Genomic DNA, 54,581 nt, shown 5'->3' on the forward strand with positions numbered 1-54,581 from the left:
CCACAATTTATATGAATTCTTGGGCAGTTACAGATTCGGAATATATCTAAGCATGTCTGTCTGTTCGTTTGCCCAGATGAATAGAAAGACATCCGTCTGCACATCCTTGTAATATCTGTAGTAAAGATTCTTCCGTGCGCAAAAATGAAGATATCATCTGCAAACTTCCACGAGAATTTGAAAATTGCCTGAACATTTCAAAGGACTCGTCTACAACGCCCATTCGTTTGCTATCATGTTTTTTGCTCATAAACTATAGTACATGCACTGTATAAATTTCCACTTTTATTCTGAAAATAGAAAAGATCAATCACGCCCATTCAATATTATAGTGTATTAAAATTTCATTCTTTTTTTTACGATAACGTGACGAACGAATATAATTTTCTTACCTTTTCTATCCACCGCTGTAAGGTTTATTTTGTTTTTTTCCGAAAATGAAGTTTCAGATACCTTACCAGTGTGAAATTCTGAGTTAATTTAGCCATGTCCGTCCGTATAAAATTCTCTGTGATGTGTGTATTGTTAACGCTCTCCTGGTCGCAAACAAGAAGATATCGACTTTGAATTTCGTAGAAGCATTCGAAGTTTCTGCACGTAGGCTGCTATTGAAAACGGCGAGACGGACAGACAAGCTTATCTCGGTCTAATAGAAGGTGGTTTCCTTTCAAGTCATTTTGAATGTTACTATCGTCCGCGCAAACTTAACAAATCCTGCATCGTAAGTGGTGTAGAGTATAATAAAAATAAAACTCAATTGAAGAAAACGCATATTCGATTTTTTGAAATCGTGTTAAAATATTCACAAATTTTGTACCGCAATGGATCGAAACCGTCTTCTACAGCTACCGCGCTATGTGGTGGACGCCTGTATATATATGAAGGGAAGTCAATGTAAATGCATAAGAGAAGTGCATGTTATCAACAGTTATTCCTTATAGCTCACGTATTCTGTATCTAATCTTGCGAGTAATTTTCAGGGAAAAATTATTTCAAAAATGTACTTAATTAATATTATTGAAAATGATATACTTAAGTACTTCTTTCGCGTTAATTAACTATAGAATATATCGAAATTTCCCGATCTTCCGAAAAAAAAATATAATAAGTACGGAAGCTATATTCGGCACGCGCCGAATCTTGCACGCCCACCACTATGTTTTTTGCATTCTACTCTCCAAGTTGTTCTATTTGATACCTGTATCGCTGTTTTTTTTGTCAGAAAATAGCACTCGCGGTCTTTGTCAAAGTCATTTTAAAATTAACCCATTTTTAGGCAGATAATATATCTTCATTTGAGGAGTGTACAAAATAGTCTTGTTTGCCTTATTATAAATGACCATTTAACCTCAAAAATGTGAAAAAAATTAAATTTACTTGCTCGTAACTTTGCGTGGACACGATTTGTTCCATTTTTCGACCTAGAGAGTAAAGTGTTTTGTAAAGCAAATGTGGAAAGTTTCACCCGTCTAACTTCAATAATTTCCAAATAACGAGCAAAAATCAAAAAATGTTTGTTAAGAAATACGGAGTTGTGTTCGGTTTACACTCCACTGCCCGCTTCCGCTCGGACCGATTTGGCCCATTTTCAATACCAATCTGTATGCCGAAGCCTCCAATGTTTCTACCTAATTTGAAATCGATATCTTCATTTCTGCCACCAGGAGAATGCCAACAACTCATACCACGCAGACGGACGGACATGGTTAAACTAACTCAGAATTTCATGCTGATCAAGAATATATATATTTTACAGGGCCTCTGAGCCGCCATTTGTGTGTTACATATATTTTGGAAAAAAACAAAATTAGTACACCCCTATCATAACCCTAACCTTAATGTAACCCTAATGTAAATTTTTCAGAAAAAATTATTTGTTTTGGTTTAGCAGAAACTTTAAACCTTCTAGAATGTGGGGACAAAAGTTCATGAAAGAAAATTTTTCCTGGAAATTGCGGACGTTTTGATATCATCCTAAGGAGTTACCTAATGTTAATTCGAATACAATATCGTTAGAAAGAACTTATGTTTATTTCAAAACATTTCGTAATAGAAATCTTAGGTTACATTGAAAAAGCCTAGCGGGATGTTTTCTGTGATGCCTATATATTGCTTACCTGATAGCCTCGAACGAACATGTGCGTAAAAGGTCACATTTCAGCCTATATTTTTTGTGAAGACAGCTTTCGAATTTTTTGCTCGCATAAAAAGTTATATTGATTCGAAAATGAGTAAAATATCTGAAGAAATACGCTATGTGTTGCTTTTTTACTATGAAAAAGGTAAAAAGACTGAAAAGAAAAATGTGAAGTGTACGATAAGGATGCTGTGAGTAAATGAAGGGCCCACGACTAGATTACTCGATTCGGTTTCAGAAAGATCGATGTCAAAAATGCAGCTCAGTTTGGTCGAAAAAGGCGATGAAATTTTGCAACTGGTCGAACAAGACCGGTATACAAGCTGTCGCGAAAAAGCGGAGGTACTAGACATTAATGACAGGACAGTTTGGAATCCTTTAAAAAGAGCAAGTTGCAGTAAGAAGCTGGAAACCGCGAAGACTTTTCAATATAACCCATTATTTTGACGATAAGCGGTAAGTAGATATGAAGATGGGAGTGATTTCAGCTCAACTCATACTTCATTCGTTCACCGTCATGAATTCGATTATAGAATCATGTCGTTTTCTCTATCATTTCGTTCGATTCTCTCCTTAAAAGATTTAGCGTACGATTTTCGAGAAAAGCGAGCGTAGAGAGAATTCTTCAACACGGAAGCAAAGTTTCATCCTCCCGGGACTAATGGAAGAAAATAATAAAAAATCCGTTGTAATAAAAAAATTTGTAAAAACGCTATAGTAGGCCAGCGCTCACCATTAAATATCCTACACCACTCTATAGCTAATCGTTCAATGACTTTTCAAAATGAGGCGAAAAAGTGGTCTGATCCGAGCCATTATCAATAGCGTTCTTTGGCCTAAAACGCGTTAGTAAACCAAATTTGATCAAAATATCGCAAAAATTTCACCCTGTTGGGTGCCAAGTAGGCTTGGACCGATTTAGAGAATGATTTTGGAACGATCGCTACAATAAAACGGAGTTCTATCTCAGGTCCTTCTGGATGTGGCAAATGTCCGCACAAACTTATATACATCCTTGTACCACAAGTGGTTTAGCGTAAAACATTTTCTACAACATATTCCGTTATTTAGAAACCGATTATCTCGTAACACCCTTTTTTTAAACGGCACGTTGAGCTTATATTTTTTACTACATCTTTTCAATAACAAAGAGGAAGTCGTAACCTATTTTTGATAAGTTAAACACTAGTTTAAAAAAAATTGTTTTCTTTTCCTTTTTTGTTTGCTTTTCTCATTCAAATACCTGTCAATCTTAAAAAAAAACCATGTCTCTAAAAAGCCCTACATTGAATGGTTTCGGCTTTTTTGTTTGGTTTCATACTCGCATCAATTACACTGCGTGCCGCAGAGTCCTTGACATTGGCAAAACGGCTTCTTTGTTGTAATTTTTTCATAATTTTCGAAAATTTTTTTCTTATTATAATTAAAGATGGATTTAAAAACTTCCCAGAATAATGTTATAGCAAGACCTTCCCTTCCATATCCAAAAAAATGGTCAAAACCTCTTTTTTTCGAGACTTTACACTTCATAGAAGTAAATCAAAGCATCATTAATCAACTTTTCTTTTTTGAACTATCGTTAGCATATCTTTAAGTCGTCACTATCCTTCGTTTTGATCGAGCAACGCCTATACTAAAATATTTGAAGGTAAACATGATCGTAAAAGCGCTTCGCTTACTTTCTCCGAATTTTTGCAAACGTGCTTTAGTCACTTCAATCTGGTGTTCGTAACGTGAAAGGTAAAACGGTCTAAATCGAAATGTGTAAATGCTTTTACGGCCACACGATTCACTAAACTAATTAACAAATTAATGTATTTTTGTTATTCTTTACGGCTTTCTTTATACCCCACACCAGTTGTGATGCAGGGTTTATTAAGGTTTGTACGCCCCGAAAGGTTTAAGATAGATTCACTTTTCGTTATAGTAGTTCATTCAGAATTATTTTCTGAAGTGATTTAAATATGTACGTCTGTCCGTTTCAGATACTTTGATCTTTTCCGAGAAATTTGATACAAGCCCGCATTTTGGCACAGGGATGCCTGGGTTTCGCTAGAAAATGAACTGGATTGGACCATTTTTACAACCAGATAATGAAATTTGCTGGAAAAGAATGGAAATGTTCAAAATTTCTCGATGTACAGCCCGCACGTGCTGAACGCCGTCTTCTACGACTCTTCGTACGTACGAAATGTACGCCTTTAACCGATTAATTTTCAATATTTCAATATGAGAAGTAGACCATTATAAAATGAAGTGTCCCAAAGTTGGATAATGCCGGTCTATTTTATGTACTGCATTGCCTGTGTAAGGATTCTGACTGACATAAAGCTATCTTCTTTAATTTGTTACTATGAAAATTGATCAATCGATTGAAAATTGATTGATTGATTGACATGGAAGCTAACTAATGCCATATTTGGTTGGATTTTTCAGATCCCACCACGTACAAGGATATTTATTGAAAATAAGTCCCATCGCAACAAAGTCTAATTTCGAACACTTTATTATGCAAATAGGTGGATGATTACAAGCTCTTTGACAAGAATATTAATTTTGCTAAACTTCGATCCGTTTAGTTTCTATTTTCGGCTGGGAAACAAATTTTAATTGTTGACATGTTGTCGCCAAAATAAATGAAGAATTATACTTGTGTAAAGTGGTATGGAGTATGCATTGTTCCGACTTCACCGACTATCATGTTCTTACTTGCTTTATCATAGATTGAATTAGTTTGCCAAAGCGAAGCAAAGAATTTAATTTATTGCGTGTCTCATAAACTGCTTGCAAGCGTACGAACACCAAGACAAATAATTTCTTCTTCACTTTTACTTTGAGACTTCTTACAAAACCTCTTAAAAGTGATAAACGACAAGTAAGAAAATTATCTTCGGTCGTGACCTAATAACAAGTACAACAACACGGAAAGCAAAGATGTTCACCATTTTTTGTTGCGTAGGCGTGTCTTTTGACCGGTTAGGGTCTTTTTATAGGGATTTTTGCAAGTTTGTAGACGATATCTTCTTTTTCACTAATGAGAGAATTTTCACTACCCACACTGCACTGTTGCGCAAATAGACAGATGGACATAGGAACGGACAGAAGGAATTTTCCAAGTTTGAACCGGGAAAAAAATTTATATACTTTACGGGGTTTGTGAAGCTTGCTTCTGCGTATTATATAAAGATTTTTGGAACAACTGAAATTATGACACACTAAAAAATTGAGTAGGCATGGTCGATTTCTTTCATTTTTGTACAGATATTACAGCATGGTTTATAGAATGTACGTTCAAATTATGGTAGACTGTACTTTGTGAGTAACGAACGAAAAACCATTTTATTTTGATTCTTTTTGAAGCACAGAGGTGCCCTCGCTTCACGTAGTACTGTAGCCGTGTCCTGCGATTAGGTCCAGTTTCAATGCCAACCCTCGTGCAAGAACTTCCAATGTTTCTGGCAAACTTGAAGTCGATAACTTAATTTTTGCGTGCAGGAGCATGTTTACTGCAGGCATTAGCCAGGCGGACAGACAGACGTGCTTACATCAATTCAAAATTTGATGATGATCAAGAATATATATATACTTTATGATGTCTCCGAAGCTTCCTTTTAGGTGTTGCAAATATTTTGACAAACCAACATACCCTTTTATCCTTCAGCGATAAGTATAAAAATGCCTGACTAACCTTACATTCATTAATTAAATAAAAGTTTGTTTTTCAATATATTCTTAAAAATATTGAACATATTTGTCCTAAAAAGCTTCCGAGGGCTTTAATATTATCTCGATTTCAAAATTTTTATCTTCTAAAAGCGAAGACAAAGCTTTGGAAGAGCTGTGGAACGATGATTTCTTAAATCTTTTCTTCAGTTTATTTCTAATTAATGATAAACACAAAAAAGGGGGTGAGAGGGGGGGGGGAGAAATGTAAAACATGTTTTTTGGATCAAGCTAAACATTAAATTTAGAAGTCTGTTAACATACTAGTTTTACGTTGCCGCAATGCTCGCTTTGGCCACCGACTCTCCGAACGTTGCCCCTATATTGGTTCATATAGACTGAATTTTCAAATAACATGTTTTTTAAGCAAAACTGAATATAAACTGTGCATCGCCGAAGGGTTTATTGATCAAGAGTTCATGTAATATTATTAACATTTTTCCGCAGTGTTTAGTTTGGCTACAGCGTCAACGTAAAATTTCATATTTTAAATTCACATTTGACATAGTGCAAGATTTTTTATACCAAATTTTAATTAATTAATGAAATACTTTTGTTGTAACTATATTTTAGTTTGAGTCTTTCTAGGACTTTATTTGACAGAAATTTGTTAGGCCGTAACGGACCTCCGTGAAGATTGTTGGTTTGCCTTCTTGCAAGTTATATTTTAGTATAACTTGATGCCCTTTTGGGTTTTGCACCAACTTGGATTTTATTTAAGAGAAATTTGTTATTGGTTTAACAGACCTCTGTTAACATTGCTGGTTTGTCCTCTTGCTTGTTACATTTAAATATAGCTTCACATTCTTGTTTTGTTTGAGTCTTTTCGGGACTTTATTTAACAGAAATTTATTAAGGGTTTAAAAGGCCTCGTTAAGATAGCTGGTTTGTCGTCTTGCAGGTTATGTTTACTTGCACCCTTTTAACACCTTTTCATTTTTGTTAAAAGAATATTTCCATTATATAACTGAATGGAATAACTTTTTTTTTCTACTCGTATTCGATGTCCATAGATGCGATTTGGAATCTCTATACTCGTTTGATCAAGATGAGGTGGTCTCACCTGATATTTTATAGTTCTGCTGGTCCGTAATTTTCCTCCTATTGAAGCCATTAAAATTGAGTTAATACATTCGTAGAGCAAGTCCTTGGATGAACACGATTCTTTCATACGTTTCATGTATTGACTAAAATTCTTTGCTTTTTTTTAGGTCATACATTATGACTGAGTCTTTATTATTAAATACTTTCTACGTGATGTGATAGATATGCAAAACTCGTTTTAAGATTATAAGAGCTTTTTTTGCTTTTTTCCAAAAGGCAGAAATTTGTTTATGGCTTTTCTTTTGAAGCTTCCCTATGCCGTTTCTGATACTTTGTAATATGTGATTCGAATTTTTCGTTTGCAATTTTTTTTTTTTTATGATGTGAAATACAAATATAACATTCGCACATTAAATCACATTTTTAATATTAAATTTAAAGCGTTCATTTCAAAAGTGGCATAAGTATTAAAATAAAAATTTCCTATTAATACATGACTCATCTAATAATCAGTTCGTAATCTTTACGATTATTGTTGACGGTTGACGGGTAGAAATTTTATAATAATGAAATACAATTTCTAAGTATTAACGCTTAGGGACGCTTATCTTTTTCGTTTATCGATTGAATGAGTTGAATCGTATACGCTCTTAATACTTATTCAGCCGGTTCTAGTACTACTGGCGTCCACTACCCCTTATCCGGTGTGTTTATCTCGGTTCCCCGATTCAAAAAAAAAAAAAAAAAAAAAAAATTGAAGAAAAACAAATACAATTTAATAAGTAATTTACAAAAAAGGTAGGTAATAAGGAATAGAGTGTAGCGTGTAGTAGACTACTTTTGAACTTGTTCGTTTTATATTTTATCATTAAAAAATAAAATAAATAAATAAATAAAGACAGTACAGTCATAAAGATAAAAATAAAAATTTGCTTGATAAGACCTCATATATAATTATGTTATTTAATAGCAGATACATGCCCAGATAAAGTCAATGAAACAATAATGATTGAAGTAAACGTTAACCTTATCTTTTAACCGTTTAAACGCGTTTGATGTCGTGTAAAATCAAAAACTGTCATATATAGAAGAGAGAACAAAGCATATTCCCGCTTTAAAATATGTATATGTATTGAAAATTATAAGTAATCACAAATGTCAAAATGCAATAAATAAAGCAATAAATACGAAAATGAAAATAGAGCGAATTGTTTAATGTATTCAAGCGTATGTAAACACATGCACATGAATAATGTATTAAATACAAAACATGAAATTCTTAATTTTAGCTAAAGTCGACAGTTTAGTACCTAGCAAAAGTACATCTTGCATCGTATATCGTATTTTATTAGAAATATTTTCAATATACTTATACGTATATATATAGATATATATGTATATATAGATATAAATAAACAATAAATAAATAGAAATGGAATAAAAAGTAATAGGTGGAGAATGAATGAAATCAGACGACTATAGCAATTTTGACCTTTTAAATACTTAAGGTATTCTGCTTTTGACACTATCACCTACTAACAAGCTCAGATGTTGAGCTAAAGCTAAAGCTCAGCTTGAAAGTATGCTACGTTTTTGTATGATATGCGATGGTCCAGTTATTTACGTATTCTGACCATTTTCCTTATGAAATATTTTTAAGCCAAGCTTCTAAACTCAACCGGATTTTTGCAAAGGTGGGGTCACACAAACATTGCTAAATAGGTATACAAATTTATGAGAAAGGTCGTCCTTAAGAAGATATACACTGCATATATGTGTGTAAGCGCATATGTATGCATGTATGTGTATACACCTATAACTTGTTACAAAGTCAATAGATCGATTAATTGATAAATAAAACAAAAGCAAAAAAATTGCAATTAAATGCAATTTCTAATCAAAGCAATATTTTTTTTTTCAAAATAGATATTAATTCATATACATACTTTACATGTAAAGGGTATGCCAAAATGAGCACATTTCGATATCATGAGACAGTTTACAAATTTTCAATATTTTAAAATAGAAATGCAGACGTACATATAAATGTTATACATAGGTATAAAGTTAGATATATGCATACCTAGGGATAAAGAAAGAAAAAGGAAAAAAAAAACAAGCTAACGATGTCGTTTGCAAATTGAGTACAACTATCTCACAAAATTTATTAACAGAGTGGCAACAAGGATTTGAAAGTAATGTGAGTCCACAGCCTAATCGACGAACTTGAGCAATAGGTGAGAAACAAAAAGGCAACAGCGAAAGTTTTTCGAAGCCCAAGTTCTAGACTGGCCATGGAAACTTCTCAAGTTATCACTATCATTTTAATCTATGAGCAGATAACGAAGAAGAAACGAAGATGAGGAGAGCACTGTGCTTGCCTGTCCTGCTTGAGTTTCTTTGAGAAACATGCTGACCAGATCTTTGGAGATAAAAATTACACCATGTAACCTATTAACGATCATGTTGACGGAAAGCCACACAAGGGCGATATGCGAACTCCTAATTTCATGCGAGCACGGGATACGTGGGATGATGCAGTGAGGATCAACAATCAATAAGAACCAATCTCGAGGTAATGCGAGAGCGGCTTTAGAGCGATTTTTTCCCACAGTGATCCTACGAACACTAGTTGTTAACGCGTTACCATAACGTCATTGAGAAGAAATGTATAGATACCAATATTGATGCAGATATAAATATGGATGAAAATATAGAAATAAATGTAGGAAGAGATTTAGAGGTATTGACAGATAAGAATAGATTATACAGTAGGATTGAACGATCAATAGGAATCCATCCTAAGATAATGCGAAGCGGTCAATGAGAAGAAGTATCGACATATAGACATTGATGCATATACAAATATATATAAAAACATAAACTAAATGTACACAGCGATAGAGAAATTGGCAGTTACAGATTCTGTGGCATGGGTTTAACGTGGGTTGCTGCCTGAAAGGCTTAACCCCACGGTGGCCCAAGCCACTTTAAGCGTAATATACGCACCCTGGCGAGTTAGACAATCCCCACAGAGTAGGGCCCTAAGCAGGATCAGAGTCCAGAACGGTTTATTGCGTATGGATCAATAAACCCCATTCTGGTCAGTGGTGACGCCTAGCTGCACTCGATTGTTCCACTTTGGCTTGGAACTGCCAACCACAACCACCACGAGTACTCCCCTAAGGGCCGTACCCAGTAGTCAGGGCTCACAAATTGATTAACTATATGCGTTCAAAAAGTGGAAAGAAAAATGCGCTTGCTTCCACCATAAGGTTTCCACAAGCGCAGTTGATCAATTACCACCATTACCGCTAGGCATCCGTGGATATATGTTCAATAAGTATAGGCAAAAAGGGTAAAAAGCCTTCCGTCAAATCCTTTTTATATTATCATTTTATAGAGAAAATTCTCGATTTTATTGTAGTATAGGGATTTATATAGGCCAAAGGGGATGCCTTTCGTCAATTCCCCTTTTTATCATTAAAATGGCCGGAGGGAGGCCTTTTTGTTATTAAAAATAATTCCTTAACTTGGGTTTTGATTTTATTACGATTGGCAGATACACAAAGATTGTATAATACGAATGAGTGATCAATAAGAATCCGTTTTAGGATAATGCGAAAGCAATTCTATTGTGATTTTCCGCAGGGCCACTAGTTGGGGCAGTACGCTGACGCTACATAGATGTAGCCATAGATTTCGCCTGGATTGAAAAGAATGTTAAAATACACACACACACTTGCATAGAAATAATGTAATTAATTCAAGAAAATTTTAGTTCGCTGTGAAGAGATAGGCGTTGACAGGTAACATCTTTTAACTTAATCTACTATCGTTAAATCTTTTTATTTTGTTTCCATCTTACAAAAAAAAAAAAAAAAAAAAAAATTAAAATAAATAAAATAAAGCTAGGAGGACGTCCACCTTAAAATTTGACGGACTAACGAAAATGTGGTGTGGCCAGGAGCCATCTATAATCTAGAGTTGACTTATTTTTAATAAAATTAATAACACACACAAGGATTAATATAAGTAAAAATATCACTATAAAAACATAAATATAGAAAATAGTCGGTTTGAACTTTTGTATACAATTTGTATAACGAATGCATATATATGTATACATATATATATATATATGTATATATATATTTATATAATATATATGGTATGGAATGGCCATAATTGTTATATTTTCAACAGCTGGTATTAATATTCTATTATGTCATAATTTTACTTAAAGATGTTAGTGATGCCGGCCAATCAGCCAAATAAAGGCTTTCAATATCTTTAATAGAAACTCGTATCCATTCTGTGATATTATAATATTTACAAATTTGCACCCACATCGCTACAGTTTTTTAGATAAGCAAACGAAAACAGCAAAAGAGAGCGAGAGATATACATAGAGATAGAGATAGGGATATAAAGCACAAGAGGGTTTTGTTAGTAGCGGCGCGAATATCTACCTCATCCCGTTACGCTAAGAATTGTATGAAGTCTAGTGTTGTTTACTCTCCAATAGTTCGTTGGTAAAGTTGTGTCGTACTGGGGATATTTTACATTTTTTTTGTTTTTTTTTTTTTTTTTTTTTTTTTTTTTTTTTTGAATGAATGTTTGCTTGACTTGAGCTGTTAGGCAATAGAAAGTCAAGTAAATTCTTTAACTGCCAGTCAGTTGAGAGAGTTCGTTTTGCAAAGTCAAAGCCGCATAAATAAAATAAAAAAAATTAAAAGAAGAAAAGTAAATAAATAAATGAAAAATTAAAAAAAAAAATAAACCGAGCAATATCTGTTGTGAATAAATATTGCGAGTGAGTGAAAAGTAACAACAAGTGTTAAAAACAACACAATAACATTTATATGTTATGTCTTGTAAATACGCTAAGGCGGTTAGTATTTTCAAAAAATTCATATAAAATAAGTATGCTAAACACATATATATATGTATATATATATACATTAATATATGAAAATTAATAAAATATATTAATAAAGTAATTGCTACAAATAACTGAAATTTCATTGTTCAAAGCGATGAAGAATACACGCTTGGTTAGTTTGAATGCGGTTTATGAATAATAACTAACTTATGTCATCCATGATCTCAAAACGTTGTCAATGTGTTTTCCTAATCACCGCCTCAATCATTTTCTTTACGCATAATTTTTCTGTTGACTAATGCGATGAAAATTCTCTTAATTTTTATTCTTTTTTTTTTTTTTTTCTTATTTTTACAACAACACTTCGTATTAGTGTGAAGTCATCGCATTATGTCAACTGATATCATAAATTTATATTAATAATACGTATTGAAGTTTACATAAAGTTAGGTTAAATAAAAGGTTAGCTATGTGAGCACAAATTTTCGTATTATAGCCATCATATATCGGATGTACGTTACCCTTTTTAAGTAACTGCAATATGTACAAATCGGAGTATCGGAGAGTTTATGACGAATATATATTCATTCCACATAAAGGCAAGATGGATGTATATGATCCGACCTGCGTGCATATATATAAACTATTGAAAATTAACCTTTTGTGCAACATAAAGTGTAATTTTTCATGGAAATCCTTAAGGGGAATGAGGCCAAAAATATGGATCCATATGGTTCAAATTTAGTAGAATTAATTCACTTTCCTCCATTTTCTATTAAGGACCTATTTTCCTCACAAAATATTAAACATGGACGCTCCTTGCTGTCGACGGGCTTATTTTTATATGGGGTGGATTTCAAAAACCACATCTATGTGGTCTGAATTTGGTGCAATTTATTTCCATAAAATATTGAAAATTAGAAGTTTTTGTGACATGAATGCTTAGTTTTCTTAGGAACGTTTTTTTTTTTTTTATATGACCAAGCACTCATGTGATGTGCCCTATTCGCGTAATACGGTGATGGTCAGAAAAAAGTGAAGAAAGAGAAAGAGATAAGGAATCGTTCGTAGCCTAGTGTAAGTGTGTCGAATCGATAAGTGTTACGCCTTCACCGACTGAGCACTCAATGTAACTACGAGAAAAGTAAACTCTATGGCACACAGACTTGGCAGTCGCGAGTCTTAACACTTAATTCTTGTAATGGAAGTGATTCAAAAAATTGCTCCATTCGATCCAAACTTTTCTCATCAATTTAGAATGCCAAAATACTCTTGCTTACCAGTTTTTGTCGAAATATTTTCGTAATTTTGAAATGAAAAGTTATATGAGGAGTGCTCGATCCAATCCATTTCCCATAGGGTTCGTTCTCGAAAATATTTTAAAAATGGCTATGTGTAGATTGAAGACCAAAATACGTGGAGAGACATCGGACAGACAGACAGACAAGCTTAAATCGATTCACCAAATGATTCTAAATCGATCGGGTTCAAAGCAAACATAATTTGACATTGATAATTTTTGCATATTCCTCAAATTAGAGACTCTATAATTTGAATTTGGCTTTGAATATCTCAATTTTTAGGTTTAAAGAAACCTTACAAAAAAAAGGCTTTAGCAGATTAACTCGAAAGACGTTGCCACATTGTTTAAAAATATCTTAGAATGTATATACGATATACAAACTACGTGCAGAGTGAATGAATCTTCGTTAAACAATTTGCCTCAAAACCAAACAAATCCTTTTCTATAAAAGTCGTTATTACAATCCTTCTTCTTAATGAAAATCAATAATGTTCTTACATAATATGAGTTCAGCATTTAAAATGTACTGCGGACCTGTATTCTCTAAAGGATCAAGCTTGATCATCAAGTCCGAAGCAAAGCCTAAAGCAAAGATTTTCTTTTCTTTTTTTTTTTTTAAGAAATTCGGTAAAAAAAGACCAAAAATGATCTGCTGACCAAAGTCTCTTCTATGCTATTGCATTTTTAAATGGAAGCAAGGATTCGAAGAGTTAAGAAAGAAATACATTTACACCGACAAGTCATTCGTTCCAGAAACAATCCCACTGGAAACTTCTTTTCGTCGTTGTTTTGACTTAAGAGAATTAAAAAAATAGGAGGAGGTTTGGAAGCTTACGCTGCTCAAAAACCTGCAGCCATTAAAGTCTTTAATGCGTATTTCTGACAAAACGACCGAACTGTTGACCTCTTTTAAAACTCAGGTAACAAATACTTTCAATCTAGAGAATAGAGAGAAGGGAAAGTTGATGTTTAAGCTTTCACTCGTTTGTTTTGCGATGATGACGAATGAAAACTCGCGATTTATGCGGTTTTTGTTGAAAAATGCTCCACAGTACACAATGAATGAAAGTTTTGCAAGCAAGAAATGTTTTTTGAAAATTTTCAAAATTCAAATGTTTTGCTCTTGCTCTTAATAAAATTTGTTCCTCTCGAAATTTTTAGTTTTGCGCTATCGTCTTTGTCCAGCAATCGTAAAATTAGAGAAAATATTTTTGAAAAACAGAAGGGTTTGTGAAGGGTTCACAGAAGCGGCACTACTTTCCTAACGTAGCCTTGAAAAAATATGCTTAACTAATGGAATTACTTTGTCTTACACAAGCGATAGCCATATAATTGCTTTCGTTTATGACGCCATCATAAATTCAGAAACTCTTGCCGCCAATGACTTTTTATCTCGATGAGGATTTTAGCTTATAATCACTTATTATTACTTTACAACGACAACTGTCTATACGAATGATGCATGGGAATGTGTAAATAAAATACATTATTTTTGTAAGTTATACACGTCTTTGTTACCTTATATGGGTGCAAACTCCATATATATATATATATATGTATCAAATAGTGGATGACAAAAATATAAATTATAAGAAAATGAATATTACTTTTGTATATTAACCATTCGATGTGGGAAAGGGCGTGACATTTTGAAAATTATCAATAAAAACCGATACCGACAATGCACACAAAGTTCCTCATAACAATTACTTCTCCTATCTCATATTGTGCAAATACTCGAAAAATTTGCTTTTATGTATTGTACATGAACTAAATTTATTGGAATTGATAATATGCCGCGAATATTAATGAATGCGTGTACACTTTAAATGAATTCTCTTTTAAACTTTATAGAGAAGATTTTGAAATAAAAAGGAAAATATAAATAAAACAATAGCTATGCAAATGGCAATTGATGCTGAGTTTTGTACATGAAAGAAACGAACAAATGCTTCGTCTCTCAAATGCAATTTGTATTCAGCCCTTTTTTTTAGAACCACTTCTCAAGGGAAACAACAATCCAGTTCGGTCTTCCGTCCGCCAAAAACCTAGATTCTTCTATAGTGAAGGGTGTCAGTATAAAAGAGATATGGGTCCTCTAGAGCGTATGTGAAATCCCGATTCGGCTAATTCCTGTAACATAAAATTAGTACGTATTTAAGGAATCGTAATATTACTCCTCCGTAAGCTATGATAAACATTTCGCAGGCTGTCAAAATATACGCCAGAGACCATCTATACATAACCTATAAATATCCTTAAATAAGATGCACAACAAAAGCGACGTAATTAACTGCATTTTTCTAAACTAGCAATTGCGAGGTTAAAAATCTTTTAAAAAATAGTAGTATCCGCCTGAGTAGCCGAGTCGGCGAAGGCTCCCAACTTGAACATTAATGGTCATGGGTTCAAATGTCAAATACAGTGCGCTAGAGTTGTCAATCAAGCTCATAACCTTGCTAGTGCTTTAAGACTTTAGTGTCAGAACTTATTTCTCCGACTAGTTTAACATGAACACTTAATGATAGACTTGTCTATACAATAAATTCGAAAATGAGTTAAATGGATTTGCAAATTTTGTCACAAACAATACAAAAATTAAACTTAAGTAATGATTTCCTTATCATTGTTTTTTAAATATGTTGCGAGCGCATACACGTTACGTGCTTTAGTTTTAAGAGCTTATTTCAAGAGAATGGCAAACAATGTTATATTCAAAGTCTTGTCAAGTGTCAACTAAATATTTTTCTTACATTTCTCGTATCGAAAGGATAAGTCGTCTTTCCTGCCTATCTATGCAACACATAGATTTTCTCCTTTCCGTCTTATCGCAAGAAGGGCAGCTCTGTTTAGAGAGACGAGTGGTCATCATTTGAAATTGGTATTAGTCAGGACGAAGAAAATGTGTAATGAATATTCTCACTGTTTGTCTGAATATCAAGCTGTTGACTGTAATATTTTTTTGGACTACTCTTAAGTGCCACTTGAAGAGGAGCGAAGATTGTAGAGACGGACGCACGCGTCATTGCTGAGCTAGCTAGCTCGGGTGATATGACGAAGCTTTAAATTTTCGTTCCACGGACACTCAATAGACGACTACAACAGACAGTTACAGCTAAAAGAAATACAGATGCCAAGAACACACGGATGGGTAAAACCTACTTACCGAGCGGGCAGTTGTTAAGCCTTGGGCCATTCTGCATTCTATCCTGCCAATGATTTCTAACGCGGAGACCCGGTTAGATTCGATTTCAGTGCTACCGTCTCTGAAATTTATGTTATGTTTCGGAAGTATAATTCCTTATCCCAACCTATAAATCTGTATGTGCATATATATATATGCATTTCACTATCAGAAAGAGGCAAGAAAAGGCAGAGAGATAGGAAATGGCCGCAATCTATTGGGTAATGATTACAGCAACTGCCTCAGTTGTTGTTGGTAAAACCTGGTTAGCGATAGTTTTGTGTGCTCATCTCGTTAGGGTAAATAAAAGTGTCAAGCATACTCGATTTTATTATCGATGTTAATGGTTCTACTACCCTTCCAGACCGTACTACGATTTTTCGTTATCCGTCACAATTTTTGCATTTTTTTTTTCTTTTGAATTAAGCAAGACAAGTAACATTACCTATTTTCAGCTTGTATTATGCAGCAGAACTTGAGTTATGTTCACAGCTTCCCAAGACTATGTTATGCGCTCTTGGGCAAGATAACTTATGTCATCGCGCAAAACGCTCGACACTTTCCTGTTTTATGCTTCGGATTTTTTTTTATACATCCAGATGATCCTCGTGAATAATGCGAATTTATAATAAATGTTTCAGTGCTTGTACTAGTCCCCCTATTAAAGCTGCAGTTATGGTTTAAAAGCTTTACCTGGAACGTGAAAAATGACCTTAAATTCTACACATAAGTATTCTAGTTTAGATTCTTCTTAAGATTGCTTAATATTAAGCTTAAAAATATACATATATATATATGTATGTATATATGTATTTTTTTTTTTAATTACGAATATAAGGGAAGAATATAGGGAAAAAATAGCATGTGTTTAATCGAAGCAATCAGGTGTTGCTTGTCTTTTAACAACATTTCAGTTCGATCATAAAATACCTATCTAAGCACTACTAAGAAAAACTTCCTTTTCTTACTTTTTTACTTAAATCGTCTGTTGTTGATTTGTTGATTGGCAGAAGAAGAAGATAGTTCCTCTTTCAAATTTATATTTCTTTGCTCATTTCGTTTCAACAATTATTTCGTAATTATTTAGTGAATGAGTGCAAATAACTGGCGGGTTTTAAGAGAGAGAATTGTCGCCTAAGCGAAATACAATTCATTCTCGTTTCTGTAGGGCCCTCTAAGGAGATAATCGGCAAACTACAAGCGACAAGTCTCCGATGTACATCACTTCAAGTAAATATGTAAATAGTGCTAATCCGTTGACAACTTTGATCTTATCGGAAGATGGATGGAAATTATCTATTGCTAAACATTGGTTTTTGATATTGATAACGATTAGTTTTTATAATTTTTCCAGGGAGAAACCTTTAGCTTCAATAAGCAATAGCTCTATGCATTGCGGGATGAAGCGGATTATTATTCTTTTCAAGAAGTAGAAATTCTGCATCTAGCTTGTGTCGCGAAATTCTCCGAAAAGCAAATAAATTTCGTCCTAACAGGATAGTGGTGGCGTTTGCGTGCTTTCGTTTGATAAAACTTTGATCAATGAAAAAAATGTTAACTATCAGTAAAAGTTCTAGCTTTCCATACGTGACGCTGTCATATATTAAAAGGGATTTTAATTTACTCTCAATATTTTGTAATACCCTGCTCTTATTAAAGGATTGACCGATTATGAACGTAAATGACCTGAACATGATAATTCTCCCTCTTTCTCTCTCTCTCTCTCTCTCTGTCCGTTCCTAAAACAGTTTCTTATTCCATCGACTGCCATCACATATAAGGCAGTGCTAAACGCCTTTAAATTATTTTTATCAATTTCACACATTTTATCTCATTCGTGGCTCATCATTTCTTTCATTTTTCAACTAAATGAAATTTTAATTAACAAGTAATACGAAAATTTTCACAAATTTAACTGTGTATACGTTTGTCTGCACGTGTGTTTGTGCTTTTGCGACTGTGTATTTAGACAGACGTTTATTTATTAATTCATTTTCACACCTATACAGACAAGAAGAACAAGAACAGCAATAACGACATCATGTGCCTTTCGACGATACCCATCACTAATGAAACTAAGGAACAAACTGCCGCCTCAACAATAATTGCATCAACATCAAGCGCAACTACGACAACTCCTCCTACATGTTCTTCTAGTCAATGTGTATTAAATAGATCATCATCACCGGCAACACTACAATTAGAAACAGATTGCAACGGCAATAACAATGAAGTTAACCAAAACAGTATTAAACAGCGTAAACAAAAAAATATATTAAATGGACAACAACAACAACAACAACAACAACAACAACCGCAACAGCAACAACATGTACAAACCAAATGCTTAGATGATAATTTAGGTTATAACGAAGAAAATGCCGTCTATAAGGAATTAATTAAGGCCAAGGAGTCACTAATGCCAGCAAACATAATGGAAGAAACGTTAAGCCATGAAGAACATCAACCAAAAATACGATGGTTAGATTTAATGGCACAATTATTTTTACACGTAGGCGGCTTATATGGTTTTTATTTATTGTTCTCAGCGAAATTATTAACATTTCTTTGGGGTAAGTGTGAATTCATGAATCTATTACCCGCTATGAAAATATAAGTATAAGTTGTACAGTTTACAGATGTTATCGCTGCGAGTTATTTAAAATGACGGGATTTTTTGATTTTCGAACTCAATTCGATTGATCGCTTTAATCGTTGATTGGGATTGAATATCAAGTTCTTGTAACGCAAAGGCTTTAGAGTCGCGATATACTTGATTGGCGCGAATGGCGAAGTTGACTTAGCCAGCGCTACTTATCCGCCTGCTTGTTGGTTGAGAGTCTGCTATAAGCTATGACCTGCTTTCGAATTGCTTCCTTTACTCTCTTCAGGTACTGACTCAACTCTTTCTTGGTTTCGTTCACAGTTAATAGAGAATTGACACAATATTGTGAGTGGGTTTCTTCTAATCCCTTATGTGGTTACGTGCCTTTTGTCGGTACCGAACGTTAATTAGTTTAATCGACTTTTTTATTTTTTTCTCGCATATGTTGTGTTATATAACATTTTTCCCTCTGGAATTTTTTTTTATTGATTTGAAAATATTTGCTGGACATAGGTGTGCTGGACGTTGGAATTTCAAGTGAAACATCTGCGATCGCGTTCGCTTTGTACTAATAAGATCCAGAGTGGTGGCAAAAAAGAAGGATGGTTGCTAGTACTACCCGCTCGCGGATAAGGTAGAACTATCCGGTTGTCTTAGTCTAACCTCCCTTCTAATTACAGGCAGCAACTCTATTTTATTGGAGGGAAGCTCATTGATCATTTGTCTACAATTCCGAATTTAAGGTCGTTTCTTTTTTTCCCTTTGTCTCAAGATATTAAAGCGATCACATTAAAATTAGGTAGCAGGTACTCAATCTTCTTTACAACAGTGCTTACAGCGCAAGACTGTAGGGAGGCGTGATTAAGCCTACATATAAAAGCTTTAAATTAGACTTCGGTTGTTCAAACTTTGCGTTGAACAGAAATTTAAATATTTTTTCTTTATCCGCTTAGCTATTTGTTAAATAGAAAATTAAAGTAACGGTAACCTGCTTTCCTTTCTAGCTTACGTGTTAGCGATCACAAAATCCGTAGTACTGAAAGCATTGCAAACATTTCGCATCGTGTTCAGTTTTAGTCATTAGCTTGAATCGATTTTACCTTTAAGTGCTCCCCACTATTCGCATTAAAACGCCTTACGTGTTAGATATTACCCGTTTAAGGTATACTACTTTAGCGCAAGCGCCCCTTCCTCGTTTTCCCTTGATAATAAACATTCTCTTCTTCATTGCAAGTTGATTGTAAGTTGAATCGTTCCGAAGCAATTTTGGACTACGCTGATCCTTCTCCTACTGCAACCTTCGTTGGTTCGCCCTAAGATCTTCCCTACCATCGTTTTCCGCCTTAAAAGAATTTATGTATGTTTTTGTTTGATTTCTTTTTGTCCCTTAGCTCACAGACTGTGGACTATTTTATAGGAAAGGTGTTACGATAAGTTTTATACGGGTGTCATAGAATGTTGCGCTTCCTTACTATGTAGTGTTTGGTAGGCTTTTGCTTTGCTTTTCTTTTCAGAATACATTTTTTTCAATCAAGTAAGCGATGGATGATGAAATATGGCGGTCCATGTCTCTCTAATGCCAAACTTTACATGTATACACTACGTTGTTGAATTCTAATTGGTTTTATTTTTAATATTTGCAGTCATCATTATCATATGGGTTTCAGGTATTGGCATAACAGCCGGCGCACATCGTTTGTGGTCCCACAAATCATATAATGCTTCTTTAACATTACGAATATTGTTAATGTTCTTGTTCACCATAGCGGGTCAGGTATGATTGGATGTAATTTTAATTTCATTAAAGGTGTTTTTAAAATTTTTGTATAAATTTTGTATTTTTTTTATAGCGTGATGCGTATACTTGGGCTTTGGATCATAGAATTCATCACAAATTCTCAGAAACTGATGCCGATCCGCATAATGCTAAGCGAGGTTTCTTTTTTGCTCACGTCGGCTGGCTGTTTTTGACTCCGCATCCTAAGGTTGTAGAGAAGCGAAAAATTATCGATATGTCAGATTTGGAACGAGATCCGGTCGTTATGTTTCAACGTCGTTGGTTTATACCATTGTTTGCAATTTGTTCGATTGGTTTGCCTGCATTGATTCCATGGTATCAATGGGACGAATGTTTATGGCGTTCATTTTGGATCAATTTTAATATGCGCTTTTGTTGCACCTTAAATGTGGCATTTTTTGTAAATAGCGTCGCCCATATGTGGGGCCGTAAGCCATATGATAAGTAAGTTGTCGCATAAAGTATAGAAACTAAGCATTTTTTTTTATCTTCATTATTACCTACGTTCGTTTCAGGAACATTAGCCCCGTCGAAAGCCCGATGGTATCATTTTTAGCTTTAGGCGAAGGTTGGCATAACTATCATCACGTTTTCCCGTGGGATTATAAAACCGGTGAATTCGGTAATTACAAGTTAAATGTTACAACCGCTTTCATAGACATTTGTGCTAAATTTGGTCTAGCCAATGGACGTAAGTGCAACAACTTTATTGGAGATGAAAGCAAAAAAGAAGACGAAAGGAATAAAAAAGTTGATTTCATTCTAGGTAAACTAGTTTCGTGCGATATGATTAAACGACGTGCTTTGAAATGCGGAGACGGTTCCCGTTTCCTTACTGATGAGTTTGCCCACAAAAATCAAGTCTGGGGTTATGGTGATAAAGATCTAATGCCAGAAGATTTACAAGAGCTTAATAAAATGACAAAATAGTTTCGTTCCTTTCTTTTATTAAATAGAATAAATAAATTAAAAATTGAAATGATGATGAAATGTGACTTTACAAAAAACGAAAGAATTTCATGAGCGTGGAGTGTCGAATTTTAATTTAAGGGTTCGTCGCCGATCGTGTACTATATTGTGTAATCGAAGCTCTTAATTAATTCATCTTCAAGCAATGAGTTTCAATAGCCCATATACATATATAAAATGTTTTGTTAATCGCTTAGTAGCTTTCCGAACGCAGTAAGCTCAAGTCTTAACGAGCTAATTAAGGTGTTGTGTATACGGGAATCCTTTTCAAGAGGTATTTACATGAAAAGTGATTATTTAATAATTTATATACGAAAGCGTAAAAGAATTGAAAAATTTATACAACACTTTTGGCATTTTTAACGTCCTCAGGAAGATTTCTAAATGCTATCATTTATTAGAAACAAAAATGTATCTTAAACAGAGTTATAAGGGGAGTATATTCTAAAAAAGTGCTGGATTAAAGTAAAAAGAAATAATTTCTGATCTTTCAAGTAAAGTGATATTTTTCTCTTCTTTTTCTTTTTTTCTTGTATAATAAGCTACGAGAATATTCAATCTAAAAATTACTTTTGTTCTTAAGTGCTTAAAGAAAGTACTTAGAAATCTGTATTAATTTTGAAGTAACAAGCGAACCGGCAATGAAACAAATCGAAAGTATGTATGAATGTAAAGAAGAAGAATCGGTACTGTAAGTGGGATCAAAGCTTCACAGATGCCTACATATCGGATTTTTCTTAAATCAAGTTATCATTAACGTTCAGTTTTCATCACTTGTCGTTCTACACGAAATGCTTATGTGGTCAGCAAGACGTTCTTACTTCTAGATCAAGGTTTGGCTCTAAAGATGTAATATCAACCGATTACTGTTTCTTCACAAATTGAAGCAGTTGGCAGTAGCAAGTTTCTCTTCAACTGGACATAAGTTTGTTAAATGCAAACACTTAAGGCTTTATATGCTTAGCCGTCCTTCATTACGCAGAAAGTAACATTTCTACGCTATGAACGATATACCTTTCCGTTCGTTTAAATTGGTTCGTGACGGCAACTGAAAGCATTATACGCAACCACCAGATTTCGGTTTGGCTTCAAGGCGCCCATGTACTTATCGGTCAAAATGAAGTGTTGTCGTAACTAGTCTCTGGAGAATGACAAAGGCATTTTTCAATTATACCTGTTACATTGGTGATGGATCTAAAGCGATATATGCACATTAAACTTTTCTTTGCTTTTCAAAAAAACACTTGCTCAAAATCTACGCTGACCATAAAAGGTAAAGGCACGTGGCATTGGAAAGAATTATAAAATTGGTTGGAGGGTTTGGAAACCTTCTTCTACCTTCTTTAGTTTATTCCGAAATCCAATGATAATTGTAAAATCTCTTCCGGCTTGGCTTTTTCAAAAACTATCCGAAAGAAGGTTAGATCGCATTAATTTTGATGACTTTCACGCTAACACGGCGTTCACGTCATTTCACGTTCTACTTTAGTCATGTGCTCTTACATAAGACAACTGGCTTTCAAATGAGTGAACAAAACCCTAAATTCATTTTCTATGTATTTTGGCTTCATCTAAAGGCCAATAAATATGCGGAAACCATTTACCCCTCTACGTTAGCAAAGAGAGTGGATTTGGATCAAGTTAGAAGAAAGTTTCTGAAAGATTCATCTTGAAGCAAGTGGTGATTAGGAAGTCGCTTTAATCTCGACTGACAGAATCTTAAGACTAAACCCTCCCTGTCTTTGCTCAAAGCAAGCAGAAGCTGCTCTGCGCCTGTAACCCGTTGTTTTTCGCAAGTTATCTACGCTGTCAAAGCAATAGTTTATTTCATAATGGACTTGCTTATGACTTGTTATATTTCTAAAAATTCTGCATTTTTTAAGCAGTACTTTAAGTGCAAGTTAAAATAGTAAGCAACTTTAGCACCATGTTACAATTATCGACGTATATGTTTAAAAAAACAATGTAGAGATTATTTTAGAATTGTATTTAAACGTACAATAATATTCATCTTTAACCACTTCGATTAAAAGTCCAATTAAATCAGTCTGAATTCAAAGGTCGTGTAATATGTGAACTTCATTTTTCAATTTGCTTTTATAATTTGTAGAATAATTACGCGATGGAAATCGAAGAACAACCACTTAAAGAGAATGACATAAGTAAAAATGAAATGCCTCTTGATACCAAGCCAACGTCAGAGGGTGATAAGAAACGTGAGACTAGTTGGCCATCCGTTTTATTTTACATACATTTGCATACTCTTGGGTTTTACGGTTTATTTGCGGTGCTAACTAGCGCGTCTTGGTTAACGATTATATTTAGTGAGTAATAAGTTAAAGTTAATTACGACAAAATAAAAAATAAAAAAAATTGGATTATAGCATTCATTTTGACTGCGTTGGGTATACTGGGAGCTACAGCGGGTGCGCACAGATTATGGGCACATGGCGCTTACAATGCTACAACCTCCTTAAAAGTATTTCTTATGCTTTGCCAAACGCTGGTGGGTCAGGTAAGTGAGCAGAAGTTGAGCTTCAGATTAACAAGAACATCTTTTAATAGCAAAACTTCTATTAATCTTTAATATCTTTTGCTCCCATCTGTAGGGTTCGATTTATAACTGGGTACGTTTGCATCGCTTGCATCACGAGAAATTCGGACAACCCGAAGATCCGTATTACAGTAATCGTGATTTTTTGAGAGCGCACGTTTATGCTCAAGTGCTTAGTCGAACTGCTGACCAAGAAGCACTTCTCGCTAAGATTGACATGTCCGACTTGGAAGAGGATAAGGTAGTAATGTTTCAGAAAAGGTAATCGCAATATGCGCTAATTGATTTATTCTGAAAAATGCTTTGATGGTTTGTTTGTATCCATTGTTCCATTTATAGATTCTATTGGATTTTATTTGTTGTTTTACACGTTTTATTACCGATTAATACCCCGCTCGCCGACTTTGGTGAAACATTGGGAAATTCAATTTTTGTATCTTTCTCTTTGCGTTACATGATTGTTTCGAATATCTGTTGGCTTATAAACTCGTGTCACTTCATATGGGGTTTGGATAAGAATTTCCGTCCTGCAGATTCGAATAGTGTCTTCTTCATCACGAAAACGTATTGGCCACAGTATCATTATATGCTATCGAATGATTATCAATGCGGTGAATTTGGGAATTATGGAATCGGTTTTACGACATCCATGATTCGCGTTTTTGCAGCTTTAGATTTAGCGACAGACCTGAAAACAATCACATGTGCTGCGGTACGTAATGGTTTAACAGAAGCTGTCGAAACTGGCAACCCTGTGGTGGATTGTATTCAGAAGCATGCTAAAAAGGAAATGGAAGCCGCGCCAAACAATCATTATCTAAACCGTGAAAAGTTTATGTAAAATCTCTTATGTAACTTTTGCATTTAATTATAAAAATTGTTGTGTCTTTCATATCCAAATTGAGATTTAATTCCCTCAAAATTTTTATAATCATTGAAATAAATTTTGTCCGGAAAGTGAAATACATCTTTTTAAAAATTGCATTAGTTCGCAAGATAGTCAAACAGGGAGAGAGAGTTTCAACTACGTATATTTGGAACACTCAAGAGAGAGTGGAAGGGAACTATTACGCAATGATAAATTTGACTCTTATAGCCGATGTCGAAGATTTTTATAATTTAATATTTGTCTTAAAAAAGAGAAAACTATTGACTCTTTGGGCGGAAAACTTTGCGACCTTGTAAAATGTCAGCATAGAAACACGCAATCACAGACGCTGTAGTAGTAGGTATAATTATTCAGCGTGAGTGGCGGAAATTAAAATTATGATTACCCAACCTAAAAATTCTACACTTTTCACTTCTACGAATAATGGAACATGTTTACCGGCACGTGGCTTGTTTATTTCTCACTTCCTTGAAATTACGATTAAACAGAAGATCTGATTCAAAGTTTCAAGTTTAAAAGTTGCGGAGATCGCCCAAAAACGCATCCAACTTTATATAGTCAGCTTTTATGGTTTATATCTCCATTTATAGAGTGTTGCTATGTGGATTTTAAGAGTATTAAATTATGCAATGAAAGTCGAATATACGTTTTTTTATACCCTACACCACTCCTGATGCAAGGGTTTATCAGGTTTATGCGGATGTATGTAACACCAAGGAAAACTTGAGATGGATTCATTTTTTATTATCAGAAATTGATCCTAAATCGATGTAAGCTGGTCTGTCTCTCTATCCGTCCTATTTTCTTGTGTTCAAGGTACAGATCGGAACTTCTGAAATGTTTTGATGAAATTTGGTACAGTGACGTGGATGACAACAATGTTGACTTGTTTTCAAAAGTCGTTTTGTGAATAACTGAATTAAGTGAGTGAAGCGGTGAAAGATATTTAAAGGTTACCCGTGTCTTGCTACGGTGTTTTTACATATTATTCTCGCTACCGATGAAAGGGGAATATATGCGTCAACATGTTTGCAACGGCCAGAATTTGCGGCAGAATTTGTGGCAAGGGTTTAACGTGGGTTCCTGCCTGAAAGGCTTAACCCCACGGTGGCCCAAGCCACTTTTAAGCGTACTACGCCCCCTGGCGAGTTAGACAATCCCCACAGAGTAGGGGCCTAAACAGCACCAGAGTCCAGAACAGTTTATTGTGTATGGAACAATAAACCCCACTCTGGTCAATGGCGAGGCCTAGCTGCACTCAATTGTTCCATTTTAGCTAGGAACTCGCCAACCACAACCACCACGAGTACTCCCCGAAGGGCCGCACCCAAGCAGTCAGGACTCACAAATTGATCAACTGACTGCTTCCGCCATAAGGCTTCCACTGTGCTGTTGATCAATTACCACCATTACCCGCAGGCATCCGTGACATGTGTTCAAAAGTAAAAATAGGTAAAAGGGGAAAACTTACTCGTCATATCCCCTTTTCCATTTTTGCATGTATTAATTAATTTACCAGACATCTATCAATCGGCCAAAGGGAAGGCCGTCCGTTTGCAACGGCCAGAAGGAAGCTTCAGAGAACTCAAAAAGTATGTATATTCTTGGCCAGCATCAAATTCTAAATTGATTTGAGCAAGTCCGTCTGTCCGCCTATGTGATGAGTATTGTAAACATTCTTCTGAGCGCAAAAATTGAGCTATCGGCTTCAAATTTGTGCAGAAACATTGGAAGTTTTTGCACGTAGGCTGGTATTGAATCTGTTGAAGGACACGCTTACAGTACTATGTAAAGTGACAACATCTCTGTTTTTCGAAAAGAATAAAAATTGATTTTTTGGTCATAACTCATAAACTGTAGCAGTTGTATGTTTAAAAATCAAAACGCGTATTCTATGAGCGATGCTGTACATGGAAATATGGAAAAATTTGACGACGCCCTCCTAATGTTAACGAGTATTAAAGATCAATTTTTTCCAATACCTTTATAACGCGTAGGAATAAACTCCAAAAGTTTCAAATTTTGAATCAACCTAAGTGTGTCCTTCTGTCCGTCTACCTGTAGTACTGTGTGCTGTATTTGGTGAAGATTTTTCCGCTAGTGAAAATGAAGATATTGCGTACAATTTTTGGACCTAAACCTTTCAAAGGCGATGGCTAGAACGTCCATACGGCCTTGCGGCAAAAACTTTTTTAGTGAAAATAGGGAAAATCAAGCGTGGCCGCTCAACATTTAGTTGGTTAGCAAATGAAAATTCATGAATTTTAAAATAAGAAGAAACGCAATTAGTTTCGAACAATTTCATCATTTTTTTCTTCAAGCGTCTTTACCGCGAATAGTGTTCTCTTTCGCTTATTTTGAAAAATTCCACTTTAAATTGATTGTAACGTGAAAGATTCTCTCCGTTTTTTGAAAATATTGTTCTTTAACAAGTATCGATTGTTTATTTTAACAGCCAATCTTCGCATCGTTATACAAACACGAAAAACGTGCGAGGAAGTTTTACACTTAAGCACGCAGCAATTGAATCATATAGAAATGATAATTCAAAAGAAATGGAAGCCAAGGTTAAAAAAAAAAGCAAAACAAATTTACTTGAATTGTTTGGTATACAAAGGTGACGTTATTTATTTTAGATCTGTTTATCTATTTAAGCATATATTGTGTAGCTGTTGTATATACATTGTATTGGTATATGTATATATATAAGCCGGTATAAAGTAAAGTAATTAACGAAGTATGAAGTGTAAATATCAAGTTGATTATAATTAGAAAAATGCCATCAAAATAATGAAACTCAAGAAATCATAATTTAAAAAAAGTCAGAAGCAAAAGACCATAACGAATCGTCAGAGTATATACACATCTCCGTAGTATTACTTATGATCGTTATGTGTGGGGGTAGAGAATCAGCTATTTGTCAAGAGTTATTGGAATTTACATAAATTGAAAACCACTTATAATATTTGCACACAAAAGTAGTTGATATATTTACTTGCACACATATGCACACGCACATATATAATCGAGATCAATGAAATCGTATAAATGACATATGTTTTCGCTCACTTAAGTGAAATTTGTTCGGACCTTGGCAAAAATAAAAGAGGACTAATCAGTAGTTAGTTGCTCATTAGATCTAAGTAATAGTCTGCTCACTAGTTCACTTAATTGCTCTCTAGTCCACTAGCTCTACGTATTAGAAGCTAGTTTAACTAGTAGCTTAGTCTAGTCGCTACTTTATCTACGCGATCAGTCGAGCCAATAGCTAATTTAATTGCTCGCCAGAATTAGGCAATAATTGGTTTACTTTCTCGCCTGTTCCAGACAATAGCTCGTCTAATTGCTCGCTACGTCGAGGCAACGACTTATTTATCTCTCTGCTTGACAAGGCCAATAGTCAGTTTAATTGAATGCAAGATATAAGGCTAAGTTAATTTCGATGCCACCAAAATTCAAAGCTCCCTTCTAATGCACAGGAAAAGTGATGACGAACCCTTTCTCTTTGGGTGGTGTCAATGTAGAAGAATCGGCAACCTTTGATATTCTCAACGCAGTCAAAAGCTTAGGTTTATTTGACGTACGTAACGATTTAGTTGAACGTACTACAGCCGATGTTCATGTCATTGACGCCGTCTATATTCGGCTAGAATTAAAGTGCAACTCGCATGTGCACGGAAGCCTTCAAACTTTTCTGGGAGACGGTCGATAAATGATATTTGTCCACCAATTAAGCCCTTTAACAAGACTACACGGCTTTCTCAGCGCTTCCATCCACTCGTCCTGAAGGTACCGGCGGACCGCGCAAGAGACTACCGTGGCTTCTCGGCTTTTAATAATTTCAAACAACCTACCAATGTTTCCCACATGATGATGCACGATGTCTTTATTTTTCAAGTTGAATGTTCACAAAAACTATTCCCTTTCTCCTTTCCCGACAACCACAGTGCCTACGCATATGGTTAATCTAGCTATTCGCTAGTTAGTTAGTTATTCGCTAGGCTTAGGCGATAGCGAAGAGGATGAATGCATTGAGAGAACTTTCTTTGCTTTCACTCGTTAAAAAAAGTTGTATTGACCAGCATTGATCAAAATGATAAAGAAATATATATACAACAAATGGAAGTAAAGTATTCATTTCTTTTTTTTCTTGCTGAAACTCAAGAATTTATGGGGATCCTGGCAAAGGGTTTTATAAAAAGAGCAGCAAGAAATGATAATGAAATATTGAGCTGACTGGATAACTCTTCGAAGTGACTACGTTCACGTATATCGTCGAATTTTGCAATATGTCTTTTTACTTAGTCCACGAACTTCTTGACCGATATTTCTTATTTGCGGTGTGCATCTCTGTTGAAGTACATCTATGAAGACGAAGGCCATAAGCAATAAAAATTTTTTCTTGAAATTGCATAAAGAACAAGCAGGTTTTAGCTTCGTTTATAACAATTGATTACCTAATTTCACAAGTCACGTGTGTTTGCGGCTGAGTTCTTTATAAGAATGTAGTGCCAAGCGATTTCAAGAGCTTAAAGATATTTTTTGTAAAATAAAATTTTTATGTCAACCTTGTGTTAGATAATTTTTACAAATTAAAAAAAAAAAAAACATTAAAAACCTATGCTAGCATACATATACAGGATGATGTGCAAGAAACGAACGGTTACAAAGAATTTGCTTTTTAAACGTGAGAAGATACCAAAATTCACCTTTGCATCGTTGAAACATCCATCAAACTTATACATATGTTCTTAGTTAACTAAAGAATGTAAATGTTTTTGCTCCTATCTGTCCATCCATCTACTCCGTCATTCTAAGCGAAACTTTAAATTACCAGGAATTAAAATAAAAAGCTAGTAGTGCGCAAGTTTGAAAAGGTGTGTAACGTATATATAAACACAACTATAAATATTTTGAAATATTATTATGAACAATTTATAATTCATAGAACATAGTAAATGAAAAATATATATTTAGGCACTAGTTGACGAGAGATTCTCTCTGTAGGTCTTCTTTATAAGAAAAGTGAAGTATACAAGCTATTGCCAAAGGCCGCATATAATGTATACACTAATTAGAGAACTATGTCGGGCGTGTATATGCGAAACTGGAATTTGTCCATAGATGGCCCCAATAATTTCCGTACAGGATATAAAGTTGGGTTTTTCGCTAGCTTGAATATTTAGCAGTCAATCGTCGTAATACCAATACATACATAGATATTGCAATGCAAAAATAGTTTTTGCAATAACGAATATGCCAAGTTTTTCCTTTTTTTTTTTTTTAACCATACAAAAGAAAATTTCTTTTTAGGGATGCGAGATGTGTTGGGAAATGGACTTATTTTGAGAATACCAGGTATAAAAATTCACAAGACTGTTTAGGTGCACCGCCTGTGTTTGGTGGAACAAGAAGAGTGGGAGGTCAGCTACTAGCTGTTGAAACTGTGGTGAAGCGATTAATGCTAAACCCGGTCAATAACAACTAATCAATTTGAACTCTTCGCTGTTCAACATATTATCGAAATATCAGAAAAGCTAACACAAGATCTTTTTTTACATGATATGTGTCCATTCGTTCATAAATCATAGATGAATCGCAATAAGTTAAAAGCAATCAACTGGGGAGTGCTAGCCCCACGCGGCTTACCCACCAAACTCGGCTCCTTCTGATCACCGCTTGTTTGCGTAGGTTTGGCGCGCACATTTTTCTAATATGAATCAATCACCCAAGGGATATCTACTAATCGTGTAATACGGTGACGGTCAAAAATGAAGAGATGGGAAATAAGCAAGAAACATGATGGCCACAGCCTTCTTCAGGTGTGCCCAAATGGTAAGCGCTATGCCTTTATCGACTGAGCTGAAACGGTAGCTATAACGACCGTAAAATCTAACGGACTTGCGATTTGAACTACCGAACTCTGACTTGGTAGTCCATCTACAATGGTTAGGCAGGTGGGAAAAATGTATAGCTGGTACTGGGCAATGAATAAATATATTATTTTTGACCTGTATTTTCTATAAAAAGGTTCGGGTTTTACACGTAGATGCCTAGTACAACAGAGACAGTTTGATATAAATAATTCATTATAACCTTTCCTGTGATAACTGAGACAACTTTAGGCGAAAGGATCCACCAGTAAAACTGCTAAGTTCATATTAAAACTACCATATTCTGCCGAAATTTATCTTCTAATTCGGAAGTGTCCGGGGTATACACATTCAAGAAATCTAATCATCAATCTAATATAAAATTCCTCTTGTTATCTGCTAATATTTTATGGCTTTAGGTTGTGCTTAAACTTTAAAAATTGAACTGTTGTGATGACACAATAATAAATCATAAAATAGCAATCTTCTACATACGAATCAATATACGGGTGAATGATTGATTTATTTATGTAAATTGACGTCGCCTGTCAGTACCTATTAAACGCTTATATGAATTGACGCAAAAGCAATACTTTTTAGAAATTAATTTTTGTACGTGAAGGCGACAAATTCTGTAATTCTGAACGATCAAAAGGAAAAATCCTACATTTCGCCATAAAAGGAGTATTTTTGAGATATCAGAGCTCGTATAGATAGAAATTTAAGATATTTTGCTAATTATTCGGTCGTTTGGAACGTTTTAGATACCTTTAGCTCATGCGGAGTTTTTCTTCAACGTTTACTACGCACCCAAAATTCAAGTTTTTTGCCTATTGTGGGCGTACTTGCAGGACCTAATTTGCCTATATTTGCAATGAAATTTCAATTAGTTTCGATAAAAATTTGCCCTGCTGTATGCATGGTTGAGCGAAAACTGTACTCGTGTCTTCACGCTTGATCTGTGGCTAGCAATTTATATTCGATATCATAGGTCTCAGATTTCTCTCTGAATGAACAGAAAGAGAGAGAGAGAGAGAGAGAGAGAGAGAGAAACAGGCAGAGTCAAATAAACGCAGAATATTACCTTGATCAATTGTACACATACACATACTTTATGGAATTTCCAATTCGTTACAAAGGGAACAACAAACCTAGCATATCATTGACGCATAAGAAAGGATGACCTCGTTTATGCTATTAAAAAATGCATAAGAATTAGTTATGAACATTAGACCCGACCTATGGTAACATTTCGTACTTTTTTAAAAGAACTGTTTCTCTTACTATTTAATCATTTGAATTACATGCATATTTTTTTAGGCTGCAGAGAAAATAACACGAGATTTTTACAAAAAGTTTTGCTCCCATTTTGTTCTACGATTATATTGTCGAAATAAAGTGCTTCGTTTGATATTCTTGTTTTTGACTCGTGTACTTCCCATTCCTCTTCAAAGCCAAGTCTAGGGTAGGCTGTGAATATGTTCGTCTTTTCAAGCATCGTTTGTTTGTAGCGGGCATTTTTTCCTGCCAGAGCAAGTTGTTATGCTTCACGAACTATCATAAGTATACTCTCGCTACATATGCCAGCGATGCTTTTCCTTGTATATCTGATTTCCCCGATTTTTGTATTGTAAATTTTTGTATCGGTTTGTCAAGGATTGCTCAATTTTTAGACAATCACTAAATGTGGGATTTTTTACCTAATTCTAAATAATTAAAGATGTTTCCTATTTCTGTCTTTCTGCCTTCGTAATATATAACCCAGGGGTATATATTCGTGAAATTTCCTATTTTTTGTTAATCTTTATCTTCTACAGACATTTAAGGCCTGGACGTTTAACGAGTTATGCTGCTTAATTCTACGGTTTACGACGAGACATGGAGTGCAAAAACGCGTACCTATCGGACCACGAGTGATTTGTTCCTGAATTTCGAATGGAGGAGCGTATCCTCATGTCTTGTACGAACAAAGTCTATCTAAAAGCTTGAATCTTGTTTGGATCAAGCACCCGGTTGCGATGCGACTCTAAATCAAAGCAAGCAAGTTCTTCTCCTGCAATTTATTCAAAGATAGGCTACATTTTTATAAGATGTTTTTAAGAAAAAATTTGTAGCAGAATCATGGTCTGCAAGACCGCTTTCTTAAATCATAGCGGGTAAGTGAGAATGAAAGTGATTTTTAACTTAGCTCAGTTAAAACTTAGGTTTAAAAGGAAACAGCAATGATAACTCAAAGTCAATTTCGTTTATTATAGGAAAGAGATAAAAAATTTTATTACTTTATTGCTTACATTTGCATATATTTACAGGTGACTATGCTAAAAACTAACTTATAAACTGTAGGGAAATTAATGCTAAATAAAAGTAAAAATCAATATAATTTTATTCTTACTTGTCTTTTCTCTGACAATTCGTTCCCAAAAATGAAAATGAATACTTGTAGAATAAACAAAACAAAAATATTAAGTGACAACACGCTTATAAATGAATGGTGATCTATTGCGCTCACTACATTGAAATTCACCATTACCTATCAGAAGTGGTCCCAAGAGAATCCACAATTAATTATTAAAATCAATTAGAAGCCCTCTAAAGACTATTAGCAAGCATTGTCGTCTACCACAACCAACCTCGACCTTCGTGTAACCAATTAGTTATAAAAATAAATTCTTGATTTTAAGTCGATGACCAAATTTTGATAAGCAATTCAAAAATCGAACGCTTGTACTGCTAAATCAGGAGCAGACTTATCGCGTGAACGGTGAGCTTCGGTGCTCTCCATGAAAATAAGAAGTGATTTTTGATATATAAATACAAAATATATAATTAATTAAAGCAAAAATATTTCAAGTGTGACCAGTATCTTCCAACTTGTTATTATTAATGTGCTGTTCGTCAGCAATCTATATCTATTATATACGATATACGATGCTTCATATATGGTGTATATGTCGTATACTATATATGGTATATGATGTATGAGACATTACATATATATATCATATGTATCATTTTTTTTTTTTTCAACGGGCGTAGTGGCATCGCATTGCCAACTAGTGGTCCTACACTGGTATCAAACCAGTCGCGAACCGCTTTCGTATTCCCTCGAGATAGACCCTTCTGGATTCTTGGTCCTTATTATATCACTCCCCTGCTTAAACTAACAGGCCAGCAGTTTGCGTGGCGTAATTTCTACTTCCAGAGATCTGATAAGCCTGTTCCTCACACGTCTGCAAGTCAGATAGACGAATACAGCGTGCCGCGCATCGTCGCTTAAGTCTTGGCCGAGGTCGCCTGCCTTATCTGGTGGTGAAAACGGCCCAAATAACTCGAAAAATTTCCATGACCAGTGAAAAATTGACTTAGGGAAAAATTAAAATGTATCATATGAGATAAATATAAACGATCTACATATAATACTAATATATATATAATAATATATGTACATAATTACATACACACGATATACATATCATGTATATGATACATATGACACACAGATATCACGTGTAATATTCTTGTACACACATGTATATGGTATATATATATCATATATTAAGTTTTATATATGACATTGTTATATTGATACTATATATAGTACTTGATATATGATATCATATATCAATAATTATATATGTTATATGGTCGGTGATATAATTATTATAACTTGCGAAAGATTTTTAACATTTGGTCGACGTTGAGGGAGTAATAAGCAAAAAATTCGATTTAAGCCAATTATGTAAGATAATAGATTTTTTACGAAGTAAAATGCCCATGTTCAGGGTTATGGTTAATTGATCTGAATGATTATGTTTACGGATTGCGGTGTTATTAAGTATTTATCGAATTTTTTTGCCCTATTGTATTTCATTTCACATTTTAATGACTTTTAATATCATTTTCCTTTTGGTTGTGTTTTATGCTAATAGAAATTTTTAATTAAAACCTGTTATGAATAAATTTGTTTGTTTTAAATTAAATGTAGATTTTAATAGTCGACGGTCAAAATCGACCATTTCAAACAAGTAGCTATAGTGATATTATTGTAAATTTTCATCAATGCGAAATATGGTGGCATTAGAAGACCGAAGCCTGGCCATTATGTATCTTTTATTTACTTTCTCCATTTAAATTTCGCTTTATTCCAAAGTCAAGACATCATCACATCATTCACATTCAGTAAAGAAGAAGATTTTAAAATAATTTCGAAATTCTTTACATATGTGAGCGCCTTCAATGCTGAGTATTCCGAATTCGCTTCGTCTTAAATGCTTGTTTTGTTATAGATTACATCTGCGCAATAAAAAAAATTAATGTATTCTGAATCAATGAAGGGCAGCTATATTTTTTTCCATATTTTTTAAAAAGTTTTTAAATAGCTCTAGCATCAAAAAAGTCCAAAAAAAAGGGAAAACAATGAAAAACCAAAAACAAAATTCATTTATTTTAAAATGATAATTAATTATTTACAACAAAGTCGAAAATCATATTGTAGATGCTTATGTATTCAGGCGTGTATACAAATGCCATTGCATAGATTGGGCTCCAAACGTAAAACAAGATTTAAGCCTATGTACAATGCTAAGATGTTGAAAACAAAATTTTTCTATGTCATGCGTAGTCAATAGAGGAGAAAGCTTCACGGTAAAACCTCGATTAATGCGACCCCGCCTAAAGTTTCTCTGTCTAACACTTTGATTAGTTTAGCATTTATCAGTTTACAGTTGCGTCATTGAACGCTGTACTACTTAAAGGTGATGTGGCCAGCGCCAATTTGCCTCACATTGCTGGAATGCTGAAAGGTGCTTCTGTTAACGGGTCACACTTGATTTTCCCTTTTTTAACGAGATTTTTGATTATGCCACTCCGTTTAATTCAATTTGTGTTCATATTATGAAGCTTTATTAAATATTTATCTACTCTCTGTTTCTTTATTCTGCCTCTTTATGGTGCCTCATTTGACGATGCTCTACTTACTTGTATGCTTTGTATTGCTTTGCTTAATGTTGTTCTTTTAATTGTGCGCCGACGTTGCGAACCGTTTCGCCTGGCACTGCGCACTTTAGCGATGTTTGCTTTTCCCACGTTGCCGACGAGTCTCCATCCAGAAACCATCAATAAGACTGCAAGTCTTTCCGTTGCACATTGGATGTCTACGGAGAGAAACTAGTTGGGCAGTACAGTTTGTATGGATTATCTAAAACGAAGAGTGACTGTGCTGCATAAGGCTGATAACCGAAAAGCATTATAATTTCAACTCGTAGTGTACTGCCCGCTCAAAAAGTGTCATAAAAAGCACCCCCACGTAGTTTTCATTCTTTACGGAATGCCGGCCTGTGAATGAAGAGCTGAAGACGAGTGCAGTGATCCTCTCTTTCATCAGGCGATAGCTTTTCCCCATGCCTAATCTCTAGTATTCCAGATCGGTATAGGGCCCTCTAAGTGATCTAGGCTTGTCTTGCATACTGCGTTCGCAGGCTTTTCGCTTGCATTTTAGCCCGTGAAATAGTTCGGGTCCCATATAATAAGATCTACTAGTAGATATTTAAACGTAGAGATATCTATCTATTGCTTCTTAACGCCATCTCTTTAAGTTTGCTTCGTTTACTGGAAATGAGGTCCCACTCAAACCTGCACAGCCCGAGGCTGTTTGACTCACGGCTGTTACATCTGATACCATCGCGCGGAATGCTCTTTAGTTTCCCTGTTACGCTAATATTTTTCCGCCCGGTTAACATTGTTTCACTTGAACTGCATCATTTAAAACTTGTTTATTCAAACCTTCTCCAATTTGTTACTTGTTGTAATTCTCTTTCAACTTTTCATTGATTGTTGAATCATTTTTTTCAAAAAAACTATACCGCGATAAAAAGATTGAAGAGATTTTTTATTGATTAGTATGCTGTGCGGCAAATAGAATGGGCAACGACGTCTTACTGTATTTATGCTTTAGATCAACGTCATTATTAAAACGATAATTAGGCTGTCGGAAGTGATGACGTTTTTCGATAAATTTAAGAAGTTTATAAAAAGCAAAAGAAAAGAAACAGGTTTCACCGGCAAATGATTTTCTATTATTACAAATGTTTGGGTTGTGGGGAAATTTCTCTCATATCTAAAGCGAAGCCTTAAAGTCTACTGTTTCTAGCAATGACGTACGATGATGTACGAGGCTCGGTTCTCGAAAATAATTTGTCGGAAAAGATAAATTTTCTTATAAACAAAATTGGATTAATTGTTCTACTGTCTTCCTACCTTTGCTACATGCTATTTGAGGTACTTGTGTAAAGGCGTGTGTATCTGGAAATGTTCACCAACTACTGACTTTGTTATTTTCAGGGCTACTCTTAGGTGCCACTTGAAGAGGATCGGAGCTTGTAAAGACGGACGCACGTCATTGATGAGCTAGTTAGGTCGGAAGATATGGGGTGTTAAAAAATGTTGTTCCACGGACACTCCACAGATGGTTACATTACACATGCTTTACCGTTAGGAATAAACGAACGGCCGAAGTTACTGACCGTACTGATGGATCATAAGCCCTGGGCCTTTCTGTACCTATGGTCTCCTTCGGCCCATGATCTGCAATGGGGTCATGTTTTTATCTCTTGGATCGGTAACAATAGATTTTTTGTTTTTTTTGTTAGCTTAGGAGGATTTATGAAAACGTTTTTGCAGCTGGCTTTTACTGATCGTAGAATTTAGGAGGTAACATTATTATTTTCATTCTAGCGTTGCGACCGATCACTGGCCTTAAAACAAAGCGATATGTTTTTTGTCAAGTGTTTTGTCGGTATTCCGAAAATATAGTCATTACAAAAAAACTCCAATAGCAATTTTGTTATAAAAGAATCTTGTTAAGATGCGAAAGCAACTCTGAATAATAATGCTTATGATTTGTGATGTCTCTGTGATGCTTGCTCCGAATACGACAATTCCGGTTTGCGATCTTTTTAGCTAAACTTATCAATGTCAGATTTTATGTTCCGACCTAATATTTTCTTATTCTTCATTTTTAGGTAACAGATCTACGAGGTGAACATTAAAATTAACCTTAAAGACTGACATCAATAATCGAGTGTGATGTAAATACAAAAATGCTTTCAATGAAAATAGAAATTAGAAATTGAAAATAAAAATAAAAAAAAAAACGCGAAAAAAAAGAAACAAAAACAAATAAATCTGAAGAGGTTCAGAATTTTTGCTGATTAATAGCAAATAGAACTTATTGTGCTTTGACTAAAAGTGTTTGCCATTAATCATTTGGGGGCTTTTGAAAAGATTTCAGTTATATACATACATGCATCTTTATAAGTAAAAACTTTTTGTGTGGGTATTTATGCATATACGTACGTATGTATGTATGTATGTATGTATGTATGTTTATTAAGACTTTAGTGATTCTGGCGTGAAGCATCAACATTAACACATGATAAACTCAAGTATATATACAATACACATTTGCTATGCTATACAATACAATATATGCGTATTTTGGATACACATTGATCGGTAGTAGTAGTAGTAGTAGTAGTAGTGGTTGTGATCACTTTGGTAATTATTTTGCTTATGTGTTAAGAGTGTCTCAAGTTTTGGCCTTAGAGTAAGAATAATAGTGTGTAGACTTATATTAATATTACATACGTATATATATATATATGTGTATATGTACACATTCAAACATACCATTTTATAAAGCGCAGCACACACCACACGGCGCACAGAATAGGGCGCAAATTTTAAGTCGATTTGTTAGTTTCACTATGAAGACAACTTACATGTGCATGCTTGTAAATACATTTGTTAAATATGATTGTATTGTTTAGATATACGTTATGATGTATATGTAAAAAGATGATGATCATAGGTTTAAAAATTTTTATGTATTAACTTTATGTTCATTTCTAAACGAAACTCCAAACTGTAACGGCGATCAAAAGACTTGCGCGCAACGGATCAAGTACGGATAAAATGAAAAATCATCAAAATTCTCAAAGATATTGAATATTAAAATAAAAAAGTAAATAAAAAATTATGTTAAAAAAAATGTGTTTAATATAAATAAAAAAAAATTATAGAAATTAAAAAAAAAATATTTCTTATATTTATTGTCTCTAATTAAAGTCAAATTATCTAAAGAAGAAATACAAGAAGCTACACAAGAAGCATTGAATACAAAGAAGAAAAAAAAAAGAAGAAAGATTTCGTCATGGGTCATTTATCAACTTCTGAGCGTGTCATTACGACAAGTGTTGAGCAAACTGAAAGCTCATTAAAGAATCGTCTTAACAACGTCGCCGCTACTGGCAACGAATTAAATGAGTTTCCCAAAAAGAATGGACAAAAATTAATGACTTCTAGTAATAATGTCAATTCTAATGTCAATTATAAAACCAAATATCATACCAATCTTGAGGAATACACGCGCAATTTTAAAGGCGACTCTGTTCTTGGCATACAATTTAAGGCCCCTTTAAAGTGGGATAAAATAATTATGATATTCAGCTTTTATCTTTTATCCATTTTCTATTTGATAACTTATCCTTTGAATAAACTACGTTTACCGACCATTTTATGGGGTAAGTATCTATAGATAAAGAGAGATGTTGATCGTTTGATCTTTATTTGTTTTGCTTTTTATTTTCTTTTTTTTTTTTTTTGTATTTTTTCATCGACTATCGCAAGGATGAAGTATATCTTTTTCAATCACAAATACACATAAGCACAATCCAAAAGTTCCACAGAGTATTCATTCATTCTCCATGAGGATACAGTTTTTAATAATTTCAGGCTTGAGCTCCTCTAGATCTGTGTGTCAGTTCGTAGAAACACTTAGCATCGTAAAAATGAATATACTGCATTGAGTACTACGTCTCCGTGTATATAGTTTTAGTTGACGGTTGTAGATAATATTTTGAAAAATCATTACCTGCAATACATAGATGGTATAGATCATCGTTTTCCTTATACAAAAAAAATTGCGCATCAAAAACCTTTCATAAATATTGCGTAGGATCATCAAAACTACCCGCTGGCACGTCCACTACTCGTGAAATATTTTGTAGTTCGTTATAGATCGGTTGTAAATATGCATATATAAATATCAAACATATATCGAAGACGCCGAAAAAGCGCATTCTTTCTGCCTGTGCTTACTTAAGGAATTTGTCCATTTATAATAAGCTATTTTCCTTCCAAAATGTTATTTTGAAATTACAGAAAAATTTTTGAAAACCCTAAGGAAAACAGTCAGGTCAAGCTAATGCTTGCAATCGCCTAACATTTTAATTTATCAATGCTGTCCAAATATTCGGATAGTATTTATATGTGTATATAAATACGTGAGTAACTATTGTATTTGCCTAAATATTTAGACCCAACAAGCTTTTCTATATTTCACACACACAAAAAAAAAAAAGCGAAAACAAGAACTACGTTAACCCTTGATACGCGGAAAGAATAATTTGCCCGTATTCCGTATTTATCTTAAGAATACCTTTTTTTTCATAAATGTGGTTGAAGCAACGCTTCCATTAGCTAGTTCACTGTATCGATCTCTTTAGCGATATACTCGTAGTATTGTCAAACACAAGGCATATGTAATAGGAAATTAGGTTGGAACAAAACGATAAAAGTATTATTATATAACGATATATTATTATGATGAAATCCGGCACGGACGGATGGACGGATCATAACGTATATGCTCGTCGTACGTGATTAACGGGTTGATTAGCCGTAGAATCTTATAAAAGAATAATTTTCTCAAGCTAAAATTCCCTGTAACCGACACTAGCGAAGATCGTGCTAGTGAAATTTCTGTAAAATAGCGCGATTAAGCCAATTCTTTAAGGGTCACCTTGGCTAAGACAAGGTAAAGGTAAAAAATGCTAGATATGTATGTTATTACCTCTTAAGGTTGTGTGTTACGTGTTATCTCTTATAAAAACCTGACAAAAACCTAGGGCAAAGTACACTGTTTGAGTGATGAATGAAAAAGTGGAAGAAGAGTTATTACATTTGCTAGTCGTAAAATATGCGCCATTTATTTTAAAAGTGAGTTAAGTCCCTTGTTCAAAGCAATGAAGTCAATCATAACGTTGATTACAATTTCTCCCCTCCTATAAGAGAAATTATTAAAATATAAAAGCGTCTTAAATATAAGTGTTGCACACCATTTACGTAATTTGAGTGATGGCAGTTGACCTAATGATCACTAGAAGCTGTTTTTGGAAAATACTTTTCGTTGATTTTGGAAAATTGAATCGCAGACAACCAAAAAGGGTAATGATAACGAAAAAAAGTTGACTTATACGAATTTCAAAGTATGCGGCTCGTATAAACATGGTAGCGTATTTTCTAATCAGTTAGGCTATTGGCCGCAAAAAAACAATAAGTTCTTATCTGATTCTTGGAAATTAAATCCGGGACAATGTCAGTTTGGGTCATATTAATAATAAATTATGCTATCAGTTTGATAGTTTCATAGATAGTGATGGATGAAGTATTTTCTTGTAAGGATGTATCCACCGAACGTGCAGCCGTCGGGGAGAGGGAATGACAATTTTATAATACCTTTTCTGAGACTATAAATTTTTATGCGATATTTGTTTACTTATGTTAATAATTTGTGCTGAACTTTAATAATAAATCGACTGCGGCTTAAAAGAGGGGAATAAGAGAATTGTCGGAATCCAACAAAGCTAAGAAAACCGCGCAAAACTATCTCTTGTTTTATACTCTACAACATTCGTGGCACTTGGGTACCTTAAGTGTGTCCGGATGTATACGATATCCAGAAGGACTTGAGATATTCTTTGGCTGATCAACTTCAAAATCATTTTCCGAATCGTGAGTCATGAGAAAATGATTCGTAATCGATCTAAGCTTGACGTCCTTCTTGTATTCTCATTTTGCTGCCCAGGGAAGAAAGCTATCGAAAATGTTTCAGATCGGATCAGTTTTTCGAACAACTCCACTTGCTTTGAAATGTGGTTATACGGATAACTGTATCAAGCGAAGCGATGTACGGTATTTGTTTTCCTCTATTTGTCTTTACTCGTTTTATAAAAAACCTGCGGAGTTGATCATAAGTTAAAACTATACAAATACATAATAAGACATAAATAAATAAATAAATTTTTTTTTTGCTGTAATAGGAGGTACGTGCTGTTCTGATCTAATCAAACACCTTTGCAAGTATAATTTTATGAATGTTTTTTGAAGCGCTTTTGGGGAAAAACTTTGCAATTAGTTTATAATCAAATCTACGAATGAAATTAAAAACATATGAACTTCTATATATATATATTGGGAAGATTTGCTGTGCTTTTGTCTTTCAAGGTATAGCTTACGATAGCGAGTGCATATACTCCTAAAAAAAAAAAAAAGATAAAGAAATAAAAACCCTAAATATTGAAGTTAAGTGCAATAATACGCGCAGAGAGTTAACAGAAAACTTTCAATAACAAAAAAAAAAAAACGAAGTAAACAAAAAACCGTTTATGGTATTTTTTTTTTTTTTTTTCTGATTTATCATGCGAGTATTACGAAACATTAATTTACATACATAAATATATCGTATTTTTGTACATTCCACTTGCAATGACAAAACAAGAAACCAATTAGTCATAAATGTCCGTCCGACCACCTGCTCTTCGAACTTTTGAAGGTGGAGGAAGTAAGGTACATATATGAGATACATGTATTCAACTTAGAGCTCATTTTCGGTACTTGTTGCTTGAAGTTAATATCCGAAGACTGAAGAACATATTGCGGGCGTTTTAATCGGCCTTTAGAATCTCTCTCTCTCTCTCAACCCTTACCTTGCGTAAAATTTGTACAAATCTTTTAAATCGATAATTGCTGTAACGGTAAAATTAGATCGACCGGACCATTCTTTTACTCTCATCTGCCACCAAGAAGTATTGATAATGTACATACATTAAGAAGTTTCTAGCGCGTGTTTTCAGGTATTACGGAAAGATGTATTTCCCATACCATTGAATAGTCTTATTTTTTCTTATTTTCACAGCTTAGCAACTGCAATTAAAATCTTCCAAATTTTGGTACAGTTTTCTGAATGAACTTATGCCCGATGGCAAAGCCTTACAAAAGTCTAGGCCTTTTAATATTTTGGCAAGTGGCAAACAACTGCTTAAATTAACAGCTAACTATATGTCGTCTTCGTTACATGTACGTGCATGCATAATTTGTAACTATTATTAGTAACGTGACTACGTTAAAGTTTGAAAATGAAGAAGAAAAACATTTTTTATGTAATAATTTTACAATGATTTTAAAACGACAATAATCATCTTCAGTGTCATTATTAAAACATCATCAGCGTGAACGTAATCAAATAAATTTCTTAAACCGCTTTAGCCCTTTAGGCCAAATGATAAACTTTAACGAAGAATCCCAAAGACAAGCATCATTAAATGTGTATTTCACAACATTCCAGCCACGTCTAGTGTAGGAAATTAAGTTTATGGTGTGCCGCTTAAAGATGCCTCTTCAAAATCTAGGCGTTTACCGGTTTGAAATATGTAAATAAATAAATTTTTATTAAAGAAAAACATTTCTTAAGGAAAAATTAAATAAAATATATTTATGTTAATTTTAGTAGCAGCCGTACCTTAGTAAACATAAAAGCACATTTTTAGGTTATTTCGTAGATTTGTAACGGCAATCAAAAAGAAATAGATATTAACTTGTTCAAAAACTTTTTTCTCAGTATAGATATCTTTAAAAACGTAGAGAAGAACCAGAGAATAAAAGAGAAAGTTATATTCGGCGGCCCACCACTATGTTTTTCGCATTCTACTCTCCAAGTTCTATTATTTGATACCCATACCGCTAGCATTATTAAGAAGAAAGTGATCGCGGTGTCGACCATATTCATTTTGAAATGAACCCGTTTTCACCCGGATAATATATCTTCACTTAAGAAGTGTACAAAATAGTTTCAAGCATTCGATGTTGTTTGCCTAGCGATAAATAAGCAAAAAATTAAAAAAAATTGAGTTAGTTACTCTTGTAATTTTGTTGTGGGCATGGTCGATTGGTTACATTTTTGAACCTAGAGGGTAGGCTATTTCGTAAAGTAACTGTGGGAAATTTCAAGGTTCTAATTTTAATAATTTCCGAGTAACGAACAAAAATGTAAAAATTTGTATTTAAAAAAACCAATTTGTGGTCAGTTTACGCTCCATTGCGCGCTTCTGCTCTCATCAATTTGGCCAATTTTCAATACCAACCTGTGTGCAGAAATTTCCAATGTTTCTACCAAAGTTGAATTCGATATCTTCATTTTCGCGACCAGGAGAAAGCACACACCATACAGACACACAGATCCACAGACAGACGGACATGGCGAAATCGACTCTGAATTTCACTCCTTTCAAGAATACATCTACTTTATAGGGTCTCTGAAGCCTTCCTTTGGGTATAACATATATTTTGGAAAAGACAAAATGAGTATACCCCCGTCTTACAGTGGTGGGTATAAAAAGATTTATCCAAATCATGATGCACAAACATTAACATGTTTCATTAACGTCTTATTTTGTTTTTTTTTTTTGTTAAAAGAATTTGTTTTGAGACGTTTCTCAAAAAGTTTTCATGTATGTCGGGGCAACAATTTTATTAGGAAGCTGCGTTAAGTTTGATAGTCGCCTATAATGGTTGAATTCAAAGGTTGTGATCTTCCTCTACATAAAATAACAGTTTTCCTTTAATGTTATTCGGCGTGCGCCGGCACCAATCAGGGAGCACTCAAATTCATTGCTTTTGATGTTTATTTGGAGCCTTCTGCTGTTGAAGATCACTAAACGTGTTCAGAGACTTATGGCGATGCTGATCCGCCAAATCCTGACAATTGGGATCAGCACGGTTTAAAATTCGCGACACGAGTTGATTGAAAATGCAATTTTTTGGCCACTTGTTGCAAGAGTTGTCCAGGGTATGCTGTTGCAGCTCGAATTGGAATTTCTGCCAGTTCAGCGTACTCGCCAGACATGGCGCCTCCTGATTATCGCTTGTTCAGATCGATGCTGCAGGGCATGCGAACTATCAAAGTTAACACTACTTAATACTAATGTTCTTATGCCTCAATGGCTAAAAATTTATGTCGACGGCTCCACAAAGTCTGCATTTCTTCAAAAAAACTGTTGAGATTGTTTAAATGAAAAACACATTTATGCGGTACATGACACAGATTTATATAATGATTTACAAATTACAATCGTTGCGTGTACAACGAAAAATTTTTATCAACTGTTAGTCCAGGTGTGGTAAAAGAATCCCTTACATATGCTCTCTTAGGTAAAAACATGGCGACATTATTGCTGCAAACAGTGGACAATGTCGTGGAGAACGTGTCGTGGAGAACGTGTTCTTCACGATTCTTATTTGAGGATGATGTGCGTTCTTATTTCTACTATTTACACCTTCCACTACTTGCGGTGTAAGTGTATATTAAGTTCGCGTGAATGTATACAATGCCCAGAAGGATTCGAGATTGACTCACCGTATATCATATCGATCGATTCAGACGTCTGTCCGTTTTGTATCCTTGTGTTTAACCTACACGGTTGCTGAAAACGCTTCAGACCGAACTATCTTATTGACCTTATATTGAAAAGTCGTCATACGAATAACTGTGCTGAGCGAAGTTATGCAGCGCATTTAATGACACTACTGTGATTTTGCGCATTTCACTTCAATTTTGGAGTCTACTAGTTTTACGCTCTTCTTTGTAACTTGCCGAAATGCACATCAGATATTCAACAATGCACGCGCATTTTTGATCAGGGAACCATTGTGAGTTGATTTTAGCTGGTCTACATTCGACGTTGATCTATCTATCCTACGTTCATCTATTGGTTTTTAAAGGCTTAGATTCCCTACAACCAATTTGAGTCTAACACAACTTGTCAATTTTAACAAAGAAACACAACATGCTTACAAACGTGATGACGAAGAATACAAAGGATGGGAATCGAGAAACCACTACTCGATTCTTAGAGGTAGTTAAAAGAGTAGCTATCAAAAGATGACAAACTCATGATTGAGAGAATATTTTGTAATTACAGGGTGTTCGGTTGAGATCATGGCTACCCTTTGGGCAAATGTAGTATTTATTATTATTGGTAGCATAATTTATTTAGATTACGGAAGCGAATTCTTGACTTTAAGAAAACAAAAAAAAAATACGCTAAGCACTAGCAGCTAACACTGTCAGCTGTATTTTCGATGGATGAAAAAAGTGTACTGTTAATGTAATCGATGCCATAAAGTTATTGGCTTCATTGATGGAAAGTTTTGTTGACAGTTTAGGACGTCCGTAGGTCTTGCCACTCAGAATATGGTTTTTCGAATTGACGAAAAGCCTCGACAAATATAAAGTATGTGCTTCATTGCAAGACTTTTCCTCAAAATGCGCATTTGATAAATTGCGTTCTTAAGATCATTCAGTTTATTTATATCAATTGGAAATAGTTTTGGACTAAGTTAAGGCAAACATAGAAGTAGTCTGAATGATAATACTTTTTTGCTTATTGCGAAAGAGTCAGGCATTTCCCTAAAGATGTGAATTACGGCGGCAAGCTCTGGTTCTGAAATCATCTCGCAATTGGCTTTTGATCACCATTTTTGTAGAGTCTATAGTTGAATCAAAGCAATGCTAACTAAATGAAAAATACCATTGAAGCATAAGCGCCTAATAGGATATCATGTTTTATATCAACGCACAATAAGACGTCCGATTGAACATATTAAAAAGCATAAAGCATGATAAACTTAACTTCCATCCAAGCTTTAAGGCAAACTTTATTTTCTCTTAAATCGATCTTTATAGCATATAATTAATGTTTCATATATTCTAGGCAACAAAAGCCAATAAAAATTCTCATAAATATTAAGTGCTTCATTCTTTGGCAAATTGCTTACATTATTTTGTAGATTTGTATAAATTTCTCGTTTTCCTTGTTCTCTATCTCTTGCAAAGATTTACGAAAATTGTAGTCATCAAATTTTATGAATGTTTGTTTAAATTTTTGTTTGCTTTTAAAATTATTTTTAAGCTAAGCGGCTGATAATGCATAATGTTGGGAAACTGCAACATTTTATAAGTTAAACGAATAGTCAATATGCTACCTTGGCCCATCATAGAGACCAGTAAGAGTACAGCTTGCATTTTAAGGTATTTAAAGCGAAAAAAAAAAAAAAATTTTGGTTTTTTAAGTCTACGAAATCTGCAACAATTGCAAACAATTCTCATGTTCGTATATTTATATATTGGCTTTTATACCTTACACCACTTGCCAAGCACGCTGTATTAAGTTGGTACTGATGGATGTAACACCAGGAAGGACTTAAGAAAGATTCACTGTTTATTACATGAATTCAAGCTTGTCTGTCCGTATGTCCTTGTAATGTCTGTTCATGAATTTGCGTTTACCATAAGTGCAATAATTATTGAGATTGCTTCACGACACTTTGGTACATTGATGTATTTTGGCCCAAGGACCAAATCTGTTAAAAACTGATTACATCGAACTATATTCACGATCACTTTTTTCGCACAACGCATAATTGGCAAAAATATTTTTAAATAAATTTACAATTTAAATTTTAAATATTTTATAATAAAAATTCCTTCTTAGTAGTGATCTCACAAAAATACAAATTTTATAAAATTCGGGCCACTCAGGTTTCTTTCTCAATCCTATCTCATACCACGACTCCCCCTAAAAGTCTATGGCGGCAAAGCTGGGTTTTTAGCACTATATGGAGAAAATAAATGGAGATTAAGCAGAACTTTGAGAACAAAATTCGTTTTTTTTAACTTGAACAACGTCAGTTTATATTTTTGGGCCGATCGTACACAAAAGCTTTCATGGAAAGGATGCCTTATAGGGGAACGAACTGTAATTTTTGACATTTTATCACGAGAGTGAGTGGAGAGTAATATTAAGTGAAGTGGCTTGAAATCACGGCTTTGTCTTTCTTTCATTTTTTACCTGGCTTTTTATTTTTGGCCATTTGTGCATCGCAAGTATTTTATGTACGTCAAGTGCTTGTAATTTATAGAAATAGAAATTGGAGAGCGCATACAATTTATGTGCGTTCATTTATTTTCACATGATTATGAGCTTAACTTTACTGATTTTAATGATCACATCCCTGTTTTCAATTCTCCCTAGTACGTGCGAGTGCATGTACAACGAAGCGTTGCAATAAAAATCACTGTTTGCCGAAGCAAAATTGCTTCTTTTTTTCTCTCTAAAATGTCTTTATGAGTTCAGCGAATTTCGTTTAACAGACTTGAAGCACTTTCATGAAAGCATTGTAAAATATTTATCGACGGTAGCTTAGACCTTGCCTTTAAAGCTTAAATATTTTCTAGATCTCGAATTTCTCCATTTAATCGTCCAACGCACAAAATAATCATTGCTAACTGCAACGAAGTGGATACATGCGTTGTCGACGCCGTCGTGTTTGTGTGCGTTTGTCTTTCTCCCTTAATCAATTCAGAATTTCACACTGATCAAAGATACGTATACTTTGCAAACCTCCCATCCTTCAGTAGTGGGTATAATAAAAATATTCTTCTGTGTGGCCTTTCATTGTACATTTTTAATCCGTTGTGAAGTAGTACATTTTGGACGAGACTAGCCGTGTTAATTTTTAGCCTGAAATGAGATGCATTTCTTTGCACATAATTTCGTAAAGCCCGATTTTTCATTTATAAATCTATACGTTCTTAACTAATTTTCGCTTAATACAAGGTTATCCCTTATGGGCGTAAGCCTATGACACCGCAAAATACAAAGCATCCTTTGCCTTCATTTGTTAATTTCCTACGAACAGTATTATTGAAAAATACTCAAAGTGCGGTTTTACTGTAGTGTTGTTCATTTTTATACCCACCACTGTAAGATGGTGGTGTACTCGTTTTGGTTGTTTTCGATAAAGCATGTAACATCCAAAAGGAAGCTTCAGAGAGCCTAAAAAGAATATATTCCTGCTCAGCGTGAAATTCTGAGTTGATTTATCTACGTCTGTCCTTCTCTCCGGCTGTTTATCTGTACGCCAGTGTATTGTTGGCACTCTCCTTGTAGCAAAATTGAAGATATCAACTTCAAATTTGGTAGAAACGTTGCAAGTTTCTGCACGCAGATTGGCTTAGTGAGAGCAGAAGCCCGCAGTAGACCATAAACTGAATGCAACTTCGTTTGTGGGTGTTTGCTTGTTATTTGAAAATTATAAATGTTAGAATGTTGAAATTTCCCACATTTACTTTAGAAAATACTGTACTCTTTACGTGCAAAAATAGAAAAGTCGGCCACGCCCACATAACGCTACATGTGATTAGAATTTATTTTTTTCATATTTTTGAGGTTTTATGCTTATGCATCCATCACAAGGCAAACAAGAGAAAGCGTTTAAAACTATTTTGGATACTTCTTAAATGAAGATATATTATCTGGCTAAAAAGGAATTTATTTCAAAATGAATATGGTAGACACCACGATCATTTTCTTCTTAATAATATTAGCAATATGGGCGTCAAATAAAAGATCTTGGAGAGTAGAATGCGAACACCATAGTGGTGGACATGCGAGATTCGGCCTCCACCGCATATAACTTTTTTGCTTGTTATTGCTGCCATTATTGAAAATTTGTTTGGAATTCTTGTGAGAAGACGGAATTTTTTTGATATTTTGTTTGCAGATATAATTAAAATGTGACTGAAATTTAATTTCTTTTCCTTGCTCTATTGAGTCTTCACCGATAAAAATGTTTCCCTTAGCCGTAGCATTTATCAGAATTGCTTTTGGTTTTAGTGTGTTCGTTTTTAAATATTCGGCGACCTGCTTCAACTTTTCGTTTAACTGGTTAACGCATTCGTCTGAGCTTTGTTCACTTATACAATAAGAGTATCATCTCCAAACATACACATTTTCACTTTTTTCAATACTTTCTTTAAATCCTTAATAAAGAATAGGAACAGTAATGTGCCCAAAACAGCTCCTTATGGCACCGCTACATCAATATTGTATTTATATATATTTGTTTTCTGAGTTCTGCTTCCCAAATAACTCTTAAATCACTTTAACTCATCTCCTTTTATTCCATATACCTCTAGTTCTCCTGTCATATTTTCTCTATTTATTGTTTCAAATGCTCTTTTAAGGTCCAAGAACGCCGATGCCACACATTGTTCTTTTGCTACTGTTGTTTTTCGTTGAGTTATCAGACTGTGTTAGCAAAGAGTTTTTTCTCTTTCTTTTGTTTTGAGCAGTTATCCAACTTTAGTTATGCGCGATGCTCAAGCACACTTGCGTCGCCCATGAGCATCTGAGCCCATGGGTGTGTAGTGAGTGTAATGGGTGAAAAAAAAAGCTTTGAAAAAACTCTCCTAGAAATGAAGACAATTTGCGATTGAAAGATTACCAATCACACTTCTCTACGCTATTCCTTAATTTCACCGATTTATTTTATAACCTTTAAAAAACTTCCTTAAGACCGACAAAACTATTTATTAGGTAGCTTCATTGATATAATTCTTATTTTCCATTTCAGCTTTTTTCGTAGGCATTCTTGGTGGTTTCGGTGTAACGGGTGGCGCTCATCGTCTTTGGACACATCGTTCTTTTAAGGCTAACTTACCGTTACGGATAATTCTAATGCTATGTTTCTCTGCAGCTGGACAGGTCTAGGAGAGCAAAATATTATATATGAAATATTTATTTAATCGACTTTGAAAAACTAATCGTAAGTTTTTATTTACAGAACAGTTTATACGATTGGGTTCGCGATCATCGCGTTCATCACAAGTACTCGGAAACGGATGCCGATCCGCATAATTCAAATCGCGGCTTCTTCTTCTCACACGTCGGTTGGCTAATGATGTACAAACATCCGGAAGTTTTGAGGAGAGGTCGTCAAATCGATATGAAAGATGTCTCAGATGACCCAGTGGTACTTTTTCATGAAAAGTATTTCATACCCTTAAAAATTTTATGCTGTTTTCTTTTACCTACTATTGTGCCTATTTATGGATGGGGTGAGGAAGTAAAATATGCTCTTATCAGCCAATGCGTATTTCGTTATATATGCTCATTAAATTTCACTTGGTCGGTGAACAGTGCTGCACATATGTGGGGTAATCGACCGTATGATAAGTAAGTTGCTTTGGCTTAACTTTTTCTCTTTTTTTACAATACATTTGAAATTATTTATCTCATTTTACTTTAGACGTATTAATCCTACCGAAAATGTATACGTTTCGGTAATTGCTTTAGGCGAAGGTTGGCATAACTATCATCACGTATTCCCATGGGATTACAAAGCTGCCGAATTGGGAAAATACTCCTTTAATTATACAACAATGTTTTTAGATGCTTTTAGCAAAATCGGCTGGTGTTGGGATATGAAACAACCCAGTAAAGAATTAATACAACGTACTTATGAAAAATATGGCGATGGATCACACGCTTCAAGTCACAGCGTAACATCAATTGATGCCAATTCTCATATACCGGAAGTGCCTGATCCCGAATTGGAAGTGAACTCTAACATAGAATTAACCAAATTGGATGAAAATGAAAATGTATCGAAAAAAATTTGTACACTAAGAGACTACAAATTGTAAACAATTTATTTTACTAATAATGCGCAGGTGGTACTTGATTTTAATATAATTATGTATAAGCTAAAAGCACATTGCAGCTCTACATGATATGAGCGTAAATTTGCACTAAAATTAAGGGTAAATTTATTTAAAATAAATATTAGATAACGAAAAATTTTTACATCGATATCAATATCAACTTTTTAATCAATTATGCGTGAAGAGATCGAGAATAGATTTACTGACATTTATCCGCCGCAATTTTTCCGAATCAGAGAGCTGGGAGCAAAGATCATCACACGGACAGACACAAATAAAACAAGTATTAACTAATGAAACAACTTGTTACGCAACACTGTGATTATGCCGTTTAACCCACATGCTACTTAAGGACGGCATTATATATGAGATTGCCGTTTGAGTTAGTTTCTGCGAGCCGCATTCTCTAACCTCCTCTAACTTAGGCGAGGGTCAATTTAAGCCTACATGCTTGAGGCGATACTCTTCATATAACAATTCCGTTCCATTTGCCTTGTTGTGTCCATTATGACGTGGTTGATTGCATAAGTATGTTGTGTTTCGAAACTGTTCGATGTTTTGTTCTGTTAAGGTAATTAGGGCTAGTCATAAGTAGCTTCCGTTTTTTTATCAAAAATTTATTTTATTTTCATTGTATAACAAAATTATATTAATTTAACCATTGATTGTGAAGTATTTAACCTTTTTGCTGTACCTCTTGTTAATGTGGGTATATTTTTCTGCAAAATCGCTTTTAGAAGGTTGCCTTCAAAGTTAAAGGAAGGATGTCTCGTCTTTTGAGCTTGTATTTTTAGAATGGAATTTTACGATCGAATTTCTAACTACCCGATCAGTTATCACTCCTTCATCGTATACGTTGCTTATTTTTCAGGTGCCGCCCGAGCGCTGTTGCCCTATTTAAATTCCCCAAGCATTACATGTCGAATATGCACTTTTTGGCTCTCTATTTCGAAGGTTAAACAGTTGAATGTAACATGCACCACATAAAACCGTTGGCAGAAGACTAACTGAATCCTTGTCTATAAAGTGTAAACAAATACTCGTCTGTTTCGTCACTTATAGTGGGTAAATAGCAACAATAGTTTCTACGTAGCTGCATCGGAGGTTACTTAACAATCGGCCTAATATATATCGTGATGGAATATTTTGCACGCTATTCAATTTATAATGAATGGAAACTTATCTTATATTTATTACGCTACAACGTAGCCTAGCAGTCACGAACCGCATCTCTCAGATCTGCTTACCCGGATTTCTATTGCCGATGCTTGCATTCGTTGAAGAATGTTAATAGTTAATCGTCCCAGCTACAGACATTATTTCACAAAAATTCCATAAACAAGCGCGGCCAGCCAAGACCGCGTTCGAGTCATAATCACTCTACTGCATAATAATAATAATTAAATTAAATTAATTAGACTATTAGTTTATATTTAAGGTGCAATATAATTAAGTATAAGCTTCTTAGTATACTATAAGTTCAAGTATCATAGTATACTGTAAGTGGCTGCTTTTTATTAGTGAAGTATTGGACAGATAAAGCTATGCCAGCCAACCTATATTTTTATCTGAAAACTTAAGAACGAATAAATATAAAAACAAGTTGAGTAAGTAAAAAACGCGGGAGACTATGACAGTTGATGGCTTCTTCTAAAATCTCTCAACTTAATTAGCCACTACACTGAATGCCAAGCGGATTTATTTTTAATGTCGCTATAGCAAGAAAAGAAATTTCTGGTTTCCACCGTATATTGAAAGATTTTCTAAAAATTGCAGTCAAGCATTCACAGCAAGCGAAGGCATTATTGTTTTTTCAGGACTCCTTTTGAAAATTGAAAAGCATGTAATTTTTGTTAAATCAGCTGAAATCGGCATCACAAATGCTATTGCACAAATACAAATGGAAATGTAATACGAAAACTTTCTTTTTGCTTTTCTGCCAGTCAATCTTCAGCCATAGCAATGTTTTTTTTCGAATTTAAGTTGATGTGGGCTAGCGTAATTATATTGTCAGAGTATATGATACGATGGATCACAAATCAATTAACGTGCACCGTTTGATCTTTTCACACATATTTGATAAGTACTTTCATTGTAGTCCAATTATCCTCGCATTTCTTAGATGCTAGGCTGCACCGCGTAGTATCATAGTTTCGTGATGATTTTTTCTAGCATTGCCAGCTAAAAATCATTAGCCAAACATTATGTCGTAAATATGCGAAGGATTTTAGCATACATATTCGTAAAACTTTAGCTCTAATATGCGCTGATATATTAATGAACGTTAGTTATAATACATTTTTTATTTCGTTTGCAACACCCTAGGATATAGACAACGAACAATTTATAACGTAGCATACTTTATAATTCTAAAGCGAAACTCAGGCGAGGGATTTGTAACACCGGATGGCTGCAAGCAGAAATTTGCATTGCCTATTGCCAATTGCTTTATGATTAATGGCATTATTGTGCCGCTTTGAGAATAAACGCATATTCGTTCTCATTTGTTTTGCATGTATTGTGCCGCTTTGAGAATAAACGCATATTCGTTCTCAATCATTCAACAGGTTTTTAAAAAAGTATCCGCAGTTCTGGGGTCTGAACAACGAACGTATAAATTGGAAAAAAAACGGGAAGATATTAGCTGACGAGTTAACTGTCACAACAAACACGACAATAACGGTAGAAAATGTCTGTTTAAAATATAAGAGAATTAGGGAAAGTCTCATGCGCCTTAACAAAAATCCTAAGGGAAGGCGATGCACGAAACTGATCGCGTACTTGTGGTACGCGATCGAGTTAGGTTTGCAGCATGCTGCTAATAGAATTTCGAACGACATACTAATTCTATATACAAGGTAGAACCAAGCGAAATATCTGAGCCAATCGACATGATTGAACCAGAAATATCTGAGCCAATCGTCATGATTGAACCAG

The 54,581-nt window shown here is 34.4% G+C and overlaps 3 protein-coding genes across 5 annotated transcripts; all 3 read left to right on the top strand.

Moving 5' to 3' along the window:
* The first annotated feature begins 11,513 nt into the window (after positions 1–11,513).
* Positions 11,514–21,657, top strand: LOC119640847 (acyl-CoA desaturase). Of its 2 annotated transcripts, none has more exons than XM_038039111.1 (6): positions 11,514–11,798; positions 18,286–18,849; positions 20,525–20,655; positions 20,732–21,123; positions 21,195–21,370; positions 21,446–21,657. In XM_038039111.1, the coding sequence occupies exons 2-6, from the start codon at positions 18,318–18,320 to the stop codon at positions 21,607–21,609; spliced, it is 1,395 nt and encodes a 464-aa protein (XP_037895039.1). In that variant the 5' UTR covers positions 11,514–11,798; positions 18,286–18,317; the 3' UTR covers positions 21,610–21,657. The 2 variants fall into 2 exon arrangements, with proteins under 2 accessions (XP_037895039.1, XP_037895040.1); XM_038039112.1 differs by lacking the exon at positions 11,514–11,798 and adding an exon at positions 11,873–11,961.
* A 159-nt stretch (positions 21,658–21,816) lies between these two features.
* Positions 21,817–25,109, top strand: LOC119640874 (acyl-CoA Delta(11) desaturase). The gene is made up of 5 exons (XM_038039154.1): positions 21,817–21,922; positions 23,759–23,972; positions 24,033–24,163; positions 24,258–24,463; positions 24,542–25,109. The coding sequence occupies exons 2-5, from the start codon at positions 23,771–23,773 to the stop codon at positions 25,041–25,043; spliced, it is 1,041 nt and encodes a 346-aa protein (XP_037895082.1). The 5' UTR covers positions 21,817–21,922; positions 23,759–23,770; the 3' UTR covers positions 25,044–25,109.
* A 13,766-nt stretch (positions 25,110–38,875) lies between these two features.
* Positions 38,876–51,726, top strand: LOC119640870 (acyl-CoA Delta(11) desaturase). 2 transcript variants are annotated; one of them, XM_038039147.1, is made up of 5 exons: positions 38,876–38,984; positions 39,089–39,543; positions 50,555–50,685; positions 50,765–51,156; positions 51,230–51,726. In XM_038039147.1, the coding sequence occupies exons 2-5, from the start codon at positions 39,174–39,176 to the stop codon at positions 51,624–51,626; spliced, it is 1,290 nt and encodes a 429-aa protein (XP_037895075.1). In that variant the 5' UTR covers positions 38,876–38,984; positions 39,089–39,173; the 3' UTR covers positions 51,627–51,726. The 2 variants fall into 2 exon arrangements, with proteins under 2 accessions (XP_037895075.1, XP_037895077.1); XM_038039149.1 differs by lacking the exon at positions 38,876–38,984 and having other exon boundaries at positions 39,054–39,543.
* The last annotated feature ends 2,855 nt before the right edge of the window (positions 51,727–54,581 follow it).

The sequence above is a fragment of the Glossina fuscipes genome, unplaced genomic scaffold (assembly GCF_014805625.2).
Source record: "Glossina fuscipes isolate IAEA_lab_2018 unplaced genomic scaffold, Yale_Gfus_2 128, whole genome shotgun sequence".
Taxonomy (NCBI): Eukaryota; Metazoa; Arthropoda; class Insecta; order Diptera; family Glossinidae; genus Glossina; species Glossina fuscipes.

Coding starts and splice junctions, on each gene's coding strand:
- LOC119640874 (XM_038039154.1), top strand. CDS start 23,771: ATGGAAATCGAAGAACAACCACTTAAAGAGAATGACATAAGTAAAAAT. Junction 23,973..24,032: donor TTGGTTAACGATTATATTTA/GTGAGTAATAAG, acceptor ATTGGATTATAG/CATTCATTTTGACTGCGTTG. Junction 24,164..24,257: donor GCCAAACGCTGGTGGGTCAG/GTAAGTGAGCAG, acceptor TCCCATCTGTAG/GGTTCGATTTATAACTGGGT.
- LOC119640847 (XM_038039111.1), top strand. CDS start 18,318: ATGTGCCTTTCGACGATACCCATCACTAATGAAACTAAGGAACAAACT. Junction 18,850..20,524: donor ATTATTAACATTTCTTTGGG/GTAAGTGTGAAT, acceptor TAATATTTGCAG/TCATCATTATCATATGGGTT. Junction 20,656..20,731: donor TGTTCACCATAGCGGGTCAG/GTATGATTGGAT, acceptor TTTTTTTTATAG/CGTGATGCGTATACTTGGGC.
- LOC119640870 (XM_038039147.1), top strand. CDS start 39,174: ATGGGTCATTTATCAACTTCTGAGCGTGTCATTACGACAAGTGTTGAG. Junction 39,544..50,554: donor TTTACCGACCATTTTATGGG/GTAAGTATCTAT, acceptor TTTCCATTTCAG/CTTTTTTCGTAGGCATTCTT. Junction 51,157..51,229: donor GGTAATCGACCGTATGATAA/GTAAGTTGCTTT, acceptor ATTTTACTTTAG/ACGTATTAATCCTACCGAAA.